Source organism: Sycon ciliatum, chromosome 5, assembly GCF_964019385.1.
Source record: "Sycon ciliatum chromosome 5, ocSycCili1.1, whole genome shotgun sequence".
NCBI lineage: Eukaryota > Metazoa > Porifera > Calcarea > Leucosolenida > Sycettidae > Sycon > Sycon ciliatum.
This window is the reverse complement of record NC_088647.1, coordinates 18,974,963-19,047,051: the sequence shown is the minus strand read 5'-3', so window position 1 is coordinate 19,047,051 and position 72,089 is coordinate 18,974,963. Positions and strand designations below refer to the sequence as shown.

General features: G+C 46.0%; 1 protein-coding gene and 1 long non-coding RNA gene across 3 annotated transcripts; both read right to left on the bottom strand.

Annotated features, from left to right (window-relative positions):
- Positions 1-23,484: 23,484 nt before the first annotated feature.
- On the bottom strand, positions 23,485-41,767 carry LOC135816650 (uncharacterized). 2 transcript variants are annotated; one of them, XR_010553431.1, is made up of 3 exons: positions 41,662-41,767; positions 39,060-39,131; positions 23,485-24,317 (listed from the first exon to the last, which is right to left on the bottom strand). It is a non-coding gene; the product is annotated as an uncharacterized LOC135816650 (long non-coding RNA). The 2 variants fall into 2 exon arrangements; XR_010553430.1 differs by lacking the exon at positions 23,485-24,317 and adding an exon at positions 30,173-30,241.
- A 943-nt stretch (positions 41,768-42,710) lies between these two features.
- LOC135816867 (uncharacterized) lies at positions 42,711-66,762 on the bottom strand. Its single transcript, XM_065329970.1, has 4 exons — positions 66,693-66,762; positions 60,182-60,529; positions 47,565-47,918; positions 42,711-42,931 (listed from the first exon to the last, which is right to left on the bottom strand). The coding sequence occupies exons 1-4, from the start codon at positions 66,760-66,762 to the stop codon at positions 42,711-42,713; spliced, it is 993 nt and encodes a 330-aa protein (XP_065186042.1).
- Between the last annotated feature and the right edge of the window lie 5,327 nt (positions 66,763-72,089).

Here is a 72,089-nt window from a genome sequence, read left to right as displayed (position 1 = left end):
TTCCCTGACCATGTAGGTCGAAGACCAGTGAAATGATGATAAAATCACATTCTTTATGACGTAAGAAATCTCTCATGCAGTTCACGCGACAAGTGCGTGCAGCAAGTGCTGCTCGCGTGCCAGTCAACACAAAGGGACCGAGCTAGTCGCTTTTGTCGAGCATCGACATGAAAACAAGGGACTTTTACTGTTGGACTATGTTCGGGATTGCAGGAGGTAAGTGTGAAAGACGAATAACTCTCCATGCTGTACGGGGCATATTTCAACGGCTTGCTGCCATTGCAACACTCCTAGGACAGTTTGTGGGGGTTCTCAGCAGTTCAAGCAGGAAATGAAGCTCATCTTACCTCTGCCATCATGGCCCGTTCCGAGTAGCGTTCCAGGCACATTCGCGATCGATGGCCGCGTAACGTGATGCAGGAAGCGTCATCCTACGTCACAGAGCACGCGATCTCACTGTGCATCTTGCAATAAAATTCAAAAACTGCGCTCAGGCCGAAAATGAAGATGGGGGACATGTTCTCAGTGCTAGAAGAGGTGTTCTACTATCTGCCGGTGTATAGTTCTGGCCAATTGAGGACGTAGCTGGCTGTTTTGCCAGCGCTTGTAAATTGGCTATTTTCAAGACGATCATTTTTGGCGTCAGGGGTGATGGACCTCGTCTTCTGGGATGCTGGCGTGGCTAAGCGGTACTGCTCCAGGAACTCTTCTAAGGTGAGGCAATGTTGGCTTGATGGAGTTTTGTTCATAGCTTGTTCGTATACGCTGTGGCGTGACTCGTTTCTAGGCCCATAAATAATGTGATATTTCGGCCATTTTTGAGGGTATGCAAATTTCAAGGTTCCCTTCAGAAACTTTTTCAAGGGCTTCGCATAATCGATCCACACCCCAAAGGGAACCTACCTGCAAATTTTGAGCGAAATCGGAGAGATCCACTTGCACACATACTTTGGTATTCTCAGACATGCTCTCTTAAGTCAATTGTTCGAGCGTTTAAATAATGGTCTTGCAACTCGCAGCCTTGTATCACGCACTCTTAAGTTGCCCATGCTCAGAACTGCCTTTGCCCGTCATGGCGCTTCCTTCCAATGTGCTAAGCTGTGGAATGATTTGCACCCTCTAGCTCGCTCTGTGGATAACTCCCCCCGTTTTAAGAAACTGTTACCCCAATGCCTTGCTTTTTCACGCTAGTAATTATGACTTTCAGCTATGCAAAATGCGAACATGATCACCTATCCAATACCGGTAGTCTATTATATTAATTATTCATATCTTTTTGCATCTTTCCCTCGAGAGGGTCTATTGTTATTAGGCAATTGTCTGTTATAGTCACCACTATAAATAAAAATCCAATCCAATCCAAAATCTGCCCGACCTGCTTTATGACTCCTGCTGCTTTTCAGCCGCAATGCGAGAGGATCAACTGAAACGACTGCAAACCGCGCAAAACAGAGCCATCCGCTGTATCGATGGCAACCCGCCCCGGACAGTAATGCAGCCGCTGCTCACTGCTCACTCCGTGTCCGCGAGCTCTACAGGCAGAAAATTATGATCACCATCTGGTGGTGCATCCACGCCCGCACCAGCCCTGTGCTCGCCCAGCTCTTGACCCGAGCACAAGACACCCCCACTCGCAATCAGCAGTCAAGTGGCCTACTAAGCCAGGCAAACCGTAGCCAGCGGAGATTTTCTGTTGCTGGTGCTCTGCTGTGGAACGCTCTCCCTGGTGAGGTCCGCACACTTACCCGGCTACCTGAGTTTAAGCATGCATATGTACCATACGCCTGTAGGGAGTAGTTCGAGTTGCTGCTCATCGTTCTGCTCTCCCTCCCCGTGCAGTTCAGTAATCCTCACGTAGTATCACAGATACATCGTATTCTCTCTCTTCCCCCGTTTACTCGCAGTTATTAGTTTCCTATTCTCTTACTATGTGCCTCCATAGCTTTTACTATGTTCTTACATAGCCACTTCTAGGCTAAGCTAAGCTTAGCTAGACTAAGTCATTTTATTGGGTCGTCATCCCGTTTGAATGTGCGAAGTGAAATAAAAACCACCAACAACAACAACAAGAACAGCTAAAGTCGACATCTCCAGAAAGTGAGACCAATCCGGCAGGCACACTTTGAAGCTCACAGAGGACAGGGCAAAGGAACTAATCAAAATAAACACCAAGTCCTGAGGGAAACACTCGTGCAAAGGACTTTCAGGAAGCTGTCCGAACAGCCTGGTGCACGGCGTAAGGACTTAGTCACTTAGAAGCAGTACGCACAGGACATGAGGACCTGCTACATCAAGTGAAAGCTATCACTGCGCTGTATGTACAAGCACCAGCGGCTCGCGTAGGTGCTGATCAGCAAGCACGACAGGCGCAAGAGGCGATTTGAAAAAAGGACACTGATATGGCGTTGCCTTTTTGTCTCAAACAAAGTCGAGACGAACGGGGATAACACTTACAGCCAACATTACATGCGGGCAGTCTCACTCAGCTTCTGATGGGCAAGGTGACAGGCATGCACTACCTTTGAGCGTGATTCGAGACGAGGAGAAGTGAAACGAGCTATGAAACCTGCAGCAGCTGTCCGGATCGAACGTTTTGGAGCTCTTCCTCCAGCGACGATCGTGGCGAGGAGGACGTGTAACTCGTTTGAATTTTCGACTGAGTTGTTTACTGACATGTAAATAATCATGTACATAGTGCTTTGTGATCGTCGCTTCCTTCAAATATTCGTATTTCCTTCCTGAGACAAATGTGAAGATAAGCGCCAATTGTAACTGGACGGACCAAGTACAAAAAAACAGTAGACTCGCCCTCTATACGCCGACCGTTGTAAATAGCATGAACTGTAAAATGCTAACCATGTCTACTGTGCAGCGTGGTGCGGTACAGTCTGGTCGCTGTTGTTGCTGGTTTCGCAGCAGAAGTGGTATACTTGAATATTCTACGTATTCAGTAATCGAGTGGCTATTAAAAATATACGTCACTACCCAATTCATTGCTCGCTATAATCTACAAGTCCCATACCAGTATGATGAAGTCAAGAGTCGATTTATCCAGCGAAGTAGAGGACTTGGGATACGAAATCTAAGAGAATTCATGAGGGCTTACTCAGTTCGGCCACTCACGAATGTGAGTGAAAATGAGCAATGATAGATAGGTTTTGGTATTGTTATTCTTCAAAGGAACCTCAGTGGTTTTTGACTGTAAAAAAGATGACAATAAGCTCATGCTCGGGGCAATCATCGCCTGGAACATCCTGATTAGGGAGGTTTAGTCCCACATACTCCGTGTGTATTTTACCTGTGTGTACCACGTGATACTCAGTGACCCATGTACAGCCGTTTTCTGATTCACGGCATACCGTGTATGGAGGCTCACCCACGTTCGGCCAGAACGCGGGTGAAAATCAGAATGGATTGCATTGTGAAAGCGGTGAGGTTGGTCAACTGAAGACGTTTCCGAAGCACGAAAGCAAAATATTCGATGAGCTTCTAAGCTTCGTCTTTGAACAAGTTTGGGCCTTTCGCTTCATGCTTTTGTTTGTTCCTTGTGACTAAAACAACCAACATTGCGAACGTGGGTCCATTGCATGAACATTACTTGTATCCCACGTTCCCGTATCCATTACGTGGGACAAAACCTCCCTGTTATCTTCACGGTTGTGGAAGGATAGGTCCAACGCTATGAATCTTAGAGTGAGGATAACTAATAATAATAATTATGTTGATTTTCGGTTTGAAGGCTGCACTCAAGAAAGCCAGTCATGATTAATGAAAACGACAAACTGCATTATCGTGTTTGCCTAACTGTACAGCTCAGGTTTCAACATCCAAGCCCCAGGGACGTCACAGATCTCTCCGTGCTGGGTTACAGGTGGTGTATGTTGGCAATCTGAAACCTGAACTTTGTGTGCTGAAGAAGTATTGGCATATGTCGTCATTTGTTTGGAACTGCAGTACTGTAGTTCCGCTGTTGTTTGATGTTATAATCCGTATTGATGGCTTCACGTTGTAATTCCCGCAACGCCCAGCTACTTAGAGGCCATTCTTGGCCACTCTGATCTCGTTCAAGGTAGATAGAACGAGCTGTTTGCTATAGCTAGTATCATCATTGTACTGACTTACGTAGAGTAATGGTAGGAAAGGTCACAATTTCCAGTGGATTTCATCTTTCGTGTGGTAATTGTATTTCCACCAAATATAATGGGGCACTACTAGCCGTGCAATTACTAGCACAGTTCGTTAGCAACAATCCGAACTAGCGCACGCACTGAACTGCATTGCTTTGTACTGCATTCAAGACTGACATCATGCACTTTGTTTTGCTGCGTACTAATCCCTCAAACAAGATTGCTTGCCTGTTTGCCTCTAGGAAACGTTTTCGGAAACTTTATTGTCCATCATTTATATTTTTGTTCATTACTACGTCCAATATCCGCTTCGCTGATTCTGCATAATAGGTTAGTGTCTCCGCGCCCCTTGTTTTCTTATGTTCTACCAGACAACATATCGGGCTTCAGCAGTTTTTTTCCCAACACCCCTCCCTAACCAACTTATTCACACCATCATTACATCGCACCCACTGATCGGGTCCACTCTCACAACTGGTGTTATCTAGGCATTTGCTGCAGCTCTGCTTTCAGCTACGATTCGTACATCACACCTATTTAGTATTTCAGCTCTACGCTGAGCTTACAGCAGATCTACTTTGAGCTAACAGCAGCTCAAATCTGAGCTACCAGCCGCTCTACTTTGAGCTTCCAAACCAGTTGTTTTGAAACCGGTACCTCGTTGTCCAAAGGGGCCTCTTTGTCGACTTGTTTGTGTGACAAATGGCGTTAATATTATATTCCTGAATAGGTAAGCTATCAACGCTTCACTTACCTTTTGCAAGCTTGAACAACGTAATCATAATCAATGAAGCTCCAAAAGGTGACAGTTTCTGGCTCTCCATCCTTGAAAAGGAAAAAAAGAAAAGATCAGTACGTTATCTGAGCACTCTTTCTGTTATGCGTCTAATCTATCTACCCTGTTTAATATCTTGCTGTCTTTATCGCAGTTAGGGAACTCAATTTGATACTTCAACTTGGTTGCTTTTCATATTCATAAGACTTATTGGCGATCGGATCGGCCACTAAGTCTGAGCTGTAATGAGGGGAGGTAACGAGGTCGAAGCAACTTGTTCTTTGGACTGGTTTAGTTCTTTATCCTAATAATACCGTATACTATAGGTTACCTTTCTGCCAAAAGACACCTATCCTCCCACCCTACATATCCAAACATGACCTCGTTCTGATTGCAATCCACGGGATTAAAACAAATTATTGATTGCCAACACCTAAGAAAACAGGTTCAAGCGATTATACTGGTAGGACGTATTCATCCGTATAATTATACTAACTGCTGTTGTGTGTTTCTTTGTCATGGGTCGTTCCATCCAAAGGTATTAATTTTACACTTCGCTTTGTGGTTATATAAAACAGTACTGATCCAGATTTACTCGTTGCCGTTTTCTGATGACCGCTTAGTGCGTGAAACTGGCCATTTGAAGTTAGCACAATCTCCGTAGAATTACGGTTCTGTTCCACAATAGTCAAGTGCAGGATGGCAGAGGTGTTGAACATTCCATCGGTCACTACAACTGGAATGGCAACGGTGTCGTTCAGGTAGCAAGGTTGAAGCTGGCAGAGGGGCTGACCAACCACATTGACTCGACCTGTTGTTTCATTCAGCAGTATGACTCCATTGCATTCCGAGCGAATTACATTCGTGGAGTTGTCAGCTGTCGCGACCATGAATTCCGTGCGGTTTTCATTTTCCATAGAGTCGTTGTTGGGGCAAACAAAGAAGTACCTGAGAGACTGTTCCTGATTCACGCTATCCTCGTCTGATGCGGAAAGAGGACGGGGTATGGTGTAGTCGCTAGCTGATTCAGGTATACACCTCATCACGACGGCGTCAATCGTAGGAGCATTGTCGTTGACTGGCTCAATGTCGACCAGCGTAACCAGTGGTTCAGAACACTCAACTGCATCATTACCATCGACTCTAGAGCACACAATTGCGGACACATTGCGCGTTCCCAGCAGCGGCTCACTGTCACCATTACAGTACATGACATCCTGAATAGCAAGGCTAGCTTTCTCCAACGATAGTCCGTTCATGTTCAGTCGGTACTCCGCAAATCCTGTACCCTCCACTGTTTGCTCAAATTTCGAAGACAATGAAGAGGACACGCTCAGACTTTCATCGTCGTTTCTAATGCCGTCAAGGCGTAGCATTGCATCCACCAGGTTGCTTGACGCAACATTTGTGACATTCGAGTGAAATATTCCCGCATGACAATTCCGACCCTCAGGTACCACCACCAAACCAGGTCCGGGTGGATTGAAGGCAGGAGCTGGGTTCACACTGTTAGAGTTACACTGCACGTACTCGGAGGATAAGTGCCATGTATGTGTGCTTCACTGCCCCAACTTTCAAGACAGCAAAGGCATAGCACCAGGGCCCAGGTTCAGCTCGTTGCGCAATGCAGGATGGCGCGACGTGAAATTGTCATGAAATATCCAAAACGACGACAAGTCTAGTACGTCTGGGCTGGAGCGATAGCGCAACGGATTTCATCGCAGGCTCCTTCTGCACTTTGACAAGAATCAAGTGGAATTCCTCTTCATCACAATCCTGGAAAATCTCGGGGTCTTTGAACTGACCTGCAATCTCCGCTCACTTGGTGAGCAGGCTCTCCAGGACGACTTGGAAAGACATTTCATAGCGCACAATTTCTACGCCCCATCGTCTGGAATGCTAGTTGGTGCTGGTTGGACTTTTGGATGCTCTGGTTGGAGGAAGAAGCTCGCTTGGCTGCTGAGTTGCTTGGTTGCTGTTTGGTCTGGAGCTGACTGGGGCTGCTGTTATATCTTCAGGTTGGCTGAGTTGGCAGTGTCCTGCCATTGGATTAAGTCCTGGTCCAGGTCTGGTCTAATCCTTAGCGCTAGGGCTGGGTTGTGCGTTGCGTCTAGCTGGATTACCTACATCGCTACATCGCTGCATCACGCGCTTGATCACGCGCTGGAGTGGAGTGCTCGCGCCTCTGTTCACACTGGTGGTTTGTCTTCACGACGCTATTTTCGCGACTTGCTGCGGCCGTGTCTGCGGTAATCTGGTGCAAGATGAGCCTGGGTGACGTTGCAGACTTAGCCATTCTCACTTTCGAGGAACTGCGAGGTTTAGCTCGGCGGCATAGCATTGATGGCCTGGACAGTATGGCTCGCGCGGAGGTGGTCGGGAAACTTCGCGAGGCTAGTGTGGGTGTGTTACACCCATCAGCTGCTGGAGTCGTTGAGCGCTTAGGTGAGATGATGCGGATTGTCGTTAGCATCAGTGACGAGTTGGCAGCGCTGAGAGACGGCCAGGGGCGGGAGCTTACGGCTGCAGAGGAGAAGGGTATCCCTTTACTAGAGGTTGAAGCGATTGGGAAGCGGGAACTGGCATATCTCTCTGACAGAGTAGGCGACTTGGAGAGGGCCAGCGGCGGGAAACAGCACAAGCATGCCCGGCCGCAGATGACTGCTCCACTGGCGAGCTATTCGAAGATTGAAAGAGCACAAAGAGACCTACATGCTACATCCCTAGATGAAGGATCAGTGCTTGAAGACGTTGCAAGGAATGAACCCAAGGAGTTGTATTCACGGGCCATATCTAGAGATACTGCCCCAATTGACCTTCAAATGGACATATCGGTTGATCAGGCGCCCTTCGAGGATGTCATGTCCAGGAAGGAGCGTCAACGCTTCAAGAGGCGGCTAGCATCAGAACCTTCCGGGACGGAGAAGGCTACAAGTCCTGCGGAACGGCAGACTGACAGTCGCAAAGCGCAGACAAATCCTATCTGCCGCCACGAGTCTTCACGTTACATCCGGGAACGTACGTCCTATAGCAACCCGACACCTTCGTTAGACACGGTCCCCAGAGGCCCGCGGAAAGTTCTCTACCTGGGGCAAATCCCGTATGGTTGCCAGGGACAGTCCATCGCTGAATGGTGCAGAGATCGGGACGTGGAGATAGTGCATGTTTTATTATACTCTTCTGAATACTTCAGAACGGCCTCCGCGAGAATAACAGTTGACGCTCAGGACGTGAACAAAGTTAGTGAAACGTCTTTCTGGCCTGAAACAGTTGCATACACTCTCCGTGACTGGCGCTTCAGGTCCGACGAAGCAGAGGCGCAATGAACACCTCGATACTGAATGCGCAGGCTCCATTTTTCTTTCCGGGTAGATTGCGCCATCCGAAAGCACCTTTCAGAGACAGGGGAGGACTGAGTGGTGACGCTAAGCTTAAACTTCTACTGATAAACATCAGGAGCCTTCGAAACAAGATTACTGACCTAGCACAACTCACCCGCCAGCATTGTCCTGATGTTGTCTGTGTGAACGAGACATGGCTGGATAGTAAAATTACTGATGGAGAAATCAAATTGGCAGGTTACAATGTTGTGCGTGCTGATCGAGAGGATCAAGTTGGTGGAGGTGTCTGCTTATATTCCCGAACATCCTTGCCTCTCAAGCCGAGATGCGATATAGCTGCTGCTGGGGTTGAGAGTTGTTGGGGCGAGATTCCCTGCACTGGTGGGAGTTGCTTGATATGCACAAACTATCGTCCTCCCTCTGAACCTATTGGCTACTGGGATCGCCTTGATGGTCTTCTACACTCAGCTATCACTCCGGGCAGGAACGTTATACTGTGCGGTGACTTAAATGGGAATGTGGATCCATCAACGGCTCCAGATCATCAGCTTCATTTCCTGTCTGATCTAACGGCAAGCTACAGTCTCCACCAGGGCCTTCATCATCGGACACGGTTTGCATCTAATTCCACAGCCACCACATTGGATCTGTTCTTCAATACATTTGACCAGCAAAATGTGGCAACGATCCATTCCGTGGATTTCAGCGACCATGCAGCGGTCATAAGTGAATTCTACCTTGACCAGACAAGGAGTCCCGATACATCAATGTTGTGCCGGAACTACCGAAGGATCAATCATGAACGCTTCAAAGCTGACTTGATTCAGCAGAATTTTGCAGCATCGAAGGCAGCCCAACAGATATGTGGGCGGAGTGGAATAATCGCTTCCTGCAGGTGCTTGGCACTCATGCCCCTCTTAGATCTTGAAAGCAGCACAAGCGACAATCGGTACCGTGGATGGACAGCCAGCTCTTGCACCTTTTGAGTAAGCGCAACCGGCTTCACAGAAAGTGGCTGTCAGACAGATCTGAGCAAAGGTACGCCACGTTCAAAGCGGCGAGAAAGGAGGCCACTACCTGTAACCGGAAGCTGAAAGAAGCGTACTACAGTACAAAATTTCAGCTTGCGACTTGTGATGTAAAACAAACCTGGCGAATCATCAACCAGTTGACGGGGAAACAAAGAAAATCGGCACCGCTTCAGTGCTCAGCTTAGGCAATTCGAAGTGCTTTCGCCAAGATCGTGGAAGATCCCAGCCGCCCAGTTCATCTTCATCTACCCCAAGGGCCACGAACGGCAACTAGTTTTGTGGAATTTGTTCCTGTATCTATTGAAAAAGTCCGGAAGCTTCTAGAGCAACAGAATCCGACGAAGGCAACTGGCAGTGACGGCATCCCTGCAGCCCTTCTTCGAGCTCATGCAGATGTTCTTGCGCCGTCATTGGCCTTACTGTTCAACAAATCCATGAGGGAGGGACATTTCCCAGCTCCTATGAAGGTGGCCAGCATTTCACCTCTGTTTAAATGTGGTGATCCCAGCATAGCAAAGAATCACACAACCGTGTCTCTAATGTCGATAGTTTCTAAGCTTTTGGGACGAGTCATGATCTAATTCCACCAACTCAGTTCGCTTATCGTTCACATCATTCCACATGTGATGCCCTTGTATTAGCCGTTGAGGGCATATGCCAAGCCCAGACAAAAAGTAATTCACGGGGAGTCCTTTCGTAGATATGTCAAAAGCATTTGATAAGGTGAAGCACCAAGCCCTTATTCAGGACCTATTCGAGGTCGTAATTGGTGGAACAGTGCTGCAATGGCTTGCAGACTACCTCTCAGATCGGACACAGTGTGTCAAAGTCGATCAGGTACAGAGCTCACCATACACCAGCTTCTCCGGAGTGCCAGAGGGGTCAGTTTTAGGGCCCCTGTTGTTTGTTCTCTACGTCCGTGACATTGCGAAAGAGCTGTCCCCTTACAACGTTGCGACCCTGCAGTTTGCGGACGATATCTCAATTAGATCCAGCAGAATGAGCACGGATGAGGTGTCCCAAAATCTCTCAAGTGCTGTCCAGCACCTCGCCGATTGGCTTAGGCACCGCGGTCTCATCTTAAATGAAACGAAGACACAGATCATTTCGATATTGCCCGTACGATCTCAAACATTTGACTTGCAAGTGCAATGTAATGGACTGCCTCTGCCAACTGTTCGCTTTGCGAAATAGTAAGGTCTCCACTTTGATGCGGACATGAGCTGGAACACCATGGTCGACCACGTCGCATGGGGCGTCGCGTCGAAAGTTGGCGTGCGCAGATGAGACCCTACGTTCCTGCCTTTTCAATGTCGCATAGCCTATTTTCGTTCTTTCATTTTATCACACTTTATGTATGCCGCTTCTGCTAACTTACCATTTCTCACGGTGTATCAAAGTAGACGGCTTAATGGGCTCTTCAAGCGTGCTGTACGCACAGTCTGTAACTCCGGGGACACCCACAATCAATATTCTTACACGCATGAACATCCAAACATCGACCATATACGCCAACATGCACCTTCTGTTTTTTATCTGGCGTTGTCTCCATGACACCTCTAACATCAGCATGTTGTTCGCTAACTTTTTCAGCCACAGTAATTCCACTCAAACTCGTGGTGGGCACAGAAATTTACTGATTGTCCCAGCCAGACCAACTGCATATCTTGCCAAACGTGTTACCTATGCTGGGACCATCTTATGGAACCAGCTCCCCGCTGCGGTCAGGCAAGAAAGAAAACGCAATCGCTTTAAGTCAATGGCTCTTGTCTTTTTGCTTACCAGATAAATAAGCCTTTTTACAAATGCTTTATGCACTGCTCTTTACGTTATTTTCTCCCTGTTTTGAGTTGTTTTTCTTCTCTCTTTTTCTTTCCCTACTAGTTGCTGTTACACTCACTGATCCGCTAGGCTTATGCACAGATATACAGCATTCCCTCACTAGTGGGACCATTGGTATTAGGCTAGGGTCTGTTTTGGACTTCCCACTCTAAATAAAGAATACAAACAACAAACAAACTCGCCGCAAAACGCTTTACTCGCCCTCTTATTGTTGTTTGGATCCAAAGGTATAATTCAGTCATTATAAAGATATGTGTTTTACTACTGTACCACGTGGCGATTGGTTTGGTCGTACAGTTGTGTATGCTTGAAATCTGTGTACATTTACTTAAACATAGCAGCCTAACCTATGTAAACCGACACAGAAAACTGTTTCCGTTGTCCAGTCAAGTCCACACACACTATAGCTTGTAGAGGGTAATTGTGTGGTATGCTGTTTATGTTGTCTTCGTCAACTTATATGATCACAGTTTTTCATTATGTCCTGCTAATTTCTGTGCTTGTAGCTTGCGAAGCTTATCTATCCAATCTTGCCTTGCTGCGAGTGGACTCATACTCGTATCCCCTTGAAAGAAGTAGTCATCTACATATTTCGTGAAAACGATTTGTAGGGAATCAGAGAATGATGGCTATGGCGTTTCTCTACTTTGTCGGCAATTTCTAGCATTTTTGTAACTCGAATTTAAAATCTCATTTCAGCTTTCAAATAACGCAACCATAGACACATAACACCAGTGTAGTACTGTACTTACAGCATCTGGCACAGTGTAGTCCGAACGCTAGCTTGCTTTCTCTGAGTGCTGTTCCACTGCAGGCGTAACTGAACCCATTAATGAACGTTTTCTAGTTGTACCTTTTAAGACTCCCAAGTTATTTCTCTCCAGTGCTGTAGGCGCACGTTTTGGGGTTTTCCATCAGGATTAAACTATGAGAAGCGCAACGCGCACTTGTGTGAACACTGTGTGTTCATTTGCGAACGTTCATCCAAATAATGATCTTTCTTAGTACAACTTTGCCCAGTACTCGCAAACGCATACGTCTGTTGCAGTACTCATGACTTCCTGGCTAGGGTCTGAATGTATTCATCAGCTCAGCACGTTTTCAACGCCAGGCAAAGATAGCCTCCGGACAGGTGGTGGCCATATGTCAGACAGGTGGTGGCCATAATGTCGAACAGCCACACACACATACATGAACCCAAGCACACATAAACACATGCGCATAAATACAAAACGCGCGCAGGCACATACACAAACACGCACCCACACACATACACACACACACGCACGCACACTCGCAAACACCTAAGTATACACACGCACACTGGAGGCAAATGAAGCGCTGGTAGTCGGTTGATATTTTAGCCCCTGGCGTACTTCGTGCAGTGTACTACAAGTCACACAAAGCGATAATTTCCACGTCAACTTCGGACTCTTTGCTGTCTGATGATCGCTCAAATGCATGAAATTGGACTTTCACACAAAACAATCTTTGTCTCCGGTGTTTGTGAGGAGAGATCAGTTATCTAAAACGGTCCTCACCTGACCAGTTCTCTTCTAAAACCGAATTACCTTTTTTACATCTTGTGGAATTTATGAAACGGAAAAATTTCCCCATTGTTATCTCGTATTGTCTGGGAAGGTGTATACATGTATATCTCATAGAAATGAATGAATTCCGGGAACAACGGCCACTACGTTACGTATAGCACACAAGACCTTACCTGATAACAACAGCAGAATGGCGAGATTCCGCCCTCTACTGAGCCAATTCTGGAAGTCCTTCGGCTTATGCGAGTGTCTTTCTCCAGCTTCCAACGTGTTTCTTCCCATCCAATTAATCTTGTCGATACAAGTGACTTCTAAATCTTGCGCGAGTCTTTCGAGCTGAACACACTACGCAAGCTATGTCCCCTGCTCAAGGTCAACACACAGATAAAGTATGCATTCCAAGTGCCCGAATGTCTGAAATGCATGACTGCGAGTTTAGTTTGTGTGCATTTATGATTTACCGTTGATTCCGGTGTCACCTCTTGACGTTTTACATAGTCCACTCATAGTGACTGACCAGTGCAATCACATCTTGCTGGGTGTCACGTGCTCTGACAAAGGCCTACCAATCGCCTGGCAAATTTGTGTCCATTTCTCTTAGGCGCCCGTCACAGTGAGGAACAATCCTCAGATTATAAACCTGGAATAATTTGTTCTTCTTTTCATCACGGCCACACTGCATACGCACAATGAAAAAAATCTCACTCACGCGAGCAATTTTTGTCACCATTCGCTTCTGGCAGTCTCTCAGACCCGCTCCTGGGCCAGAGCTGCATCAGCACAGCCTTTAGAGACTAGTAGAGTGGCGCTCCATTTCATAACGCAATAAAAAAAGGAAACTCAAGGAAATCCAGTGGAAGCCGCGGATGATTATAATCTTCGGCGGAAAAGAGAGGCCTCGAGCTGATTTTCATCGATTGGATTAAATCACTTAAAATTTTCCCTCTGTGTGATCGGCCTGGGTCATTCACTGTTTACCTGTGTCAGACCGTTTGAAGTTTTCTGATTCCCGGGATGATCACGTTCTGTAGTTTCTTGTACAGTATATTGTCTAGCCAGTCTTGCACAGAGGCATGTTTGGCACGCGACCTTAGATTACGGTGTCAAATAATCCAGGTTTTAGTGTTGACTTGGGTCACCTGGGTCAAACCTGGGCTTACCTGGGTCAAATGTAAGCGCTATTTTAATAGAAACCCGCATGCATCAATGACCTCGGCTTCCAAAGTAATAAAAAAATTTGGACACTCGGATGTTGAGCCATAAGTAAATGTAGAAAAGAAAAGGACATAATGGATACGAGTTAAGAGTAACTCTCCATCACTGTAACTGGATACTATACAGTCAGGAAGTGCAATAACTAGGCACAAAACTAACTAGAGTACTGAAACATTCGACCTCCTGACACCTACTATCAATCGACATTCTTTGTTCCGTTGGGACTGTAGCTTTTGCTCGTTTAAGGTTGGGCTTGCCTTCCCCTCTTTGGCCGGTCCATAACCTTGAACCTTTCAAGTTGGAAGGCTGTCGGTTAGCGCTACGGAGATGTGTTGAAGCTAGGTGTCAGGACGTTGAATGTCTCAGTACTCTTGTTAGTTTTGTGCTAAGTTATTGCACTTTCTGATTGTATATAGTATTCAGTTACAGTGATGCAGAGTTACTCTTAACTCGTATCCATAATAATGTCCTTTTCCTTTCTAAATAAAAAATAATAATCAATAAAAATTCGACGGGGTTCGCGTGCCGGGCCGGTCCAGAACAATGAGTCGTACAACTCCCTGGTCAAGAACCACCTTTCCGCTTCAATGGGACGCCACCACCCCATGATCAGGCGTCCGATGCGTCCAAAGTAATAAGCTCAGCTTTAATTTGCGGCATCATGAAATGAATGTGTTCAACCTACATGTGCATTGCAAGAATTTTGAAGAGGGGGTAGCGACGTTATCTGTCTTAATACCTGTGGCCTTGTAAAAACACCAATAAGGCCGATCGAAGCAGCTCCAAGCCTCGTAACAGAGTGCTCTATGCACAAATGTGCAAAGCAATATACACATTCAATAGAGACGAAAGGCTGTGTCGGTGTAACTTGAAGTTTCACGCATATAAGGGATTAGCAGATAACAGGAATTTAGAATTAACCCGAAATGCAAACTTCTGCTGTGTGATGATCGCTGAAATCCGTGAACCTTGAAGTTTTGTATTTGTATATATGGATTCTTTACAAGCCTTAGCCTAAATCGAGGGAGTCTGCGTTACAGGTACACAGATTTTCGTTTCCAGGCTCTGTGTTACTGTATATCAGCATTTTTATTTTTGAAAACTGGTCATGCAATCACTCCTCCTCTCCTATTTGCTGACATGTTCCAAGCCCCGGTAGCCTTTACACACACCAAATCATCCAAGCAGCAAAGTCGAAAGGGTATTTGATTATTAATTTTGTTCTGCTAATGCTGTTCTTGCCCAACATTGACGACTATTTCGATAGCGTTCCTTGTAGCATCTATTTAACAAGGCTTGACTCACGCGCTAGATATAAACAAATCAGATTCCGTGAAGAAGATGTACCTAATACAACTAGAAAAACTCAATTGATCTTTTCCAGTTTCGTGTAATGGGATTCGGTTTGACGAACGCTCCGGCAAACTTCCAGGCCCTGAAAATGATATATTCCGATCGGACTCACGCAATTTGATAGTTGTGTGTCTGGACGACATCCTGATCTTAAGCAGAACCTGGCAAGAACATCTTCTAGTATTGCTCCGACGTCAGAAAACCACTGGCGAAGCGGCCGAATCACGTCCTTTCATCTGGTGCCCGGTGTTAGACGATCGATCCACGGCCAACCGAATATATGCGCGATAAATTAGGCAAAACGTATGCACGACGACCTGATCTGCTTGTGGCCAATCCTACATAAGAAATGTAGTGAGTGATTGTCTACCTTAACCGCACAAGGTTTTGCAATAGGGTTTTCACTGGAAGGCAATTAAAGGGTGGCCGAAACAATTCGGAATCCTACCAAAATATTGACCAGCTGTAACCAATAATTCCGAGGACGCTCAATTAGCCGGTTGATAGTCTACATGGGCGCTATTACTAGAATGGACCGTCCCAATATGTATACTTGGGTGCCTCTCCTTACAATCGTCGTTGTATTACCATGCGCGAGGAGCGGCTGCGGCTTATCAAAAAGCATCCCCACTGTATCGCAGCTGGCCACCCAGGCCGCGACAGGACATATTTCAGGTAACGTGTTTTACTTGCCCGAAATGGGTGTTGATGTTATGAGTTTGGTGAAATCATGTGGCATTTGCCAGCGTACTATAGGTGGACCGCCTAGGTCTGCTTTGCTTCAATCCCTCCCGCCATACCAGATGGACCTTCGAAGGACATATCAATGTATTTCATTGTTGAGACTCCTGAGGTTTAATATAAGCTACAGGCGTGAGGTGTTAATTCTATCTACACGTTCGGAGATCGGCAAACTAAATGCGTTCATTTAGTCCCCACGACTTCTAAGATGGACGTTAAGTTCTCCGTTGGTCTCTACATTTGGAATTTATTTTATAGATTGGATGGGATGAGCTACTTAATAGTTTGTGATCGTGACGTCAGATTTACTTCTGCTTTTTTCGTGCAATTGTAGCAGTTGTGCTCAACCTTATCCTTCAGTACTTCTAACCATCCGCTGCCGAGTGGACAAACAGAAAGTATAAATAGAATTTTTGAAGATATTTTCAGAGCATTTGGTAACCACAAGCAGCACAATTTGGAGACACTGTTACCACTATGTGAATATGCTACAGATAGCTCTCCTCAGTTTTCAACTGTTAGCACTTCATTATATCTCATTTATGGATATAACTCTTAGTCTCCACTGGATGTCCTACTGCAAGAAGGAGCAGGAGAGAGTATTGGAAACTGGATTCAGGCGCTGTAAGACGCTCTGGAAATCGCTAAGGACGCTATAGCCGCCACCCAAGCTAGACATGCGTACTAATCTGATCAAGGAAGAGTGTTGGTATACAAGGACTTTCTACTTACTGAAGAAGCTCGGAACCATCCTTCTGCTAAGTTACGCCCTAGGTGGTTCGGCCCATATTTAGTTTCCAAGAAAGTAGGACCTATTGCATATCAGCTGGACATCCCTCAGAATCTGCGCTATCAGCCAATCTTCAACCTTACTGCCGTTCGGCACTATGACCATAATACTAGTCTGGACGGTGCCCACCACCTCCACAGCTATTTGTTGACTTAGACGGTCAGCCACTATAATTATATGGTGGAACGAATTGTAGATCAACTCTGTCGCAATCCTTAACCCTTTGAAGCCCAACTGCGTTTTTTGATTTCCCAGGCACTCGCACAGCGCTGCATGCAACCACGGATAATCGATTTGAAAATTTCATAATTCACTCACCAGCAATGGAATTGTATGATCTTGAGCTCCCTGAAAAGCTGGTGATCTCCTCCATCCAAAGATAATCACTAGACACTAAGCAGAAGCAACAGAAGCGCCTCCAAGTCCCTTGAGTGGAGCTCTATTGCGCCAGAATTAGATACATCACCCACAGCAACAATTTTCTTCGGTTCATGACTTTTACTCAACTCAAAACAACGATTCAAAGTTCTTCGTGCTGCTGAAGCTCAAGCGCTCATCTTAGTACCCATCGCGCATAGGCTGTACTGGTATGATTCATGAGGAAACCCCATGCGCACGCGAGCCCTATTCGAAAATTTCAAAGTTCTTAAGTTCAAAAGGATGCAACCGCGCTCCGGTCTTCTCATCACGCTGCCACTAGTGACACACCGCTGTAAAGGTCTTTGTTGTACCTTGCCAACAAGCTATTGTTTTGTGAAAATCAACGAAATGACAACGGAGATACGAAGGTTTGTACAGTGATCTATGCTCAATGCGTACACAGTGCGCGTTTGGACGAGTATACTCGTCCTTGGGCTTCAAAGGGCCCCCATTATGGACGGATTACTAGCACAGTATGCACCAGAATTACAAAATGTCAGTACAATTTTCAAATTTTCCATGTCATACCTTTGGTGTCCTTCACTTGATTTTCACAATGCAGGGCTCATTGGAAAGCTCTTGGCGAGAGCAACGCCAGGGTACCAAGATCTATCATCCAGCCGCCACAAACAAGGCGCGGTAACACAGCGAAGTCGTCTCCAAGCCTGATTTGCAAGCAAATTCGTCCCATCAGCGCCATTCCACTCTCCTTCGTCGCAGAATGCTCAAATCTGTTTGAGACGATTCAAACTTCAGCCGGCCACGTCATTATCATGTGCTTAGTCGCTCAAAGAGCACACAAAAAGGGATATTCCCCCATAATGGCGAAATGATCGATTAAAAATTTGAATTTGACGAGGTAAGAATCTCGGGCGTCGGACATTGTAACTCTTAAGCGATTGTTGCATTGGACAGCTTGGAGTTTCCTCTATCACGTAGACCCTTCGACTTGAGAATTTGCTCAAGAAACGATGGAGGTACGAAGATTTTACCGCGTGCAGACTTTCGATCATATATGATCGAAACTCGTGCAGTCCGTCAATAAAGGGTTAACAACAGTACTTGGTCAAATGGTAGGGTTACACAGAACGACGTAGCGACTTGGAAGCCAGAGTAGAATATACTGGACGAGTCTGGAAGGCCTATTGCTCAGCTGAGGATCAACAGATCTAGGCTGCATCTAGGAAACAATCAAAGGTAAAATTGTTCACATCTTGAACCTTCGATCACCATTGTGTTCCTCAACATTGTGTTCCGTTTTAGGAGCACAGTTCATCGTTTGCACGCCTTGACCTTTCTTTCATCATTCACCGTTCTGTTTCATTCTAGAAGATACATTCGAATATTTATTATAATAAGTTCTTCTACCTGCACGTAGAGCTATAGTTGCCTGCCTGCTGAGGGATAGTGTAATAGTTTTCCTCTACACGCCCTGATACATCACTACAATAATTGTTCATGCCACACCTAACGCATTACTATTATACTAACACTTAACAACTTATTCGTCAACTCATGCTCTTCTTATCTATGTGCTCAGCTTTCACCTCATCCCGCCGCTCTGGATCATTGGAAAATACGTTGTGTTGCTCCTATAGTGTTCACGGCTTAGTTTAGTCGGGTTGTCTTATGCTGAGATTCAATAAATGAGCCGCAATCAGCGTCATCTCCTGCTGCGTTGCGGCTCAAGGTGGTCAATGACTCGTCAGAGTCGGAAGATGAGGAGTTATCACCTAAGATAAATTCTGAGTCTGTGGCTAGTGACGGCAGCGACGTCGTGTCGTCAGCTGCGGAGGAAGAAATGGAAGACATTGCGGAACACCACCACGCAGGATGCAGCTGCAAATAAGTCAATCATGTCTCCGCAATCTTCAGCTATTCTTTGTCATTCTAGCTGCTTACTGCACTATTTCAAAGGTATTCAAGCTGCGTACCCACCTTAGAATGCTGAATATTTATTGTACACATACATCGTACACATACATTGCACCAATTTGGAGTACACCTTGTATATTGGTGTATACACCCGTTTTGAATCGGAATATTGAACTTTTTCTTGGCTGAGGTCCTTCAGTAGATGTGTTTCAACAAATTTCTAACCAAAAAGGAATTTTGAAAACTTTGACCGTAAGGGCTATTTTCGCTTGTTATGGCTCAAACAGTATCAACTAAATCAAATGTTGAACAGTCAGACGTCTTTTTTCCCACTAGGACCACATCGACACCATCATCTAACAGTGTGTCAGGGCAACTGAACCCAGATGCACCTACCTTCACTCTCCCATCACCATACGATACCTCAGCCTTCATACCAAACAAACATCCCCATCATATGCGGCTAGCCACAACCAATGCTTGCAGCTGGTATCCAAAGGCCGATGAAATTAATAACATATTTGGTACTTCAGACATGGACATATTAGGCATCACCGAAACCTGGCTAACTCAGAAAATTCCTAACTCTGTATTATTGCCAACTGCCGCTTTTGACATAGTGCGAAGAGACCGCCCATCTCATGTCGCTCTGCGTGGCGGTGGTGTTGCTTTCTTACTCCGACCAGGACTCGCCTACGTCAGAAGAGCAGACCTCGAGCCTGCCAACACCAACCTTGAAATCCTATGCATTCAACTTATAAATGGCCACAAAGATGTCTATATTTTCTGCTGTTATCGGCCACCAAGGCAGGATCATTCAACATTCCTCTCTGGCTTGCGTGAGTCCATCTCTTCCATTACGGACACTACGGCTTCCATTATCATCCTCGGTGACTTTAATGCTCGGCACAACGAATGGTATAGGCAGGACCCGAACACTGCTGCTGGAAGATGCCTTGTCGAACTGCTGGATGATACTGGTTTTACACAACTTGTACGCGACCGCCCAACACGTTTCTCCGCCGCAGGTCAGAGCTCTTCTCTCCTTGACCTTGTTCTTTGTAACCAACCATTCCTCATCCACAACCTCACCACACTTCCCCCTGTTTCTGATCACTGTCCTGTGGTATTTGATCTCGCAATACAGACTCGTTCCCAGCAACCAGTGCACTCTGATTTGCTCGTGAACAACTATGCAGCCACAGACTGGCCCGCACTTAATAACCACCTTTGGAGCCTCCCTCTTCTCGCTGCTGTACAAGAAGCCAGTAGTACAGATGAAGCATGGGTCTCCTGGCGAACACTAGTTGACACAGCCATATTATCTTTTGTTCCGAAGGTTCGAAAACGAACAAATCGTTATGGAAAGCCTTGGTTCACCTCTGTGCACCATCGCCTCCGTCAACGTCGAGATCGACTATTTGCTGCAGCAAAACGTGTCAATACCCCTGAGTGCTGGGCTGCTTATCGCATTTCAAGGAACTGCCTCGTCGCTGCCATCCGTAAAGCTAAACGTCACTTCTACGACCAGATGTCAGAAGGCCTTCATGCAGATCGAGGATCTTATGACTGGTGGAAGAGAGTCAAGAAAATGTGCCACATCAATTGTCCTCACACCGCTATACCTGATATACAAGGAGTCGATACCTTAGCAGTTACCGACCCTGAGAAAGCGAACATCTTCTGTCAACAGTTCGCCAAGAATAGTCAAGCTACACCGTCGTCGGATGCAGATCATCGTGATCTCGCCATGCCTTCTTCTTCGGAAACATTTGCCATCCGCCCTCTGTCTATCGTGGAAGTATTCAAGGCACTGTCGACCCTAAGTGTGCGAAAGTCTACAGCTGGCAGTCTTCCTAACAGGATCCTACGAGAGACAGCAGAAGTGCTCGCCCAATCCCTCACTGCTCTCTTTAACCGCTGCACCACTTACCGATCCCAACCCCTTGAGTGGAAAGTTGCAATCGTTACCCCAATTTACAAGGGTAAGGGAAGTCGCAATGACCCTGCTAACTACCGGCCGATATCTCTGCTGAATGGTGTGGCAAAATGCTACGAAGCGTTAATCAGCCGCCAGGTGTACGCGTTTGTAGCGAAACACAAACTACTGTCGCCGAAACAGTTCGGGTTTCGCCACCACCGAAGCACGGTTGACCAACTTTTGCATATCACATCAACTGTCAGCTCTGCATTTGATAACCGGGCCCAGTGTGATGCCGTCTTTCTCGATTTCTCGAAGGCATTTGATCGTACCAGCCATCGCCTCCTAGCCTCATGTCTGTCCGGTTGGTGTGCACCTGACTCATTCGCGTGGCTGATGGACTTCCTGGAAGGCCGATCGATGTCTGTGCGGGTCGGAACCTCCTTATCAACCCATATGTCGCTCACCGCTGGTGTGCCACAAGGCTCCCACCTAGGCCCTCTATTATTCAACCTTTCTATCAACTCCCTTCCCAGCATTCCCCAGTCCAGCGATCTGACTCTGTTTGCGGATGATTCCAACATGGTCTGCGTTTCTCCGCCTACTGTCGTACCCGCCGCGCACACTGCCTCCCTGCAACTAGACCTTGATAGATGTGTGAACTGGTCCCATAAAGCTGAAGCAGTTTCCAATGCTAACAAATGTGTCCATGTTCCCTTTTGCAGACCTAAATCAAACCCACCTGATCCCAGGACCGTCACCATGGCCGGTACGTTACTGACTCAGCCCTCTTCCCACCGCCATCTGGGCATCATCCTCACTCCTTCACTCAATCTGTCCCCCCATATTCAACACATTACCAGCAAATTTCGAGGTCGGGTTTTTCTTTTAAACCACATGTCCAACTTCCTTCCTTTTCCTGCTGTGAATCTTTTGTATAAATGTTATGTTCGTCCCCTCCTTGAATATGCTGTTCCCGTTTGGATGTTTTTTCGTTTCAGCCACCATGTCCACAACCCTTGATAAACTGCAGGCTACTGCTGCTAGAGCATACTTAAATAGTAAACTCAAGCGTCGGCCTGACTGGACGACTTCCAAAGAAGACCTCAATGTTCTGTCCTCTTGGGAATCGTTAGCATGGCGACGGCAGATTCTTGGCCTTGTCTATTTCCACCATGTATTCTCCCAATACCCCTCCTTGTTGTCTCACTTCCAGCTACCCTCTTCCCAAAGCAGTCGTCACCCTTCATCCATAATTCTTCCTAAAGCTGGCACCTTCTTTCGTAAATAAACCCTTTTTTCTTTGAGTGTTGCCTGGAATAAACTTCCTGAAGATATTCGTTCACTCTCTACAACAGCGGAATTTAGTATCGCTGTTCGTCGGTATCATTCGCAATCTATGTTTTCTTTGAAAGGTATTCCTGACTTTTGTGTCTAGGCTAACCACATCTATGATAGTTTCAATAGTTTGTGTATATGTCAGTTATAGTAGTCCGCAATGCTGCTTTTCTAATTCTCATTATGATTAGCATGCAATGTACTACCCGAAGTACTGAATTTACTTCTTCTGCACTCTATATTCTAATGTATCTTCTACCTCTTCTCCCTTACGAACATACTTTCTCATTTTCCATACTTATATAGGAGACTCCCTTCGATAGGCATCTATTTGCCTCTGGAGGATCCGTGAAATAAAAATCAACCAATCAACGTGCTCTGATAATATTGAGCATCTCCACTGTTGGGTGGTTGTTGCTTTGCATTGTCGAATTGTGGTTTGACCGTTCTGTCTGGTCTTGCCATCCCGTTATCGCACCAGGCCAGGATTCCATGAAGCCTTCGAATGTCACTCGCGCTCAGCACGATAGCGCTTACCTTCCCTTATTTGGAATTAACACTAATGTTCATCACCCTTCCCAGTTGGAAGGCCGTTGGTTAGCACTATCGAATAGTGCTCAAGCTGACTTCCATGCCATGGAATGTCTCAGTACTCCTTAGGAGTTTTGCGCTACATTATGCACGTCTGGTTGTTCAAATCCGGTCCAGTTGATGGGCCGGGTCGCGTAACTTTTGCCCATCTTTTTCAAAGTTACAACTAATCTTTTCATTGGATCCCCATCTGGGTTAAAGCAAAACTGTTACAGTTTTTTTAACCTTTAAAAGGTTTTGCACGGACGTTTCTTTCGATAGTCATTTTGGAAAATACATCACAATAGGAGACATGTTGATAAATGCAGAGAATGTGATACTTTTTGTATGAAGCTCTGCATCTGGTGCATTGAGCACTCTTCCGAGGACCACACCCAGCTTTCCGTGTGAGAATGTGAAACATCTAGGAGAAACTTTTAGTTACACAATGCGAAATATGCAATGTAAACTAGCAAGATAATGTGGTGTAGGAATGGCAAAAAAGAAGAAAAAAACATGGACTAGAAATAGGACTAAACGATTAGGGTTTTACATGTAGTTAGTTTTAATTCAAGCGATACGTGGCTGGGGAAGCCAATGACCACTGGCAAGGAAAAGAGTACGATTTCGAAAAGAAAAGGAAAACAACTGAGAAATGGAAGCAGATATGGATAATATTGAGGACAAAGGCAAGCCGTTTATCATGTATAGCGAAAGAAAAGATTTACCCGATGGAGTTTATTATAATTATTAATGACGTGATTAATACAGGAAACTTTGAGTGTGGGGGTGGGCGTGTTTTCGTTTTATGAGCCTTACTACTTGAGCAGCAAGGCAAAAAGTCCAAATTGAAAGTCATGTTAGCTTTCCTCTCCGTAATCAAAAGCGCATTCCCAGAGGAAATTCACCAAAGTAACAATTCTGTGAAGATAGAAGACGAGAAAGGACGAGATAGAGTGCAGAGTGCACCGACCTGAGGAATTACAAAAAACTTGATTAGGAGGCTTTTTCAAACAATGCACAAGGTTAGGCATGGAAGATTGTTCTGTAAGAGATTGGCACTGATACAGAGAATAAGGCACATTATACACGTACACCTGTGACTATACAGAGATGCTCACCAAACTACAAGGGCGAAATGAATGCGCACAGTCAGTTACTACGGGCAAACAAATTCATACTGTGGCTGCGGGGAGGATTCAACGACACCATAAGCATCACTTTTGGTGAGTGAACTCTCCACAATGTTAGCATCTTCATAGGCTGCATTTTGTGTCGGACTTGGAACTTCGGTCTTGACCGGCTTGTTTTGTATCTTCCGATAGACTATTATGGCAACCAAAGTTGCTGCTATGAACCCGAAAACCATCCCACCTACAACACCGCCGATAACTGTGCCAAGTGTGTATAGCGATTGGATTTCAATATCTGCTAGAGGAGAGAAAACATAGCACATTACAGGTTTCAACATCAATCATGCAAAAGTTTGTTTTCCAACTACGATCTCAGGACTTGAACCGACTGTTTATAGTTGTGAGGGACAAGACAGTGTTTTTTCGAATTTTTTTATTATTAAAAGCACACAAACTTGGAAAAAGAGGTGGGAAGTGGATCATGGACGCCGACATGCTAAAAATGTCCTGTGAGAAGTGTGGACTGAGACACCTAATCTTTATGAAAAGAAAGCCCATGAAGTTAACATCCTGAAGCAACAGCGCAACAAACTCTCCCACATGACCCGCCAACATGGCTGTGCAAATGCAGCCAGCAATCTAGATGAAAAAATTCACGGTTCGCTTGAGACTCGGTTTCTCTATAAAGAGGCCGAGTTTTCCACATCCGTAGGAACGCCAACGCCCTTCAAGGATCAAGGCACAGATGCAGCTCCTAAAGCGATGGGAGGTGAGTCCATCAGCTCACCAGCATGTGGTCAAAGACCGAAAATCCCATTCACTGTATCCATGTTTTCCTCGTGACAGGCCACGAGTTCCCCATTAACTGTGGGTCGCAGCACGGCTGGAAAACATCCTTCCGCTTCCAAGCAGGACTTGAACCTGGTACACTATGTTTCTCAATCATGGTCTTAGACCATCCCACTATGCCTGCCTGCTAGAGGAAAAGGGTCGTGAACTTGAAAATCAAAACGACGGAGCCCAGATGTTCCGTGCTGTGCATCTACCGAAGCGTAAAAAGAAGTCGCCAAAAGTGGTGAATATTGCCCAAGGGAAACTCGTCCTTCACCCGATGGAGTCAACTTCAATAATCGGAAATTACTTCTCAGCAGCGTTCACTGATTCGAGCTGCGCACCTCTACGCCAAGAGAAGAAACCTCTTGGGATACCGATTACTAGTGGCGAGGCAGAAGTCAGGTCAGCAGCACGACGCCTAAATAACGGCAGATCGATTGGACGGAACGACCTACTTGCTGAACTCCCATTTCAGAAGCGTGAGAAGCCTAAAGGTCCACCATCGAACCTCAGCCTCATTGTGCTTCTCACTGCACCTAGGAAGGTGCTGTTTATCATTGCCCAAAATCTCATCAGCCATGCTGTCAACATGCTCCTGTCTCCGAACCAGAGTGGCTTCCGCAGTGGTAAAAGTACAGCTGATGTAGTATGGTCCGACAGATGGATCGCGGCACGGTGCAAACGAGTGAAGGAATCACTTGGCATGCTCAGCATAGACATGTCGAAAGCGTTCGACACAATATTCAGGTACCGTTTGTTCAATATATCAGCTAGCTTTCTTGAGAATGATGAGGTCACCATTATCTCCTACCTACTCAAGAACACGTCTCTTGAGGTCCTGTTACCTGTAGGGAAGAGCGAGCAGTTCCAGACCACACAAGGGACACCACAGGGCGACTCACTATCACCTGCCCTTCTCGTTATCTACCTCGACGCAGTGCTTCAGGAGGTGAGACAGATTAGCTGCGCAAGTCCCGACCTAGATGTCAGGTTCGGCTTACCAACTGATACAGAGCACGCCGACGATGTCGACTTCCTATCGTCTGACTGCAAACGTATTCAAGAGCTCCTACCCGACATTGCAAAGTGCCTCGAAGCCTGTGACCACAACATCAAGGAGTCTAAAACAGAACTCACAAACATCATACGGCCCAAAGACAGAGTTTGCAAAGATTGGCGCCTCGCTAGGAAGCTGGACTCCCTCATTGGTGACCACGAGGATGCTGCGTGGAGAATGTAACTCACTGCAGTGCTGCTGCTGCCCTGCACCGGCTCTGGGCATTGTCACAATGTGGATACGTAGTTCGATTGTAAACGAATCGTTTAGAGTACGGCTGTACAAGGTATTCGTCTTGTTAGTCCTGTTCTATAACAACGGGACTATGGGTCTCAAGGGCATCGCTATGCATAGAGTTGATGCGTTCCACAGACAACAACTGCGCAAAGGTATTGGCATACAGTGCCCATCTAAGATCAAGAATAACACACTGTACAAGAGTACCAGCGCTTTGGCCGAGTGGTTGTGGGCTTGCCTGCGAATCACAAGGTCCTGAGTTCGAGACCGGCGCTGGGAGCATGGAGCTAGTACTGTGCTAGCAAATGCGGTGATGCAAGCGTGAACCACTTTATATGCAGTGAACTGCGCCGACACTCAAGGTCAACTGGGTACTCACTACTGGGAGTGAGGGTAACATGGATGCAGCTAACGAGGTTAACCCCCTTGTCGGGCATTGGTTGTGAGACTTACGACCTCCGTAACGCGGACGTGCAAATTTTACTTTACTACAAGAGGACAAACTCAACAGCACTGTCTTGGTATCTCCGTCCAAGGAGCCCCCTCGCGTCTGTTTGGGCACGTGCTGCGGCTGGACCGGAGTGCGCCCGCGAACCTCTCATTGTGCTCCTACTTCAAGCCATCCACTGAGCCTACTTGGAGGGGCAGGCCATGCACAACTCTGCCAGTCGTGCTCTGAAGAGCACCGCCCAGAACCTGGGGCTAGGAGCTACCTCCGTGGCTGTATCCTGGAGAGATATGTTAGTGCTCATGGATGAACCATGGCAATGATCAGCAGATTCAACTCGATTGCGCTGCTAGTTTGCTTGGAGCCACACTGACTCACGCTGCTATTTGGTGTTCATGAGGTGTTTGTCGCGCTGGAAACGGAACGTGTCTGTGAGATTGTATCCCTGGTGATGTTTGCACCCGTAGAGCACTATATAAGTGGTGCTCTTCAGGCACAATAGCTTCCTCAGCCTGCTCAAGCTGAACTGTTGAGGGGTGATATCCCCGAAACACTGTGTATTGAGCAGGGAGTGGTGCTTTCTTGCAGATTTGCTGAGTCCAAGGTTCGATGGACTTATCGTGTGCTGTGGATGGCGGTCACGAGTCAGTCAAGTGTCAAGTGAAGTCAGTGGAATAGCGCGAGCTCCAGTGTGGGAGCAAACCCATTCCTATTATTAGAACTAAAACTAATACAAGAAATACTCATTTTCTAAAGCTAGCACTATTTAAGGTGTGATTACATGACCAACGAGCAGTGTGAAAAGTGTGGATTAGAGAAATCCAGGTGAGAAAGGTACATGCATGTGAGTGGGTATGTGGGTGTTGGTATGATATTCGAAGAGTGTAAGTGATGTGACAAGCATCTTTCCTTTCTGTTCCAATTCTTAGTGTGATGACAATTTCTGATTATTATCATAATTATGAAAATGACGTTCAACTCCTTACATATTGTTCCATTGTTCTCGTGGTAGGCGTGCGCTCACGGTATTTTCATTGGTGGAGAAATGTTAAGAGAGCATGTCTGAGAATACCAAAGTATGTGTGCAAGTGGATCTCTCCGATTTCGCTCAAAATTTGCAGGAAGGTTCCCTTTGGGGTGTGGATCGCTCGTGCAAAGCCCTTGAAAAAGTTTCTGAAGGGAACCGTGAAATTTGCATACCCCTCAAAAATGGCCGAAATATCACATTATTTATGGGTCTAGAAACGAGTCACGCCACAGCGTATACGAACAAGCTATGAACAAAACTCCATCAAGCCAACATTGCCTCACCTTAGAAGAGTTCCTGGAGCAGTACCGCTTAGCCACGCCAGCATCCCAGAAGACGAGGTCCATCACCCCCTGACGCCACAAATGATCGTCTTGAAAATAGCCAATTTACAAGCGCTGGCAAAACAGCCAGCTACGTCCTCAATTGGCCAGAACTATACACCGGCAGATAGTAGAACACCTCTTCTAGCGCTGAGGACATGTCCCCCATCTTCCTTTTGGGGTTTTCTTGAAATAAACTTTTTTGAATTTTTCCACTCGACCATGCTGAAATACGGCCAAAGTCATACCTGCGCAGGAAAGCTCGCCCCTCCGCGACGTCTCCTCAGCAATTTCTACTCCAACACTACTCCCAAGGCCGCAGAACAAAGTGTAGTGTTGACTCTGACAAGGAAAAGCAGCGGTGATCACTTGTCACTCCAAACGACAAGCTTCTCCTTGCGCCACCAATAAATTTTTGTGCGACTGTTGATGCAAAAGTGACTGAAGGCCTGATCAGCTGAGCGCAGTTTTTGAATTTTATTGCAAGATGCACGGTGAAATCACGTGCCTTGTGACGCAAGAATGCCAAGTCGCGTGGATCACGGCTCACGAGATTTCAGAGTCACCTTTGTCAAGTGCGCTTGTTACTCGCCTTGAACGCCCGTTGGTCTGGAAGTGATCACACTTCTGTTGTTACTGCGCTCAAGAACACGCTGACCGTGTTGTAGGCCTACGAACCGGGACTTTCCCTGACCATGTAGGTCGAAGACCAGTGAAATGATGATGAAATCACATTCTTTATGACGTAAGAAATCTCTCATGCAGTTCACGCAACAAGTGCGTGCAGCCAGTGCTACTCGCGTTCCAGTCAACACAAAGGGACCGAGCTAGCCGCTTTTGTCGAGCATCGACATGAAAACAAGGGACTTTACTGTTGGACTATATTCGGGATTGCAGGAGGTAAGTGTGAAAGACGAATAACTCTCCATGCTGTACGAGGGGCATAATTATTTCAACGGCTTGCTGCCATTGCAACACTCATAGGACAGTTTGTGGGGGTTCTCAGCAGTTCAAGCAGGAAATGAAGCTCATCTTACCTCTGCCATCATGGTCTGTTCCGAGTAGCGTTCCAGGCACATTCGCGATCGATGGCCGCGTATCGTGATGCAGGAAGCGTCATCCTACGTCACAGAGCACGCGATCTCATCGTGCATCTTGCAATAAGATTCAAAAACTGCGCTCAGGCCTTCAGTCACTTTTGCATCAACAGTCGCACAAAAATTTATTGGTGGCGCAAGGAGAAGCTTGTCGTTTGGAGTGACAAGTGATCACCGCTGCTTTTCCTTGTCAGAGTCAACACTACACTTTGTTCTGCGGCCTTGGGAGTAGTGTTGGAGTAGAAATTGCTGAGGAGACGTCGCGGAGGGGCGAGCTTTCCTGCGCAGGTATGACTTTGGCCGTATTTCAGCATGGTCGAGTGGAAAAATTCAAAAAAGTTTATTTCAAGAAAACCCCAAAAGGAAGATGGGGGACATGTCCTCAGCGCTAGAAGAGGTGTTCTACTATCTGCCGGTGTATAGCTCTGGCCAATTGAGGACGTAGCTGGCTGTTTTGCCAGCGCTTGTAAATTGGCTATTTTCAAGACGATCATTTGTGGCGTCAGGGGGTGATGGACCTCGTTTTCTGGGATGCTGGCGTGGCTAAGCGGTACTGCTCCAGGAACTCTTCTAAGGTGAGGCAATGTTGGCTTGATGGAGTTTTGTTCATAGCTTGTTCGTATACGCTGTGGCGTGACTCGTTTCTAGACCCATAAATAATGTGATATTTCGGCCATTTTTGAGGGGTATGCAAATTTCAAGGTTCCCTTCAGAAACTTTTTCAAGGGCTTTGCACGAGCGATCCACACCCCAAAGGGAACCTACCTGCAAATTTTGAGCGAAATCGGAGAGATCCACTTGCACACATACTTTGGTATTCTCAGACATGCTCTCTTAAGATATTTTAAAAACACAGCCACATTGCAAGGTAAATACCTAATCACAACTTCTCTTTTTATTTTGGAAGCTGCCGTGGAGTCTTCCCATCATTTCAAAAAGTACCTTATTCCTTAAATCCATATGTTCAATCTGCGTTTGAATTAGGTGCTGAAGAATAGTCGAATGCCTTCTCCACTGGTTGCGACAAAGAAACTTTCTCGCCGGTAACACAACATAAAACACTAATTTTTAGGAAATTAGCGAGCACATTTGGACCGCTTGAGTACTTATCAGACTGTACTTACCGTCAGTAATAGTGGTATATCCAGGGGTACATCTAGTTGTTGATCCAGGTATTGATCCCGTCGTGGAGTTAACTGAAATGACAAAACATGAATACGTGCAGGAAGTTGCTAGTAACACGCAACGGACATTGTTAATTTATCTATATCGTACCCATATACGGACGCCTACTTATGAGATAGTACGTCTTTAAAATCATACAGGGGAGAGCATTTTCTGTGTGAAAGGGAAAGAACAATTCCCCATTTCACACTAAAATAGTTCTAGAATAGTTCTAGTATGCATAATGATGGTGCAAGTGTGAAACTGTGGTTTGAAAAGAGAATTTTGTTCCACCTTACTTGTATGGAATAACTAGACATTTTCTTGGTTCAAAACAGATCCAGACGGACTAACTGGACCGCAAACGGTGGCAAGGTAGGTTGGCCGCTTTTAAGGACACGGATGTGGCGGTCTGTCAGGTTACTCCGGAGCCAGGCTAGGAGGGGGCCACTTACGCCGCATCGCTCAGCCTTGTGGAGGACGCCGTTGTACGAGACCTTGTCGAAGGCCCCAACATTATCTACTGCAAGGAATCTGACGAGTCCTCCACCGGCAGCTGCAAGTTTCCACTCATGCTGAAGAGCAATCTGCAGATCGGAGGTTCTTCTGCTGGAAGTTGGAGAGGCTGCGGTTCACGATGCACTCAATGCACTTAGACATTATGGACAGTAGTGATATGGGGCGGTAGTTTCTGGGGTTCGAATTGGGGCCTTTCTTGTGTATTGGCACGACATTGGCACCCTTCCACATGGCAGGTTGGTGTCCACTGCAGAAGCACAGGGTGAACAGCTTGGATAGGGGCAGGGCCAGAGAGTCGGCACATTTTCTCAGGCCTGTGGCTTTACTTGGATTGAGAGCTCGGAGTGTCTGGCGTACGGTGGCTTGGGGGAAGTTGGACTGTTGCAAGCGTATTTGCGGTGCGCCGGCGGACATGCGGGATCGGCCTTGACGGTTCTACAAAGTCATCTTCTAGGCTGCACTTCTGGGCAATTTACTTCCCATGATGTTAGCCTTGTCGTGGCTTTTGGTTTCATTCCATGCCATCGGGGTCAACCAGGACTGGGAGGGAGCTGTCCGGGCCATACCCTCCAACTCGTTTAGTCACGCTCCACCACTACCTGTCCTCTACACTGCCCGTCCGGACCCGTTGCTTGAAATAGTTGAGATGTCTGGCTTTTGGCATCGGCAGAAGGAATACGAAAATCTCCATTTCCCCAATCTTGCCACACATAACACAATGCAGGAACGCACTGCTGATACCGGGATAATCAGCTGACACGATGGTCGACTACTGGAACGACCTCCAGTATTTGCTGGATATCTATGGTAATCTAACTGTGAATTTCATATAGGAAAAATGTCTAAAGGCGGCAAGGGACACCAGTCTGCCAGAAGTTGTTCTTCAGTAACTCTTCAAACCATAGATCATCCAGTCTCGTAGCGGGAGTACCGTACTCGCACGATCAGTGTCCCTCTGGCACAATTTTTGCAGTGCCCATTCAAGATGGGCACCTATTCAAGAACGGGCACTATGCAAGAGAGGGCACTCTTGTTTCATCACTGGTCCATTTGCGTTACCAGCGTTAAACAAAGCATACACAGACCCTTAAGAGAGCATTTCTAAGAAAACCAGAACATATGTGCAAGTCGATCTCTCAGATTTTGCTCAAATCTTGCAAGCAGGCTTGCTTTGGGGTGTAGATCGACATTCCAAAGCCCGCGCAAAATCTTTTGAAGGGAACCATGAAATTGGCATACCCATCAATATTGGCCCTATATTGGCACGATTTATGGGTCAAGAAACGAGCCACGGCACAGCGTACAAAAACAAGCTACGAACAAAACTCCATCAAGCCAACATCACCTCACCTTAGAAGAGTTATTGGGGCAGCACCACTTAGCCACGCCAGCATCCCAGAAGAGGAGGGCCATCATCCCTTGACGCCACACATGATTTTTTTAAACAACTATTTTGTAATACTTGATGTATAGATATAAGTGTAATGGGTAGCCGAGTGGTAGGCGCGGTGAAATTAACAAGAATTACTTTTATTCTACTTCTTTCAGGTACACACCTGAGATATAATTATTAGTGAAAGAAGAAACGGCAGAATAACTGACTTTCTCTCCGGTGCTCACCTAGAGGCTGAATCCTTATTCTTCGAGTTAGCTTTCATTGCTATCCAATCTAATCTAATCTAATCTTATCTTTCTCAAAACAGAAATGCGCAGCCGCTTTTATGCAGCAGACGCCGTACGCTTACATACGGTGATACACTAAATATACATCAGGCAAAGCTCCGTATTAGTTCCGTACTGCTTCCGTATTGGTCGGGCAGGGATACTACACCCTCCCTTCCTACAGATAATCACGCCCTCGTGATTTTCAAAAAAATTGTGAAGAGTTACGAACACAGCGTCAACCGGAAGATGGCAAATTATATCGGAAATGATAACGTTTAGAGTAGACAGAAGAAATGAACTGATAACAAATCATAAAGTAGAAGCACACCAGGTTCACACGATCTCACGGGGTCAAAAGGGGAAAGAACTGTCCTCCAAATAGGACCTGAAAATCCACAGCACTCTTGCTGCACAACGCTGGCACAACCCGCCAGGAACATCGCAGTTCAAAAACCGAACTGAATACACTATAACTATAAGGGGCGTTGTCACACACATTGTCCCACGTTAGCTGGGTAAACCGTGGCTCACCATGATCAGACGCCTACCAAACTAAACTGGATTCACACACTCGCATAAAGGAAGACTGAAAAGAACAGGGAGACTGAAGGAAGACAGGAAAGAAAATGCCATACCTGGAATCAGCGTTAGTAACCACGGCGGCGGCTGGAGCTATGGTGGAGGGCAAGCCAGGTTTTATCTTCATCTTGGTTGAGCCGGTCACTCAGAGCGGCTAGCTCGGCGTCAGACAAATGACCTGATTGACCTCCCTCCTCGTCTTGAATCGTGGTCTTCACATTGTCGATAGCATCGCTTTGCGCGACGTAAAGAGTGATGGTCTAGCCAGGAAGAGTGTTGACGAAATTCTGCATTTCACCACGGAGACGAAGTACCAAGTGAATAGTGGACTCCTGCTGAAAGTTGTAGTCACTCAGGGTTCGGCCGTCTGCCAACTACGCGCCGGCAAAAATCAAATGCTGCTGGTCTTGGGGAATACCCTCCTTGTCTTGGTCAGCAGCCTGCATGTCGTCGTCCTCATCAGCTTCGCCATCACCACCGATAGTATACATGTAGGTAGCGGGTTGCTTGAAATCGCCATCGGAGTCTCCAATGGATGCCGTGCGGAAAGAATGGTGATCCACGCTAGCACCCTGACTGTGCTGCAGGCTAATAAGCATGGCCAGGCCCAGGAAAGCATGAAACACGATTCTCATCTTGATTCGTCGCACGGAGCTGCAGCGGGTTGAGCCATGGGGGTCTGGGGTCGAATCACGTTGTTTTATTTTACAAAAACACACCGCTGCCACCAATGTAATGGGTAGCCGAGTGGTAGGCGCGGTGAAATTAACAAGAATTACTTTTATTCTACTTCTTTCAGGTACACACCTGAGATATAATTATTAGTGAAAGAAGAAACGGCAGAATAACTGACTTTCTCTCCGGTGCTCACCTAGAGGCTGAATCCTTATTCTTCGAGTTAGCTTTCATTGCTATCCAATCTAATCTAATCTAATCTTATCTTTCTCAAAACAGAAATGCGCAGCCGCTTTTATGCAGCAGACGCCGTACGCTTACATACGGTGATACACTAAATATACATCAGGCAAAGCTCCGTATTAGTTCCGTACTGCTTCCGTATTGGTCGGGCAGGGATACTACATAAGGAAGAATAATAATACGAATAATTAAAAAGCTTCCGTGGAGATAAAAATGTAATCAACGCAATAAATAGAGTAAGCTGCGCACTCAGTACAAACACCACAAGCAAAACTTGTTTTCATGTAAATAAAGAAGCTTGTTCCTAAACGTTTTCGTCGCCATCTCATCAGGGGATTACTGGCAAATCAACAAAAGCTCTTAACTCAATATATATACGCACAATGCAAGGAATATTTTAGACCCTAACTAGCGCGATAAAATGAGAGCTGAAAGAAACATTAAACCATTCAACGATATCAGGTGACAACAGATGCGATAAATTCACCACTAGAAAGTTACCATGCAAACACAAACGAGAACTACTGATCTAAATTCACAAACAATTTTAACGTAAACAAATTCTTTTTCTGCCTACACAAAATCGGCTTGGTGGTAAAAATGTAGATAGACTCCAATACACGCAAATACCTTTGACTACGTGAACGAGACCAAACAGAAAAGCAATCATCAGCATAACTAGAACCACAATCACTATTCTGAACAAGATGGTTGGCAACAGAAGATGCATGCACCCTAACAACCCTACTAGAACCAGTACATACTTTGGAATGACGTAAAAATGAAACCCACCTGACATTCCTTGCCGCTACTGCCAATCCAGACGAGGCCGATGTAGATGTCAGTACCAAAGGCACGTCCGTTACTGGCACTGCCTGCTGCGATGATGCTCCCTTTGACGTTCCAATGGCTGTTGATGTTGATGAAGAGGAGGAGGGAGATAAGGAAGACGCTGACGACGACGATGACGACAACGACGGAGACGATAGAGACTCTGCTAACCTCGCCCTTGAGCGAGTCACTGGTCCCGCAGACACACCATCCCGTGGCTTCTTCGGTGGCCGGCCACGATTTTTGCCACCTAAGGTGGACACACCGGATGACGGTACCAAGGAAGTCAAAGAAGACGAAACCGCAGATACCAACGCTGATGACGGGATAGAAGGAAGAGACGGTAAAGACGAAGGCAATGACGAACAAGCCGATGCCGACGAAGAAGACAGCGACACCCCAGTTGGTTCCGTCCCCAGCGAGGGAGCACCTCCAGTCGCAGTACCAATCTTTGGGGGACGACCTCGTCTAGGCCTTGACGACCGTGCCTCACCAGCATGTGCCTTACCGTGCCTCACCAGCATGTGCCTCTTCACGTTATGCCTGTAGAGAGAGAGAGCGCGTTTCATGTAACTATGCAACAAGGCGTTACTTTAGTAACGTCTTGCACTAGCCAGGGTCCGCGCAGCTTTTATTTGGTATTAATTTGTTGTGTCGTCGGGGATGCCTGCCAAGTACTATCCCGTACATGTCTCGTATTGTACCATGAACAGGCGCCAAACAGCGGGGGCTCATACACGTACCCTGTTTATAAAATCGATTCGGACACATCCCTGTGCTGAAACAAACTGAGCAGTATTCATAAACTTAGTCTCTTAGGAGAAGCGAACTGATCCACCGGCGATTGTTTCGTCTACTTGTTTGCACCACCCGTGTCACCGACTATCTCGTATAAGGTGTCCCTGAGTCACGCGGTCACTAAGGTGGCTGTCGCCCCTTACTGGCTGCCGTCAAGCTATACAATGACTTGCCCAACGAGTTTTACTCTGCCGCAAACGAGAGAGCTTGAAAGCTCAGGGCCCTAAGCGATGCTTTTTGCCTGGCTCATCATGCATATTATTCAAACTGATCGGTTACATCATTTTATTGAAAAAAGTATCCATCAAGAAAGGTTTGCTCCCCACACCGGAGCTCGCGCTATTCCGCCGACTTTACTTGACACTTGACTGACTCACGACTGCCATCCAGAGCACACGAGAAGTCCATCGAACCTTCGACTCGGCAAATCTGCAAGAAAGCACCACTCCCTGCTCAATACACAGTGTTTCGGGGAATTAACCCCTCATCAGTTGAGCCTGAGTAGGCTGAGGAAGATTGTGCCTGAAGAGCAAGTAAAGTCGGCGGAATAGCGCGAGCTCCGGGGTGGGGAGCAAACCTTTCTTACAAATCATCGCCGAAGTCGCAACCACTACTTCGTACTGTTGTGCCCAGCGCGGGCTTGTGACTAGTTGGTTTGGAGGTGACAGCGTTGCGAATGACCGAGGGTCCTCGACGTCTGTCTCACCGTCCAGGAGCGACACTGACTCACGCTACTATCTGGTGTTCACGAGGTGTTTATCGCGCTGGAAGCGGAGCGTCTCTGTAAGTTTGTATCCCTGGTGATGTTTGTGCCTGGAGAGCACTATATAAGTGGTGCTCTTCAGGCACAATCTTCCTCAGCCTACTCAAGCTCAACTGAATTCCCCGAAACACTGTGTATTGAGCAGGGAGTGGTGCTTTCTTGCAGATTTGCCGAGTCGAAGGTTCGATGGACTTCTCGTGTGCTCTGGATGGCAGTCGTGAGTCAGTCAAGTGTCAAGTAAAGTCGGCGGAATAGCGCGAGCTCCGGTGTGGGGAGCAAACCTGTCTTACAAATCATCGCCGAAGTCGCAACCACTACTTCGTAAAGTATCCATCAGTTCGAATAACAAACATGATGAGCCAGGTAAAAAGCATAGCATAGGGCACTGATCTTTCAAGCTTTCTCATGTTTTCACAGACTCTTAGATACTGGGGCACTAACCGAGTTATGATTCAAGAGAGCGCTCTTATCTCGCGAACACGATACTACAGCCAGGAAGAAGAACGATATGGTTTTCCGGGGAGATGAAGGCTGATTTTATGTGGGTCTAGTTCAAACCTGTCTTGCTCGAATTAGCCAGATTGATGCAGCTATTGAACACATTGGGTGCAAAGTACCACCTAATACCAGTTTTCATTTGTTTGAGGTGAAGATGCAAACGGGAAAATTATGGAGACAAAATTAACTTTCACCACCAGGACTCGAAGAAGAAAAATGCTTGAGGCCAGCGATGCTCTACCAACTCAGCTATGGTGTAGCTGTTATCCCAGGAGAGATGACTAAACATTTTCTTCGCACTACTTGATACAAATGTGGACTGTAAAATGTTCTAGGCTTAACTTGCACCATTTTTACGCATAGACCAGTAACCCGAAGCAGTCCATTGGCCAATAGTGAGGTTTGTATTCTTTGAATAGAAAGTATACGTACCCTAGTACAGTGCTGGCACCTGAAATCCGACCTCCTTGCTGAGGCGCCGCACCGGCAAGGGTGTCGGATTTCAGGTGCCAGCACTGTAGTATTCTTTTAGTTATAGTGGGAAAACCAAAACAGGCAGATGCCTAATAACAATGGACCCACTGTGTAGGGTGGAGTAGGGGGTGGGCATGGCTAATGGTAAATAGTGGCGGCAAAATAGAGCAGTTCCGGCACACCTACAGAAACATGGGCGTACAGCTTAAAGCATGCAAGAATGTGTTGCAAAGCGCTTGACTTGAAGGCGGCCAGTTTGGTGACGCCTCGGATAGGTGCATGGAGGGCGAAGACCCTTTCCAGATGGAGCTCCTGGTGAACAGATAGATATGGGGCATAAGCAAAGGATGCATACAGAAACTCAGGCAGCACAAAGCATTTGAAGTAGCAGATACGACATGAGAGGGGTAAAGATGCAGCATGGCGGACTATAACAGCTATTTTAGCAGAAAGCCTGATAGCAACACGTTGAACCATTGTCTGCTAGCACATTGACGTGTCAAAATGTAAGCCTAGATGCTTGGTTGATGCTACCACGGGCGCAGCAGGTCGAAGCTATCAGCCAGAACAGAACAATTTTACAATCACCTAGAGATATTTTAGCTCCTCCAGTATTCTCTGTGAGCTGTCCAAATCCACAATGGTTCTGCCACCATAATTTTTGGCATACCAATAGTATCCATGTGCATAATTCTAAGACCATCTCGGATTCTTCTGCAATTTTTGCCGCGGCAAAAGTACATAGCAATGCTTGACTCGGTCACTGGGGCTGTCAAACTTCCCATCACAAATGACCTTCAATTTCTCATCTGTTACAAGTATATGTACTGCCATGATTGGACCATGCTACATCCACAGATAGGCGAAGAGTGAGGCGTTAAATTCCATAGCGCACCTCCTTGCTGCCATGCAGAAGTATGTTGAGAGAAATGAACATATTTTGTACAGAAAAACTGTCACAACAGCCACTGAAGAGGATAGCAGCAAGCTTGGGTGAATTTCCTGCAGGTACACGTTGTTTGTAGGTCCACTGGTTGGTCTCCATACCGTCAAGTTCAGAAATCACCTGTACTACACATCTTGTGGAAGGGATCCTGATCTAATAATTTTCTGGTCATAATATTCACAAAACGCGGCGAGACAAATAGTCAATACTCCCCGATTCCGTCAAGCTGCTTTGAAGTCTGGGTGCTCATGTGATGCTAACAGGCTCTCCGTTGTTACTTCCAGCAGCTTCTCTCTCCCTGCGGCAGCGGCTATCAGCCTCTCTCTCCATCGTCGACAATTATCACAGATTCAACATTCTACATTTATCAGCAGAGGGTGATTACGTCTTGAGACGAATTTAGCGGATCAACAAAGCTTTGCTGCAGATAAATTCTGCTCTGGAGGACCCTCAGGATACCTGGAAGGGTATAGAAGACGGGATCGCTCACGATGTTGGGAGAACATAGAAAACAACCTCATCTTCGATTGAAAATTGGCCAAAAATTATTTGAAATGTATATGCGCAGTTGGATTTCCAACGGCAAGCTAATCCCTCGTTACGTCTTCAGCGCTCGCTCAACGAAATTCTAAAGTCGTCTTCCCGCTCGATTCCATCGCTTCTGGAGACTCTTTCTTGTTCTCTTTCACCTACCTTCATCTTGCCATCGAAACCTCGGCGTCGAAAATGAAGCAGGAGTGCCCCTTTAATGCGTGCGGGATATGCCAGAGGGACATGCACAACGAGTATCACAGTGTTGCACAAAATAATGAACTGAAAATGACACTGAGTTGCCTGAATAGCATGGAGATAGACTTACCAATGACGTCATGGGTGGTGGGTGTCGTTGCTGCGTCGGTTGTTATTGTTGTTGATGGTAGTGTTGGAGCCGCTGCAACAACACGAAGATGAAGACCGAGTCAGCGTTATTGTCTCATGCATGCTTTGTTTAAGGTGGAACGCGCCCCTTAGGAAAATCAGCCTACTGCGCAGTTTATTACTCATCACGATCGCTCGACAGAGTTTTCTCATTCCGTACAGAGTCCGCGGCCATCGGGGCCGCGGTATCCGGTTTGAGAATGCTTTGTCACTTTTTCGCTTAAATTTGCCTTGGTGATTGTTCTTTTCAGATTAGGTTTTGCAGTTATCCTTCTCCCTTTTGGACATTTGTGCCGTGCACAAGCGCTGGAAATATGTGCTCAAGGAGGAATGGCTTCAGGTATCCACCTGCACTTCGTCAAGACCTTGAGTACCAAGGACAAGCTAGCCATGGTTGGAAAAATGTCGCTCGATGCAAATACTGCTGTTCTGAAAAGTATTCGAGTTGTCATGTAGCCTCTTCATCCACGAAGGTATGAGTCCTAAAGTGACTACATAGTCGTTCGGACCTGAGAGAATGTAGCCCGCCAGTGTCCAGTGATTGTCTCGTAGTTTATAAACCTGTTGAGCTCGTAGCAGCCAAGCAACGAATATATGCAAGTTTGTAATCCAAGTAACGAGAGAGCTTCGAAGCTCAGGGCCCTACGCTATGCTTTTTGCCTAGCTCGTCATTCATGTTATTAGAACTGATGGAACTTTCTCTTTGGCCCCAACTTCGTTGCGGTCTTATAGTGTTTTCCATCGACCATGACGGCTAAAAAGCCCAACAATACCACAACGAACTGACCAGCTACTATAGCCTTCATCATTGTATTGCAAAAATAATCCCTCTATTCGAATAACATGATTGATGAGCTAGGCTAGAGACCATAGCGTAGGGCCCTGAGCGAAAGAAACAAGCAGCTGCTCCGATAGCACGGTGCAATGAAATATTTCTGAATTCAGGTTCTTGTTCAACCTGCGCAAAGTCCAGATTCGGTTACTGATTGACCATGTTTTCTTTCAGAAGTCTGCAGTCCGACGCGAGTCTCGTGGCTGAGGAAAAATACAGTGAATATACACTGGTCGAGGCTCTATGTGATGAATGGAGGTGAATATTAAGGTAAGTATATTTTATTATTATTATCACTCAATATGCGTCCTTTTGGACTCCTTAGCTCAGCACAAAGGAAATGAGGTCGTACCTGATAGCAATGAAATTATAACTTTTCCACAGCCAGAGTTAAACCAGGCCCGAACGCCAGAGTGCTCAAGCTGGCAAGTCAGTGAGCTCTGCGTAACGAAAACAGCAAAGGCACTATCCCACACAAAGCCACAAGAAGAGGAGCGAAATAGTCAATCTGCGGAGAGGAATTGTTTTATCCTTTGTGGACTCATCAGCGTAGAACAGAGAAAAATCTTGCCAGGCTGGTCAAACTGACAAGCCAGTATAATATTATTAACTAAGTAATGCAGCAAAGTACTTTCGTGACACTACGGCCATGATTGATCAGGTAATACTGATCGACGCGTTGTCTTTGCAAGGCAGGCAGATTTAGACGGGTAACTCACGATGACCAATGATGATTTCTTTGCCCTTTTTTTCTTGTTTCATTGATTCATAAAGAGCACAGTGCCATGAAGGCCATGTCAGGCATTGACCAGCTGCTAGGTAGCAGCGAATGTACCAGCGTTTGCATGCCAGAGCTGTTCCTGACGGAGCGACCAGTGCCTAAGAGCGACGAACCACAGCAGTGGTGGTAAAGCAAATCCAGCAGGTTTGACTTGTTGGTTCCCCTTGCATACCGCCTGCTCAGTGCACCTGGCACATTGGTGCCTTCGGAGAGGGTTTTCTCATTGTGAAGACGCTGCAGTCATCTATTGTGCAGAAGAATGTCGTTAGGCTGTTGTCCTCGTGCAAGAAAACCCTGCTGCCATCACCGGTATCCAGAGTGAGCTTGCAGCGTGTTGCGTGCACGCGGAGCCCAAGTAAGGTGCAACCTGGTGCTGGAGGAGGAGCTGCAACCGATCCTCAATCTGGCTGAGACCATTGCTTCTTGTGAGAGTGAGGTTACAGATAAGGAGGACGCAGAGTAACCGTTGTTCTAATGTATTGTTTTTACTGCAGGTACGTAATAAACTTTTACATGTATACTATTCCAGCCGCATTCCATCAATTTCAGGATAATTGTAGATAGGGGAGGTTATTTCGGCATGTTAGTGGTCTGTTCTGTCGATTACTTTTCATCTAAGTTAACAATGAGATGCACCGTTTAGTGACTTTTGTGATAGTTTTGAGGCGTTCACCATCTCCCTAGTTTGTGAAAAGATACTACGCTTTCCAACGGCCGTAAAAGAGTTGGAAAGCATGTGTCTTTGCGCGTAGCGATGACAATCATGATGGCTCGGATCAAGTTAGAGCAAAGCAGACACAGCTCAAAGTGGTCGTCACTTCGCTGTGGCCTACTTCCCTTATCCAAGTCTGTAACCAATACGCCAGAAGTTGCAACAACCTCTTCTTCACTATTACCAATAATGTACGTCTTGTCCTGAGAAGCACTTACCTCGACATTGGCCCATGGTCCAATAGAAGTTCACTTCACAAATACAGTTGACAGCCATTCCCATAACACGATTACAATCAACAACGTGCGTGTCATTGCATTCCTCCTGACAGCCTTGATCAGCAAAACAAAACCACATGAAAAGACATCACCAGTACGTAGCAGGCAAGGCAGAACAAAAGCATGTAATGTCAAAGACATGATCAGTGGATGATCGGCGGATGCATGCGAGTAAAGATCATGCCATCTACGGTGAAAAGAAGTCAGGGAACACCGTTTTTTAACAGTTTTTTTAGCAGGACAACCACTCGGTGTTGCCAGTGTTGCTTCATAACTACAATACACGAAGTACTGCAATTTTATACTTGTTGCTTCGCAAACATTTCTTCGTCATACTGTGTCTCTCACAGACTTGTGCCCGTGAGGACAAAATATTTCCAGCTCTGAAGAAGTGCTGCGTACCAACCGCATACCTGACCGAGCAAGGCACTTGGGAATGAAAGTCCAAGTTGACGCCACTGTCACTACGCTTCTCATAAAGGCAGTGTGTATTGGTGCCGGCAGGGGTAACCGCAAAGCGAACGTCAAGAAATCGATCAGGTCCATGTTCACCCTCTCAAGTACGCTTTCTGGCCATCAGTTCAAGCTCTTTGCTCGCGACTCGCCTTTTAAGGGAATTTCCCTTTGCTACAGTGCATGCGTATTGGGCACCAACCAAAGCGCTTGGATCACAGCTGTGCAGCGCAGTTTGAATCATGAAGTTATTTAGCGATTTTGAGACATGCAAGGGCTTCTTCTAGAGCACATAGAAGTGTCGCTGGCCTGCCAATGGAGCTGAGAACTGTCAGAGAGCCTTCCCTTGGCTAAGGCCTTTCCAAGAAGAGGTCATGGAAATCCATCATTAAAATAATGAAAACATGGTGAAAGATTTTGCTCGGCGACGTGCATGCCGGGTTTGAAATGAAAGCAAGTGCGTTGAAAGCTTAGCTGGCAGGGGGAAACTAGGCCAGCAGTGAAAGAGTTAACGTGGAAATAATATTTCCAATAGTCTACCATTCCTGGCGCAGACGGTGCACAGCCTTACTTTCACATAGTGGTAGACTTGGTTGCCATACTCCAATGTTCTGACATGTAGTATTGGTGATTGCCGTGCCATTGTCAGACAAATATCCCACTTTACACTCAATAGGTACATTGGTATCTGGTCGTGTGCTGGTAGTGGCAATGGGTTTGTAATTGAGTTCAAAAGCATTGATAGCTGGACATTGTGCTGGAGGGTAAATACAATTTCACCGTGGACATTTATTGTTAACTTCCACTAGTACAGATTATGGATCTATTCGGGTTTCCATACAGAAAATATAGCAAAAGTAAAACACCGAGGTTTTTTAAGAGGTCTATTGATCCTTAGAAGCGGAAGGAATTTTCCAAACGTGCTGTGACCAACAATTAATTGGCAACTCGTGGCCTGGCATGAGTAAAACATGGTTGTGGCAAATGGGAGTCCCACGGAAGCGGAAAGGTGGTTCTTGACCAGGGAGTTGTACGACTCCTTGTTCTTGACCTGCCCGGTACGCGAACTCGTCAAATTATATTTTTTATTTTTTATTGATCCTGTATAGACCGCCTATGAGGTATATAATCTATTTATCCTCTATTCCACACAATAGTTACCAATCATATTCGACATATCCTTGTAATGTTAGATGATATATTGGAAGATCAAGACTCGCGATTGCCAACCAAAGTACATTACTGTATTACTGAAGCGTTCGGCTCAGCACGATCCATGTTCGCTTAGCTTCCCCTCGAATCGATCTTCGAAACTTTAGAGTCACATAGGTTCTGTAGCATGTTGCTATGCGTGCTTGACTTGTGGTTAGATCGGCCGTATTGTCCAATAGTCTTGCCAGTATCGTCTTCGATATAGATGTACATCCGCCAACGTCCTTCATATCCGAGACTTACAGCTCATGCTTATTTTTGTTGCGCTCCCCTTCCCCTCCTATGTTACTTCTATAATTTAGAACAGCTAGCTGGACGGCTGTTGGAGTGCGTATCTAAGATTTACTAGAGCTACTTCGAAGTTAGTTGGACACCATCAGTACCTTTCTTAAGGTGGCTCCTACCCCTCGGGTTTTTTTTTCTTTTTTTTTTCTACAAAATCCACATATCTCCAGACACTGGGGTGAATGATGGAGTGTGGTGGTGGGGCCCATTAAGCTCCGCCGACCATAGGTCTCGGCTTCACAGCTCCATGGACGCACCAGGTCCATTTTTTTTGTTTGAAACGTGGCTACAAACAATTGTACTTTGTTCCGTTGGATATCTAGTGTACGGAGACAAATTTTATGAAGTTCTACCGGCCGGTTTCACTCGGGGGAGGGGCCAAACATAGCATACTCACAATTGCCAATTTAGGCCAAAAAATACCGGAAGACCACTTTTTTGGCCGTAGCACTGGTAGGTACCCCCTTTTTCTTGATGTCCAACATCAGGACAGTAGTATACTGTCTTGCTAAATATCAGCATAAGCTGTAGAAGTGGGTAGAATTCTGCTAGAAGGTGACCTTTTTTTCTTCTTTTCGGAATCATCCCATTTCAGCGCACACGTCCCACGTATTGGCCCCGCCCACAAGTATTTGACTTGCCCTGTATTCGATGGTTATGCTATCATTACCAAATATTGGTACTGTGTAGCAAGTTTGAGCAGGTTCTACTGAAGGTAACTCGTGAAAGAAAACTTTGAAGTTTCAAGTGATGCCATATTTCAAGAATCAGCACATTGCACTGGGACATTGTCCAACGCCTTAGAACCCCTGACTCCACCATATGACAGATACGTGTCTTACAATAATTGATTGCAACATCTTCTGAACATAGTAGTAGAGCTTTGGATCAAGTTTTAGCAGTTTCCACCGAAGCTAACTACCAAAATAGAACTTTGAAGTCGCCCAAATACTATTTGCCATAGCTGAGCATGCGCATTGAGTGTATGGTCTAAAGGTTTTCACAAGGTTTTCACAACTAGCTCCAATGCGGCAGATACGTGTCTTACATTACTTGATTGCAACATCTTCAGAACATAGTAGTAGAGCTTTGGATCAAGTTTAGACAGTTTCTACCGAAGCAAACTACGAAAATAGAACTTTGAAGTCGCCCACATACCAAATGCCATACATGTAGCTGAGCATGCGTATTGAGTGTACATGTATGCTCTAGTGTTTTTCACAACTTTCTCCAACATTATGCCGATAGCGATGTGGAATTTGTTGACTGCTTTGTCCAAAACATAGTGCTGAAGCAATGCACATTGGGCATTTTCTACTGGTAATGTAATTATTATAATTATACAGTGTTTGCTGCCACCATAGCAAGAAATACTTCTATACTAAATGCGTATTCCACGGGGTACGGTCTAATGGCTTTTAACTTCAGATCTAGCCACTGTTCTTCGTGCATTACTTAATTGCTTAGTCTCCGTGGTAATGAAGCTAAGAGCCACACTGGAGAAGTTTCTACTGAAGCTAACTATTAAAAATATAAAATTTCCAAGATGCTACTATTACATAAAGTAGCTGTGTGCAATGCCACTCTGTTGAACACAGTAAGCAAAATCGAGTCACTAAAACCATATTTGCCAGATACAAGCTGTTGAGACTGATAGCAGCTGTATGATCTGATATGGATGGCGGTTCCACACAGACCAGCACATGTACACGCGCACAGGCAGAAGAACACACAAGTAATACACCTAACGTTACTTCGAAGTACACTGTTTGCATCATGTAAATACAAGCGTATATACAAGCATCACTCCTGTTCTCCACAACCGGCAGTCCTGGGCCACTCCAGCTAGTCAGAGTGCAAGAATTTCTGCAGCAGGCTTGATTTGGAAAGCTACTCCCAACTGCCATGGCTGCAACATGAGTATTACCAGCGCTTTTACAGCGCTACTTGTATTATATTATTGTCAATCCATTGTGGTGCATGGCACTCGTTTTCAACAACCGAGTTTATGTCATTAGTTGCACATCCAACGCCAGGAGAAAAAGGAGGGGGTGGGGGCAAATTAACACGGTTCAACACTAGTCATACTGAACGGCGTTATGCCCTGCAAGGCGCGCACACAAAACGCCTGCGCGAGCGGGCATGCATGTACACACCCGGGTGACACACATTGATGCGACTTTACATAGCCTGCACTGTCGTTCTATGTCATAGGAGTGAGTGCACACACATATATATGTACATGTAGATTGCCTAATTTTACACACGTAATAAAATTGTATATGTATACACACATGTGCGTGCACATATAGATAAACTGAACGGCATACGCATGAGTGTGTGCCAGTAGGGCCACATGCCAATTATCGGATTAGTCTGTGAAAGTTGCACTGCACGACAAACTTTCGGACAGTCTAAAGATATGACACAATGTATGTGGAATACCCTCCAGTGTGTAAGACCATTTTCATATCTATTTCGCAGCGTTTTTGATTTTCGGAGCGTCCCTGTTGCTATTGTCCTCAATTGGTTGATGACACAGTCACAAATTATCAAATTCACCTCCAATGCCATCCAATCTGCGTTCCGCGATACTTGTACAGTGGACGGTGTTGAGGAAAGCCATGCAGCGATAAAACAGTCGAGACTCCGAAGAAGAGGATACAATTCAACAGCGTATTGAAGTACCGTGGAATTGTTCTAAACCATTTTCAAGACACAATTACAAAATTTTAGGTGCGTCTTGAAACGTGTTTGAAGTGCTTCGATATATTTACCTTCGATCTCCCTGAATCGATCCATCCACAGCTACGTGACGAATTTGCCAGTCAGTGCGGGAGATGATCGAGCAAGTTACAATATTTGAAGGTCGCGAGATGTCAGTGGCACTGGCAGGAAATCTACACAAGCGTGTTCTGAAATAATAATTTTCTAATACTCAGGCCGCGATGATTCAAGAGCGGACTTTGATTTATCCCTTCTTATGGTACGAGCACCAGTCAACATTGCATTCTTGGAAAATCTTCTGCGAGTGCTGCCTTCCCCTTTCATAGAAAGAACGAGTGAAGAGGGACACTAGCAGCAGGTTCTAGCTAGGTCGCCAGAATTGCAGAAAAGCGAGAAGACGTTCAACAACGATTGATCGCACAAAAATCATCGCTACCGAAAAATTTACTGAAAATCTACACTTTTCAAAGGATGCGCGCGCAGAGGGTGTGAACCACCTTAAGTGTCGTGCAATGATATCGCATGAGCTGATTGTCAAGTAACAGGCGGTGTTAGAGAGTAACTTATATTTCATTGGTTCTTGTTTTCCTAACAGATATGCGATTTCATTTCCAAGACAAGGACATAATCTATTAATGTTTTAGATCATTTGACGGAAACAAAATAACAATGCGAAGAAAAGGTTGTTGCAACTTCAACGAAACTAGCGAAATTGTGTCCCGCCCTCAAAGTGGGAGCTGACGTTGTCTTGCTGACTTGAAATCCCATTTGATTGATTCCCGACTGCCATCCACTGCCCACGAAATTTCCATCCAACCTATATCTCGGTCCAAGAACGAACAACTACCTGCTCAATACACTGTGTTTCGCTCAATTCACACCTCATCAGATCAGATTGAGTACGCTGGTGAAATTTGTACCCCAAGACCCTTTCCTTATTTAGTTCTCTCCGAGCCCAAAACATCAGTATTGATAAAAACTAAAATGAAACTCCTTTTCAAGAGCGACAAATACACGTTCGTTGCTCACTACGCTGATGTTATAATGCCGGTCCTACATGTATGCAGGGAATACGGCACATACCAGGTAGACATACTTTTCATTCATCCTAGAAACCATTGAAAATGTGTTATTGGTGCGTAATTGTGTTGGGGTTTAAGGCTTACCAACCACTAGAACTGTTCCTATCTTCGAGTTGGTCTTGACAGAAGCATTACACTGTGCTTGTACTGCTGAAGTCTGAGCAGTAGTACATGTGAATGGTGGTTGGTTGATATCCACAGTACAGGTGATATTGATGTACTGGCCAGGTGTGTAGGTACTACCTTCTAGTGATGCTGTTCGTGTCTTTGTACACACACCAGCAGTACAATTGGTTGTATCACTGCCTGGCAATACGACATTGTTGACCATTAGTGTCACTGTAGGTTCTGGGTATCCTCGACTGGTACAGTTGATGTTGTGTACAGTGTCGTTGTACACTGACACTGGAGTTTGAAGTACCGGCTTCGTGGGTGGAACTGAGAATAGCACAATGTGGAGCAACAAATAAAACACATTGCATAAATTAAGTGAAAGTGGTGAGGCTTCCTCCAGTTTCATAAACAGTTAAGAGTAGAGCACACGATTTCTTCCTTTAACACTTCAATAGTTCAACCCATTTCACAATAATTATTCCAACGTTTCGGCAAATTGCCTTCATCATATTCACAATGATGTGCAAGCTCCCAAACCAGCATCGATAAAAGCCAACTCCCCAGTCAGTAAGAGGGAGTGAAAAGCAGCGCGAAACGAGTCCAGCTAATAGGGAGGTTCAGCATAACGAATTTCGTTGCATTTTTTCGTCACTGTGAGCAAGCAGCGAAAAAGTTGACAAATATTAGTGAGCTCGAAACTCGAATTAAAAAAATTTCGTTGCCCTTTTTCTTCACTCCGGATACCTTTTCCACGTACAGTCTTGCTTTGATCTGAGTCGATTTTAGTTTTATCTCCGTGGCACGTCGTTCAGTGTGGTAGCTTCAGCTTACGATGGAAGGTCTTGGACGGCGTATGGTAATGGAAGATTATGATGTGGATCCGCAGCAGACTCCCGTCGTGCAAGCGTCAGTTCCGGTCACTCCCATCTCAAGTACATCAAGTGACACATCAGGTGATGGACGTAGTGTCTCCTCCGGACGCACTCTATCCAGCACGACGTAATGCCAGCGTCTCCAATACACTATGGAGATGGATCTCATCGTGCTTCGGCAGCTGCGCGCTCACCGGGTCGAATGCCATGGAGAACGTTTCGCTGGAGCTTGCTGCGCAGGATCCATCCCGATTTGGCTCCGTTAACAAGAAGGGCGTGAGAGACAGGGCGATGTATGGTCTGTTCAGAACCCCCATAAACAGTCCTAAGAGTGTTGCAATAGGCAATAGTCCGTTGACATACCCCCTTGTCCAGCAAGGAGAGTTACAGAGAGCGAAGTCCTCCCGTTCGATAGAATGCTCAATGCCGAAGCAGAGCAGTAACACACGACTCACAGAGTACCACGCGTCTGGTTTGAAACTTTGTTTTAAGTAATAGTTTCATGCCAGAGGGCAATCTTCAGACACCTGATAGTAGTGGCATAGGAAGGAATCCGTGACGGTTTGAGGTCTGGTGGGTGTGAAACGTCCTGTAGGGAAAATGTGCCAAACTCCCATAGTCAGTGAGAGAGAAAAGAGAAGAAAAGAAAATATGATAATGACGGCAGGAAGGCAAGCAAAGCTGTGTGAAAGAATGATAATGCGGCTTACCTGCAATCACAATCATGCAGGTTCAAGATGTTGTAAACTTTGGTCAGCGCTTAGAATAAGTTGGAGGAGGAGAGATACTTGCCGTTCAATGTACCAACACGCAGTTGCAAGGTGCAAATTTCCACGCACTGTGATGGCTATAGGTGCTTAGAATAGGTGAGGAAAAGGAAAAGTAAAATGGAATGACCATGATGACGCGAAGGCAAGCTATATGCAATATACTACACGCATAGTTAGAAGGCCTGCAAATGGGTGAAAGTGGCTGCCGCGCGCCATGTGCTTGAAAGTCACGAGATTCGGTACCTGCCGAGCAAACCTTGGCAGCGTGCCTACACTTTGACAGGAGCTCGGTTCACTTGTTGAGGGAGGTGCTTCGATCGGAATTGCTGGTATTTTTCCGCGACACACACGTTTCAACGCTTGGTGTACGCTTGGACACCTACCTTGATGGACCAGCTAATATTGCAGGTCTTATTCTGGCGTTTAAGGCTCCATACATATTCGCCAGCTCGGTATTTGTTTCATACCGCTCGAGGCACAGCGCCGCCATATGATGGCCATATCTGGACTTGAAATCCGGTACCGATTTTCCGGTGTATGTATTCAGGGCAAGGGCAGACGTTACTTCGGCCTCATACGCCATATTGGTCGACTTGCATTCACCTTACAGTGGACAAGATGCGGTTGCAGGGGACTCTCTCGTGCTTCGGTTGCATTATTTTCTTGTTGTGGCCTTTAATCCGCGCTTCCACACTAGGCATGCAGTTACAATAGTAGTGGAAAACCCTTCTTTGACCAGACGAGACCAGACGACGCTTGCAGACACCAGCACGAACACTGCACCAGTCACACTCCACAAAAGCTAGAAGTTGCTTCTGACAAGCCTTGTTGTGTCGGCAGGGTTCGTAAGACCTTCGTTCTGCACTATTTCATTGGTGTTGATTTGTAGCACATGATAGTTCGTTGAGTGTACTCCCATTGCGCCAATATCTTCCATAAAACAATATCCGATTTAGTTCCATATTTACCTCTCCTCTGATGAGTTCCCAACATCATAATGGAACGAAACAAGACTTTTTTTAATTACTAAAAAGCACTGGCCAGCAACATAAAAGGGGAGGTAGACAAAATTGGGCAAGCGAACATTGACAACACAGAGGAGCCTGGCATGCTTGCGGATGAGGTAGGTCAACCTCCCCCGACCTAGTGGACTTGTCTAGCTTTTGTGGAGTGTGACTGATGCAGTGTTCGTGCTGGTGTCTGCAAGTGTTGTCTCGTCTGGTCAAAAGAAATATATACCACATGCAGCTTTAGCTGACCTTTCAATGTTTCTTTCTGTTGAAGAGCTTTCGCAATTTGGCGTTCTTCGGGAAATGCCTGCTTACTAGTGCAAGAAACTGGCCTCCGATGCTTGTCCTCACATTGGCATTATACGGATGATTGAACCAGATGATGTCTCGCCCGAGTTTCCTCTTGTGGCTTGACGGGGCGATCACATCGTCGTACACAAGCACTCTGAGTTGGCCAATGGCAGGTAGCGTGTCGGCGTACTCAGGCACGGCTTCCTCAAAGACTTCCTTTGAGCTGGAAATCATCGCCAGACGTTTGTTAATGCCAACGGGTATTCTCTTACAACACCTGCGGCAGGTGGCTAGATTTTGCGCTTACGTACAGCGTAGTGTCGTTGGACTTACAGTATGGCTTGAACATACCGGATTCCAGGCACATGGTGATAATCAGGTAGTTGACCATGCGCAGGTTACTTTCTATTGTTATCTTCAATCCGCACGACTTGAATACATCGATTATAGGCTTTCTTGCTCTGTCGGCCATTGGTCCACTTGCATCCTTCAGCACTGCACGTCTATCGTCATGGTAGAGCCCCACTGACGTCCAGTCCAGGTGCATAGGTAGCTTGTGAATGATGTAGGCTCCAAATACTTCACAGGCCTCCGCACCTTCATATGCACCCATGGTGACATCGAAGATCTCACCTCGGTCTTTCTTAGACCATACTTGACCCTGGGCAATTAGCAGTGACTAGCGGGCATGCATAATCACATTCATGTCGTCGTCGCCGACCTGCACATGCTATTTAGCGAATTCCAGGGTAGGCCTATGACAGTCGTTTTGGGATGACTGTACTGGTACGCAAACAGCACTGGGAGTACGTGCTTGGCGCGTGAACTGCATTGCAGATTTCTTACGTCATAAAGAACGTCATGGCACTGGTACGGTATTGTCTTCGACCTACACGTTCAGGGAAAGTCCCGATTTGCAGACCTACAACATGGTCAGCGTGTTCTTGAGCTTCGTAACAACACGAGTGTAGTCTGCAAACGAGCAATGCAACATCTTACACGAACAAGACTCCATCAAGCCAATATTGAGTCCCCTTAGAAAAGTTCCAGGGGCGGCACAGCTTAGCCACGCCAGCATCCCAGAAGACGAGGGTCATCACCCCCTGATACCAAAAAATGAGCATCTTGAAAATAACTAAATTGCAAGCGCTGATAAAACAGCGAGCTACATCCTCAATTACCAAGAATTATACCCCGGAAGATAGTAGAACATCTCTTCTAGCGCTAAGGACATGTCTCCCATCATCAATTGTTGGTTTTTTTTTGAAATAAACAATTTTGAAATTTTCAATTTCACCATTCTGAAATGCATCCAAACTCAAACCTGAAGGAAAGCTCGTCCATCTGCTACATCTAGTGAGCAATTTTCCAACACTACTCCCAATGCTGCAGAACTCTATATCAGGCACAAGTCCATCCAGATCATCACAACTCAGCTGAGTGATGACCTTGCCGCTCTGGATTGCTACCTACAATGTAGATCGGAAGGGCTGGTGTTAAACCCGTCCAAGACTCGATTTGTTCTGCTCCAGCGACTGGGCACGGATTTGCCTCCTGGCACTGCAGTCAACTGGCGGGCCACTTCCATAGTCCCATCTGCTTCCGTTCGGTACTTAGGCATACTGGTTGACGAACATCTGTCCTTCTCAAACCAAGTGGATGCTATATGTGTAAATATCAATAGGAAGGTCAGAGGATTTGTCCATGCAAAGCAGAATGTCAGCATTTTTGGCAAACGACTTTTCTATTTATCGATCATTCAGTCCACATTCGAGTTTGGCACTGCATATATTCATTGCTTAACACAAACCCTATAATTATGACAAGCTTCTTACTGCCAGCCGCGTAGCGTTAAAGATAATATTTTCGTTGGATAGAATGACCCCCACCACTCTTGTCTACAGTCATACTAACTTGTACGCCCTTCAGAAACTCCTCAACTTCAAAACCTATGTAATTGCTTACCGCTGCCTAAATGGACTTGCTAGACCTCTCCTGCAAGAACGCTTTAGGCCGCGGTCACACCGAGCACGATTCAGCTGTTCAGCCAAAGAGCGCTTTTTTCGGCTGAGGTTTCTACGGAAACGCCTGAAAATCGGGGCACAAGCCACTTTCAACTTTCAGCCCTTGCTTCCATGCCCAGTCTATACGAACGAGAGCTTCATCGCACGCAATGTTTCACCAGCGAGGTTTGTTTTGCTTCAAGTGGCGCCTTTTCTTATCGAATGAAAGTTGGCATGGCATCCGTAATGCGGGCAAAACTTTGAGGCCAGAGAATCCTACCATTCTGATTCGGTATATCGATTGCACCCCAGTCAGTGAGGCGGATGTAGCGTCCTCTTTCAGCTAGATTTTCGAAACAGAATTATCTCGGTGCGTAGATGTTCTGCATGGACAAGTACCGACAGTATGGTCAGAATGACAAACGTGAAGGTTGACGGAACCACAAAGGGAATGAGCGAGATCAATGAGAATGGGGTCACCGGCAATGTTTCTCTTTGTGGACTTTTCCACTAGGTAGTTGAGATTTATGAACGTGACAAGCTCTTGAAGTGCCTTCTTGTGGATGTGATATTCCGGCTGCTTAGACAGGTTTTACGGTGGATGTTAATCTGCAACAAGCCTGGCATCAGTCTAGCTTAACCCTCATTCCGGTTGTGGGGTCCAAACGGACTCCAGGGGTACGATTTTTGAAATATTTTTACTTTGCTGCATCACACCTCCCAGAACCGTCATGTATTGCTCAAAAACACAATAGCCGACATAAATAAATAGTCTGGTTTAGAGGTTAATGATGGATTTCACTTTTATTACGGTAAATGCCGGCGGAGTCCGAATTAAAAATAATAATAATAATAAATGGCAATAAATAAGATAAATTGTGCACTCATAACAACAGCACAAATGAAGAAAGTCAAGTTCCATAACGTTTTCTTGTGACTGTCATCAGTGGAACGCCGTCACATAAAAATGGAATAACTAAAACACACACTTATCTACATGTGGCCAATATGGTTTCAGGTGGAAATATGGTGTATGTGAGAAAGGTAGTGGCAGATGAATGTGATACTGTGTGAATGAATGTAATGGTGCGTGTGTATTACTTGAGGAGTGTGAGTGATACAACGTTTTCTTTCTGTTTACATAGCACAGGGTCACGAGTACGAATATACACAGCTTCCAACACCTGCAATTGCTTGAAGAAACGTGCGCAACGAATAACACTAAACCAGGATTCATTTTTGCTGTTGTTATGAGTGCAAAATTTATCATATTTATTGCCATTTTACGACTATTGTCTCCTTGTCGATTGTTTAAATAATAAGTAATGTTCGTCTATAGTGATAATCCTTCATTCCAGGTTGACTTTATTCCTACGTTCCCAGTATATTGGGGTCCTTTTGGACCCCAGGAACGTTTTGGATGGTATTCTTGCAAACTTGCAAAATATTCCCGACAAACTTCAGAGCTGTCAACAAATGCAGTTTTTTCAAAGCATTGGTCTATGGGAATGTAACACAGCCAAAAATGACATACAATGGAGAGTTTGCAAGAATACCACCCAAAACGTTCCTGGGATCCAAAAGGTCCCCAAAATGCTGGGAACGTAGGAAAAAAGTCAACATGAAATGAGGGTTAAAAAGGACCTAGCTTTTAGACTGAATCTTAATCCAACTTCGCAGTAACCAGTGATCAAGACAACCTCATGATTACCAATGGGATATGATACAATTGCACAGTGGGAGTTACAATTGCACGCATTCAGCATTGACGATGTCATACACACTTCTGTCCAGGCGGCTAGATTCAAAGTAGCCCCGAAAATTGACAAACGATTTCACTAATAACGAGATAGAGAATCTAGCACATTTGGCTGAAGCCACATTTATGATCTTCGAGTTTAGAAAATGTTGTCCATCCAGCCGACTGCATTCGTCAGCAGTGTGCGAACTTGTGTATGTGGGCTGGTGTTTGACTTCACCAGAAACACAGCCATTTCGGGCTTCTCGTTTAATCATATGGCGAAACTCCTTTGCATTGTATTGTATTTTATTATTATACTTGCGCATTCCCTTCAGACCCTAAGGTCTTCGTACAGGGTGCCCAAGATGAAATGAAATTGTTAAGTTCCTGGCGAAATGAATTGGGGATATGATTTGTGCAAAAGGTCTCGGGAAGCGCATTAAAGCGGTCAGCACCAAGGAAATAAATAGATCTGTATCCAAATTGAGCTTGCACAATAGGTATTGAAAGGGAATAATTGACTTGGACGCGGGTTACTCAATCCCGTTGGTCCGTATTTTGCTTGCTCCGCTTGACGTTCAAATGTAATGGCTTGTACTGATTCCCTAATGCTACTGTAGCACGAACGAAACAATGTTATTTTCTATTTAGGTCATTGTTAAGAGGCGATGTACGCGACAGCTGTGCATACCGCCGGGAAGAGAAGCACGCGATCTGGGAGCTTGAAGTGATACAGGAAAAAACGAAACTTGATTCACATGGCAGGCTCAACTTACAGGACCTGTAAGGCAAAACAGTCCACGGGATGGTCCCCCCCTTCAACTCCTCACAGCATCGGACCGTACTGGATGAGTTCGCGGGATACGTTCGCGCCAAAATATGAGTACATGTGACTGAATCTCCATGGGAGCAGCATCAAGCACGGGATGATTCTTGCCCTGGTATAAATTGCCTCTTAGCACTGATAACGAACAAATTATTAGGAGGCGGTTTTATGCGATTCTGTTCTTCAGTGTTTCGCCTTCGCCGTGCATCTTACAATAAAATTCAAAAACTGCGCTCAGGCATTCAGTCACGTTTGCATCAACGGTCGCACCAAAAGCTTTGGAGCCGGAAGGAGAAACTTGTCATTTAGAATGACAATTGATCCCCCTGCTTTTCCTTGTCAGAGTCAACAATACACCTTGCTCTGCAACATCGGAAATAGTGTTGGACTAGAAAGTGCTGAGGAGACGTCGGGGAAGGGCGAGATTGCCTGAGCGGGTATGACTTTGGCCGTATTTCAGCATGGGCGAGTGGAAAAATCAAAATGTTTATTTCAAGAAAATCCCAAAAGATAAGATGGTGGACATGTCCTCAGCGCTAGAAGAGGTGTTCTACTATCTGCCGGTGTATAGTTCTTGCCAATTGAGGACTTAGCTGGCTGTTTGGCGATTTGAGGGTGACTGCGTTGCAAGTGTCCAATGGCCGTCATAGTCTGTGCTCACAAGTCCACGTGGGACATAACTCATTTGGCTGTCTGAAGCTGAGTAGGTGCTGGTCACGCTGTTAATGCAGCAGCACTGTACGTTGGTTTGGGCTGGGAGAGCACTACATAATGCCGTACTCTCGAAAGAGAATTTTTGTTAGACTACTCAAGCTCACCTGATATGAGGTGAATTCCACGAAACACTGTGTATTGAGCAGGGAATGGTACTTTCTTGCAGGTTTGCCGAATGGAAGGTTCCACGGGCTTCTGAGTGCACCAGACGCAGTCATGGATTGGTCAAGTGTCATGTCAGTCAGCAGGCAATCCCGGGAGCTATCTCCATGCAGCCACCAGCAGATGAGCGTGTCAGACGTAACCTGCAACCTTTCACCCGGAACTGGAATTCAGAGAACGTTGGCGCCGTGAGAGAAGCGCTAGCGTATACTCAACTCCTGCCATCCGACATTGACTTGCCGTCATATTCGCTGACCGAACTGTGGTCGCTCTTGCGTGACACTCTACTTCGCACCGCACACCAGTTCTGCACTCAACCCCGGTTGAATAGATGATCTGCAGTGTTTCAAAAACGCCCATGCATGACGCCTGATCTGCTAAATAATATCCGTACAAAGCACGGGTTATACAGGAAATACGTCGGGACACGGACGGCTGAAGACTTGGACCAGTTCACCACTCAGCGAAACAAGACAACAACTCTTCTCCGAAGTGCCAAGTCCAAATTCGTTCATAAATCAGCCAATGCCGAAAACCACTGTGACCAAACCCATACCAACCGCCCAAACCTCTTCAAACTTATGAAGACCCTTCGAATTTCACCAAGAAAGGAAATGCCAGCTTTGAACCATGATGGCAGGAAGCTCACGTCGAACTTGGAGCAGGCAGAAGCATTCAACAGCTTCTTCATTTCAGAAAGCAACAAGTCCGTCTCAGTTGACAACGTGCCAGTCCCCGACATCCTTCTACCAACATCCCGCGAGAGAGAGAGCTTGCCCAAATCACCACCACACCCGCCGAGGTAGAACAGCTCCTAGGCACCCTTAATCCTTGCAAAGCCCCTTTGGTTTGACGACATCCCAACAAGACTCCTCAAGACCACGGCGCGTGAGCTGTCGCCGTCACTCTCCCGACTTTTCAATGAGTCATTTCGGAGAGGTGAACAACTACAGGACTTGAGTGATGCCACTGTGAGCCCACTATACAAGAAAGCCGAACGGTCATTGGTAACGAACTACAGGCCCATATCACTTCTCAGCGTTATCAGTAAAGTGCAGGAGAGGATCGTCCACAAGCGACTCTACAAGCACGTCACACCCTTCCTCCCAGTAGATCAATCCGGTTTTCGAGCCAATGATAGCACCGAACTCCAGCTCGCCAGACTCGTGCACGAGGTTTCCGAGAGCCGGGATAAAGGTATTTCCGTCACAGCTTGCTTTTTTGATCTCTCGAAGGCTTTCGACAGAGTCTGGCCAGCTGGTCTCCTCAAGAAACTGCAACACCTCGGCCTGAAGGATACCGCCCTGCAATGGATGGTCAACTACCTCACCCATCGCCGTCATCGTGTTCGTGATGGCGACGCCTTCAGTGATTGGCAAGCCATACCAGCAGGGGTGCCCCAAGGATCCGTTCTAGGCCCCCTGCTGTTCTTGATCTACACCATTGACCTGCCCTCTACCTGCAACAACTTGAACACAAAGTGCAGCCAATTTGCAGATGACACGGCGCTCATCGCAACACACCAGAACCGTTTGACATCGGAGTTGTCCCTGCAGTCAGCCGTTTTAGCTGCCGCAACCTGCCTGCGCAGATGGCACCCCCTCGTCAATGCCTCAAAGACCGTTACCTTGTCGTTCACACCTAACCACCAACTGAACATCACTCTTAACGGCACACCCCTAAAGCAAGTCAACGAACACCGTCACCTTGGAATCATACCACAAAACAACCTCCAATGGAACTCACATATCACGCACATAATAAACAAATCCAAGAAACTCCTTCACCAACTTCGTAAAACACGAGGCCAACTGCTCGTAATCTAAACCGTATACATTCGCCCGGTTATAGAGTACGGCAGTCTCGTGTTGTCCAACACCACCCGCACACAGGAGAACCAATTAGAACGCGTTCAGCGACGAGCAGCCCGTATCTGCTTGCGGATCCCCCTTTTTGCACCAGTCCATCACAGCTGTCTTCTGCATCATCTCCAACTCCCCCCATTAGTCTCCCGGCAGCTCTTACGACAGGTTACTCTTGCCCGCAACATCAAGTACATCCGCGCTCCCCGTCACCTGCAACAGCCTCACCTTGCACGACCAATCACAGAGTAGCCATATGAACTACGACACATGAGAACATACACATTGGGAACATCACACACATACCGACACACCAACTCACCCATCAACCTGTCCCTTCTTAATTTCAACCAACTACCCCCGACCTGCGTGAAACAAATAGCAAGCATGCGTTTAAATCAGTGGCGTCTAGCCTCATTCTATCATCCATATGCTCCTGTAGTAGCTCACACTGTATCCCATCGTATCCCCATCCCCATCCCCCTGCAATGTGTTGGTTTCCTTACTTGCTAGACTGATTTTATATGATTCTGGACTGATTTGAATCATAATAATCTTCCTTATTGGCCAGGGACCATCGTGGAAACGAGAGAGCTTGGAAGCTCATGGCCCTACGCTATGCTTTGTTGCCTAGCTCATCGTGCATGTTGTTAGAACTGATGGAAATGCTTTTTCCTTTGATTAGCTACATCATTGTATTGCAAAAACGTTTCAATGAGATACTGAAGTAACGTCTTCTGCATAGCCATGGGACCTGCGCTGACTCTGCCGATCACGGGCGTTCTGGAGTCGACGGGACGTCTGTCCTGACCGGCGCTGACTCTGCCGATCACGGGCGTTCTTCTTCTCCTTATTATTATACTGACGGCAACTAACATTCATTCTGATTGCATCTACTCGTCTCCCTACTTCGTATTTCTTTCCAGAAAATCTTCCCATACAGCAGGGAGTCGTTTACATAATATGACTCCCTGCTATAGATCTAAATGACTATATATACGTTATAATTATTATGCTATCGGTCTACATGCGATTCCCGGGCTGGTCGACAGGCGGCCCCGCCAGCCTGCTAGTGGGATCTCGGCCTCGCACACAAATCCACAAAAAATGTTACTTCACTGAATGCATTCCCCCGATACACTTCGCATATATACTCCTTCTCTTGATGGTACGGGACAGGTACAGGATAGCGCCAAACATGTCGATGGCACAAATAAACAAAAATATTGTGGCCAGCAGCTGTCTTTGCTGGTACGGTACAGTACGGGACAGATACGGGATAACGCCAGGCGTGACACAAACAAACAAACAAACACCAAAATAATAAAAGCTGTGTGGACCCTGGCTAGCGCCAGACGTTACTGAAGTAACGTCTTCTGCATAGCTACGGGAATAAAGAATAATGTAGCAGGAGACGAGAGCTCCGAAGTATGAAGCAGTCTCTTTCTGCACTACTTATTGCCCATTTCGCAATAATCTTAGTTCGCAACCTTTTCCGTCGTGCGGGAATGCAACTACGATAGGTGGTTAGAGCTGACGGCGTTGCGAATGGCACACGCACTGCAGCGTCAGTTCTCGCAACTCCATGTGCGACATTGGCTGGTACTGATGCCTGGTGCTGGCGAGGTCTTTGTCGGGCTGGAGACAGTGAGCCAGCTTAAAAATTGATATCCCTTGTGATTTGTTGGCTCGTTGAGCACTGCATAATGTAGTGCTCTCGGAGCAGAAATTGCATGAGCCTAGTCAAGCTGAACTAATGGAAGGGGGGGGGTAATTTCCCGAAACACTGTGTATTGAGCAGGTTTGGCTAATGAAAGGTTAGACGGGCTTCTCATGTGCATGTGACTCAGTCGTGAGTCAGTCAAGTGTCAAGTCAACCGGCAGGAAACGCGAGTTCCGAAGTATGGTGCTGATCTTCCAATTAAATTGCTCCATCGGTGGACGGATGTTGCTCCGTGCAAAGCTCACATGAACAATCCTGAAAAGAAGTAAATAAAAGGTTCTCTAGCAGAGGATAATGTCTGATTCTTGGTGATTTTTCATCTATAGCAAGCTTATGCTGCATAGAACGAGGGTAGTAATTGGTACAAAGACACTGCCAGGTGCGTCGGGCACGGTACCGTCACTATGGCATTGACCGTACCACTTTTTGCCCCAGGTATCCCGTGAATCAATAAAATAAGCTGACCTGGGATCTAAATTTCCAAAAATGTTGGCTCAGCCACCACTCCCCCATAAGTAAATTGTACTTCAGATGGCTGACCGTACCACACTAAAATACCTTCCAACGCCCCTGACTACCTATGTAGGGTTGCATTTCGTGTACACGTACTCACCTACGACATGCAGTTGATAGGTCTGTGGTGCTGTCATATGACCCGTTATATCCGATGTACATCTGTACAGTCCAGTGTAGTTTGGGTTGAGAACGGGGTGTTGGGAAGTGTCCCATCCAGCAGGTGTAACACCAAGGGTGCCACTCTGAGCAAATGGTTGGTTATGCTCACCAACAACCACACCAGTGTTAGTGTTAGTCAGTTGAATAAGTGAACCAGTTGCACCAGTAGCCAAGCATGATGGTAAATACAGTAGTCCAATCTGTGATGTACTTTGTCCAGTCAGGTAATAAACTTTGTACACAGTACTGGTACGTAGCCTAGCAGCCCTCAACTCCAAACCTTGACCTGCACAGAAAAGCACACACAATAATGCAGGTCATTCCATTCTCTACACACAGAAAGAAGCTAGCGTGTTCAGTGAAGCAAATCTGGAGTAGTCCGTTGTTTCGTGAAAGTTGTGTGTACATGGTGTTGGGGCATGCCTGTTGCTCTGGTGTGAAAAGCAGTCTTTTTTTCTTTTCTTTTTTTTACAGAATGCACCTCCTACTGATAGACCATAACAAAGAGAGGAGAAGAAGAAGACAAAAGAAAATAATGATCGAGACAACAAAAAAAAAGACAGACAATGTACTCATAGGGGCTCTCAGGGAGCCTGTGCCGGTGAGGCGGGACTAGCAACGCCGACCTAAGGTCTCGGCGTTAGCGCTATCCAGCGCACCATGGACGGGATTACGAAACACATATAAATAGATAAGTGAGGGGGAGGGAGCTGATTATGGATATTATGGGGTGTTACAGTTAGTCTGTAGCCCAATACCAGCGGCTCTGGCGTAGGTGCTGATGCACCTTGCTCTTGAACGACAGGAGTGACGTCAGGCGTGGCGGAGACTGCAGCACAGTTGGGGGCAAGTTATTCCACTCGTCAATGATGCTGTAGGGGAAGCAGCGTCGCACGTAATCGGGAGAGGACGCCGGGAGGACGTTCTGTAGCTGAGACTCGTGGCGCGCCGAGTAGTCGGACCAAGTTCCATGACATGTTCGTGAAGAAAGCTGTAGGGGACCAGCGACGTTAGTTGCGGTGGCACTGCCAGACACATCAGTTTATACGTGTAACTGAGGGCGGCGACCAATCTCCGTGCAGCCAAACTCTAGAGGAGGACATCAGGGCCAAGTCTCTGCACGTGATCAAGAAGGCGTAGATGGCTTGAAGCTGCTCCCATCCATAGCAATGGCGCATACTCTAGGACAGGCCTCACAAAACCTCTGTAGACGGTTCGTTTACCAGCACCATCGAGTACGCGAGCAGCTTTGCGCAGTTAGCCAAGGCGAGAATTCGCCTTTAGTGCTATGTTGTGGAGGTGGGTCTTGAAGGAGAGGCCCGAGTCAAATGTGAAGCCGAGGAGTTTTATCTCCGATAGCTCAGACACAGTGTGATCTCCAAACGTGAGGTCCATGATAGGCTACCTGTGCCGTTGATGGATTATCGTCATGAGCTGTGACTTTGTGGGCTCAAACCTGATCCGCCACTTCTTGCCCCAGTCATGGAGCGCATCCAGGGTGGCTTGTAAGCTTTTCTCACTCTTAAGGAGCAGGTTCGGTGATCCAATACAGGTGTAGACCGTTGTATCATCGACGAAGGTGGCCAGTGAACATCCAGGACCTAGGCACTGCTCCGCATCGTTTACATAGATGAGGAATAGAGTTGGCCCCAGTATGCTCCACTGGGGTACTCCCGACTATATAGGGTAGGGGGACGAACTCTGGCCATTCACAACAGCCTGTAACTTCCTGCGGGACAAATAATCTGTCAGCCAGGTCAGGGCTCTGCCACGGATGCCGAATGTCTGCAGCTTGTAAGTGACTCCGATGTGTGAAACCTTGTCAAAGGCGCCTGCGATATCTACCGCAAGAACCATCGAGCATCCTCCACTTCCAGTATTAAGAGACTTCGTCTTGAGTTTGTCATATGCAGTTGTCCGAATAAGCGCCGCGGAGACAATAACTTAAAAAGGCAAATAGCATAATCAGCGAAGCGGATATTGGACGTAGTCATGAACAAAAATAAAAGATGGATAAAACAAATTTCCCAACACGTTCTCTTGTCTTTCGCACTTCGCCATCCTTTCTCCTTTTTTTCTTTCACATACTGCATTTCGTACTCTTCCACGTATATATCGTTGTTCATTGCTAGATTTCAGTATTGAGACGTATTTTCCCTGATGAATGTCTCTAGAAAACGTGTTTTTTTTATCCATTTTATATTTTTGTTCATGACTACGTCCAATATCCGCTTCGCTGATTATGCTATTTGCCTTTTTTAAGTTATTGTCTCCGCGGCGCTTATTTTTGTTCATGACTACGTTCAATGTCCGCCTCGCTGATTCTGCTTATATCCAGTTGTGTTTTCGTCGTCGTGTCAATACGTCTTTGTTAATGTAGGTATCTCGCCGTCCATAGCATAAGTGTGGAGATGGCAAAGGGCTGGGAGCAGGTGGAGAAAGTCCACATACAATATTGGTGGCAGCGGTGGTGGGGCTGTTGTCTACTGCAACTTCTGGATTCGTCCTGATTGGCCTTCGCTCCCAGTTTCCGTTGTCATGTGTGTGTGTGTGTGTGTGTATGTGTGTGTGTGCGTAGGCGTGGGCGTACGCGGGTGTGTATGTGTCTAAGCGTGTGATGTGTGTGTGTGCGTGCGTGCGTACGTATGTGTCTAAGCGTGTGATGTGTGTGTGTGCGTGCGTGCGTGCGTACGTAAGGCGTATGACTCTGTCAACTGCCAATGCCTATGGATTTTCCCGGAGTCCAGAAGGCAGGTGTCCCTGAGCGACTCATCAACATCATACGCTCTTTCCACACCAATATGACAGCAATGTTGAAGATTGCGGGAGTTGAATCGCCACCAATCCAGAACGGTGCAGAACGGTCTCCGGCAGGGTTGCTGCATTTCAAAGGTCCTCTTTAATCTGTGCACGTGGGCCGTTTTCCAGCAGTGTCATCTTGCTGTTGCCGACATTCCTCGCATTGGTATTACTGTGGCAACCAGTGGCGCCAGTAGCCACGCATGATGGTAAATACTGTATTCCATCCTGTGATGTACTTTGTCCAGTCAGGTAGTGAGCTGTGTACGCAATACTGGTACCTAGACTAATAGACTCCAAATACAGAGCTTGACGTGGACAAAAAAGCGCACACAATAATGCGGGTCACTCCATTTAGTCCGTGAGCCAAAACTCGAAATCACAGGTTGCACTCTCGGAGGGATAAATCTCCGCTTACAGTGTTTGTCAACGACATCACAAAGGCGGCGTTTTTGCTTGTTGGACGTTCCAGAACCGATTCAGAGACCTTCCGGAGGGCTCCTTTTCTCGACCAAATTCCACCGTGAGAACAAAATACTTTTACACGAGTGGTGAAATGTGCATCGCACGAGCCAGCGCGAAAGCCCGAGTTCGAGAGTGAGGAACAATCGTTTCTATTTTAGAAGATGACGACGTTGAGGACAATATTGCACTTTGAATTCGGTGATCACTTTATTCCATTCGTGTACATTTATGTTGTTTGACAACAATGGAAGAAGAGGTTTCTAGTGGGAGCGAGGTGCCGAATGAGGCAGGTGACGACAACGAAGTGGCAAATGAAAGCCCAGCGGAGTAAGATTGCTTAAATTTGTGACTGTGTCATTAAGCCCACTTTAGTAGAAACGAGAAGCCTGGAGCGAGTAATATCGAGACCACAAGTTGGCGTCGCATCATCAGCGCTGCTCGAGAGAAGGACAACCATGTCTGGGCTTTTCTCGGCTAGCACAAGGGCTCAGAGATTCGCAAATGGTGTGGCGGGTATAATGGAGAGTGCTACACCAATTGCACGCATGTTAACGCAAGTGCAACACTGGAGAAGACCAGTGACTCTGATTTTGCATTTTCTATACATGCTGACAGTGATGTGCATGTAGTAGTGAACCCAGAGCCACATCTTAAGGCCAGTAAGGGGCAACCTAAAAGGTTGATACGAACAACGAATGCCATCATATTAAAGCAGAAGGTGTAAACACAACACACAGAACTGGTCTACTCAGAGTTTCCGGAAGGGAAGGTTTTGCTGCGGGCAGTAGTGGAGAGGGCAAGACGACAAGTAGCCAGGGCGAAACCAGCGCTGCTGGAGGTTCAAGCCAGAGCATATGACTGCTTTGCGAGCAACTTACTATACCATTGTCTGTGTATGGGTGTGTGCGCACTTGTGCGCAAGTCGGTGTGCGTGTGTGTGTGCGTGTGCGCGTGCGTGTTGGTGTGTGTGTGTGCAAACGCACGTTTGTGTGTGTGCAGGCTTTCCTTTGTTAATGACACCACTCCAGTTTACTACTGCGGGCCAGATGGCTGGTGTCGGGGCACAGTCACTGCGGCCAGTGCAGTCCGTGTTCAAGGTCGATGGTGGGTTTAGATTCCACACTTGTCGACAGGGTGTGCGCTGGGGGATGTAGCAGCGTGGAGAACTGCCAGTTGAGCGTGTGGATTTTGCGCTGCGTTTCGAACACCCTGGAGACAAGTCTGGCCACAAATGTCATGTTCTTTCCCTTTGAGAGCTGTGTGGCCAGGCACTGGCAGGTGTATGCGAGGAAAGGTGTGTGTGCGCATATCTGCACATGTATATCTGAAAGTGTGTGTGTATACGCGGACGCGTGCCTGTTAGTGTACCAGTGTAATTATGCCCATGTGTGTTTATGTGTTTGTGTGCGCGTCCAACCTGTCGGAAGGCTACCCTCTTGCCAAAGCATTTAGAAGTTGGACTAGTTTGGGCTCCACAATCCAGTGTGTCGTTACTATAATAGCTTTCATGGCTGAGGTTGTTGGTACGTCTATTGGCCCTGGGTTCCCAGTACCCAGTTGCCGAGACTGGTTGGTAAACTAACTCCAATTCACTTCAAGATACCAGTGCATGTAGTGTCTGCTTCTATCGAAGCAGCATGCTGTCTATACTGGCTACCCCAGCAGGTGTAGGGTCTTGGCCGTCTTATTCCGATGTACTGCGTGTGGCGTAGACCAGGTGTGCACTGGGGGTCGATTCACATGGCTTCGCCAGTCGTGTGGATTAGACAGTTATCTGGCGCTTGTCTTGATCTGCATCAGAATCAGATCCGCTATCGTTGCTATAAAGAGAAACTACTTGGGTGCACATCCAGTGTATTTGCAGATTTGCGTGCTTCTCTTGCGACGGGCGTGTACATGGTACATGGTTCATGGTGTGTGTGTGTGTGTGTGTGTGTGTGTGTGTGTGTGTGTGTGTGTGTGTGTGTGTGTGTGTGTGTGTGTGTGTGTGTGTGTGTGTGTGTGTGTGTGTGTGTGTGTGTGTGTGTGTGTGTGTGAAACCCGACATCACTGGCGTGGTGTTGTTTGAACAAACATCCTTCACCTACATTTTGAAGGGGAGTGGTTTGACACTGCGCAGCATGGTGCGGTACAGTCTGGTCACTAGTGTTGCTGGTTTCGCAGCAGAGGTGGTTTGGCGGTCCACAAGTGCATCCTTGTAATGTAGGGTGTCGTCACTCACCCATCTGCTACTGAACTCTGCTTTGGTGACCAGGCAGGCACTAGGGACATCTACTTATCCTTTGGTTCTATCACCGCCCATCTTGTGAAGAGAGCAATTTTTGATTGACGGCAGCAGGACCACAACAGGCATCAGTCATTTTGCACTCACTTATGTGTGTGCTTCTCCTGATCCTGGGTCATCCTGGAGTCTGTTCTTCTCCTATTGTGGTTGCTTGCCTATTAGACTGCAGAGTTGGATTCGGCAGTTAGTTCATATGTGTGTGCGTGTGTGTGTGTGTGTGTGTGTATGTTTGTGCGTTTGTGTGTGTGTGTGTGTGTGTGTGTGAGGGTGAGGGTGTGTGTGAACTGCATTGCTTTGCACTGCATTCAAGACTAACATCATGCACTTTGTTTTGCTGCATATTAAACCCAAAAAATGCTTGCCTTCTTGTCTCTAGAAAACGTGTTCGAAATCTTTATTATCCATCTTTTATTTTTGTTCATTACTACGTCCAATGTCCGCTTCGCTGATTCTGCTTATTGCCTTATCAAAGTTATTGTCTCCTCGCCGCTTATTTGCCTGTTTGTGTTCTACCAGACAACAGATCGGGCTTCAGCAGTTTTTCGTTTCCCAACATCCTTCCATATCCAACTTATTCACACCATCATTACATCGCACCCACTAATTCGGTCCACTCTCACAACTGGTGTTATCAAGGCATTTGCTTCAGCTCTGCTTTCAGCTACGGCTCGTATATCATACCTATTTAGTGTTTCAGCTGTACGCTGAGCTGACAGCAGATCTACTTCGAGCTAACAGTAGCTCAACTCTGAGCTACCAGCCAATCTAATTAGAGCTTCCAAACCAGTTTTTTTTAACCAGCACCTCGTAATCCAAAGGGGCCACTTTGTCGACTTTTTTGTGTGAGGAATGGCGTTAATATTATATAACTGAATTGGTAAGCTATCATCGCTACACTTACCTGATGCAAGCTTGAACAACGTAATCATAATCAATGCCGCTCCATATGGTGGCAGTTTCTGGCTCTCCATCCTTGAAAAGGAAAAAGAAAAAATCAGTACGTTATCTGAGCACTCTTTCTGTTATGCGTCTAAGCTATCTACCCTGTTTAATACCGTGCTGTTTTTATCGCAGTTAGGGAACTAAATTTGATACTTCAACTTGGTTGCTTTGCTCATTCATTAGACGTATTGGCGATCGGATCGGCCACTAACTCTGAGCTCTACTGAGGGGAGAGAACGTGGTCGAAGCAACCTGCTCCTTGGACTGGTTTAGTTCTTTATCCTAACAATACCGTACTATAAGTTACCTTTCTGCCAAAAAGACTCCGACCCTCTCACCCTACAAATCCAGACATGACCTCGTTCTTATTGCAATCCACGGGCTGAACAAAAATACTTGATCGCCAACACCTAAGAAAACAGGTTCAAGAGATTATACTGGTAGGACGTTTTCACCTGTATAATTATACTAACTGCTGTTGTGTGTTTCTTTGTCATGGGTCGTTCCATCAAAAGGTATTTACACTTCGCTTTGCGGATATATAAATCAGTACTGATCCAGATTTACTCATAACCGTTTTCTCACGACCGCTTAGTGCGTGAAACTCGCAGTAAAACGCTTTATTCGTCCCTCTTATTATTGTTTGGATCCAAAGGTATAATTTATATCATTATAAAGATATTATGTGTTTTACTACTGTACCACATGGCGATTGGTTTTTCGTCCAGTTTTGTATTCTTGAAATCTGTGAACCTTGACTTGAACAGAGCAGGCTAACATGTGTAAACCGACACAGAAAACTGTTGTTGTTGTCTAGTCAAGCCCACAAACACTATAGTTTATGGAGGGTACATGTGTGGTGAGCTGTTTATGTTGTCTTCGTCAACTTATCTGATCACAGTTTTTAATTAGGCCCTGCTAAATTCTGTGCTTGAAGCTTGCATAGCTTTTCTTGCCTTGCTGCAAGTGGGCGCATACTCGTAGACCCGGGTGCTCGAATGAGAGACAAGGTACCAAAACAGAAACAGCCTGAAATTGTACCTAAACTTGTTTCGATTTCGTTTCGTTTACACAAATACCATCAACATACGGCCCGCTAACGGTATGCCAAATTTCAGAGCTGCCCGGTAAACGGTTTTTGAAATACTCGCGACCCACTTTTTGCTCGGTCCTTGATTCGAGGACGTAGGTCTCCTGTACGGTGCTGCCAAAGACCTGCTGAATCTGCGACTCCACTGACCATCTTGCTCTCAAAAACGAAGTAGTAAGTTACTACTCCCTGCTCTCAACTGCCATACCAAGCGTAGACGATGGTAGACCCGTGTGCTTGAATCGGAGACGATCTGACGAGTTAGCTGTTTCTGATTCGAGCACCCAATTTTCAAATAAAAAATCCCAAGGAAATACGACCATTTTACTGCGTACTGTAGCTTGTGTTGTAGCGCACCCAGGTTCTGAATTCCTGCTGGGTGGGTCAAGCCAGACTCCCTTCCCTGCTCCATCGCCTCTCCAAAAGTATATTATAGCAATAAAAACTGCTTTATGGCAGTTTTCTAAAAAAAGTTATTGTGTTCTAGTCCATGGGCCCCGTCTAAAAAGTAAGAAATTAACGAAATGTGATAGCCGAAAATTAAAATTTCACACAAAACCTCACAATAATCACACACAGGATGAAAAGCGAGAAGACCTTTTCCTCTCTGGGTCCTCTTTCCTATTCATGCATGTTGGCGAAGTAAAAGTCACCCGTAAAGTGTCAGACTAAACAAGTGTTGAAAGGAGTATTTTTTTAAACTAAGATCCTCAAGTGCTGTGATTATTGTGAGGTTTTGCGTGAAATTTTAATTTTCGGCTATCACATTTCGTTAATTTCTTACTTTTTAGACGGGGCCCATGGCCTAGAACACAATAACTTTTTTTAGAAAACTGCCATAAAGCAGTTTTTATTGCTATAATTTCTTTTGTTTTTTTAGCTAAGGATATTATCAAGAGTACATAACCCCCCCCCCCCCCAGAGTGTGCAACTCCACTATGGGTGCTGTCCCGACAGAATTTCAAGTTGACGTCATTTTGATGATGCAATGCGCACAGTACACGGATTATCAGACGAATCCGGAACCTGTGGTTGACCGAAGCCGATCGATCCTGTACAAATTATTGGAAAGAAAAACGTGTGATGCGTTGACACCCGTACACATGTTGTAAATCACTGGGGCAAGGAGCATTGCGTCATAAATAATGACGTCAACTTGAAATTCTGACGGGACAGCAGGGTATGTGGGAGTTGCACACTCTGGGGGGGTTATGTACTCTTGATATTATGATAATAATTATGTCACCAATGGAATGCCCTAAATAATGGCCTAGCGCCCCTACATGTACATGTGCATCATATCAAATTCAATACCGTATTATACGCATTGATGTGCAAGCCTTTTCTTGCAGAAAATGGCACTAGTCTTGCATATTCATGTTCTTCTGCAGGGGAATCATTTTGGGTAGTGGCGGTACGCGGTGATACTTTGTCTTGTCTTTCAGAAAATTCAGATTTCCACACCCTAAATCACATTTACTTGAGAATTGTAACCAGGTGCGTGCCGCAGATGTTTTTCTTGATTCTGTGTTTATGGTAGTCATGGGTTGTCATGATAAGGTCATCCTGCATCTTATTGTACTGAAATCGTAATCCTGCTGATGTCGATAAAACCTTTGGAAGTACATGTAGTTCAATGACTTCAAAGTGTTACAAGTCCACGATTGTCTAAAACAACACAGCAAAGTAGAAACAATAAACATGTATTAATATGTAAACAAATACATTGTTGAGTCCGACACCTCGTTCCAACAACTACACTTATCCTGAGGATATTTAAAGGGGCAAGGATATATAGTTGGAGGTACCGAGAGATAAACAAGGCACTCCATAATAAAAAAATGTTACATGTCTTTGGTGAGTATGAATGATATCCAGTCAAACCTCTTTAGGACGAACATCAAGGGACCAATGGCATTTGCTCTGTGAGTTTGTCTTAACCCTATTTTATAACGAGTGAATACAATTATTTGTCCAATAGAGGCACGAATAGATTTATTCTACAGCGAAAGATTCTAAGTCAGACCAAACCATTGACTCGTCTTGTGTGAAACAAATGAGTCACTGAACCTTTCTTCAGGAACATGACGGCAATTGAAACAACAACAGAGAAAATACGATACATGTACAGCACTCTCTTGCAGGTACTTCAAACAGATTGCCGATCGTAATTCTTGCTCTGCCGGCACGCGACGTTATTAGGGGCAGTGCAATCCCGGCGCTACTCACAAATCAAACCGCCCAGACTCGAGTAAACAAATCCAATCGTAAGAGATTTTCAAGAGACGAGACTGCACCCATTGGTTTGGTTCGTATGAAGCAAACAAGTCACTGAATGCATGAACCTCTCAATATTAAAATTAAATGGAGATTTTCCCTGATATGCAAATATATTTTGCATACTCGGCCAATTCTTTCCCCCCAGATTGGGAAATGCCAACGATGCTATGCCATTGCAAAATTCAGATTCTACCCTATGATCGGAGCACGGAATGCCGGAAGCAATCATGACCAGTGCCTTACTTGTAACGTACCAATGTACAATTAACATGAGCATTTCGACAACACATCTAAGCCTCAGCAGCAACATTCAACATAAGCCTTACCGTCAAGAAGGTGAACTCGCGTTCTTCGCACACTGTTGGCAAGGGCAAAGAGATACGAATGGATCTAAATCCGAATAAAATCAGCACACGTTTCCGTAAATGAAAGGGTGAGCATAAGCAAATGAATGGAAGGAAACTGGTCAACTCAGAGATCACCTGTCATTGAGTATTCCGTAAAAGGAATACAGCAGAAAAGCTAAATTTAGAAAACAGTTCCTGTCAGCTTTTCCATTATTTATTGTATTCCACCTAAAATCCACCTAAAATCAGCACACTTTTCGTAAATGAAAGAGTCAACACAAGCAAATGAATCAAAGGAACCGGTCAACTCACCTGAGTAATATTCCGTTAAAGGAGGTCTCAGCAGAGCCAAAGCGAAATAAGACAGGAGACGAAATATCCGAAACAGCTCATGCAAGAAGCAGTTCCAAAGAAGAAAGTTCCTCGCGCATGCACATCCGAAAACGGACTGCACTGCAACACAATGTCTGCCGTGCATGTGCACAGCACGCGGCTACCACGCGTTGGTAGATTAATACCGAGCACCTTACGTAGAATATTACGTAGCCTGAGTGAAATACCGAGCACCTTACGTAGAAACTTACGTAGCATAGCGATGTCGTTTTTTCTGCCATGTGAACACAATAATAGAAAAGCTGACCAGATCGCTTTTCTAAATTCTGACATTGTTAAGATTTACAGAGGAGAAATTTCACACCTGTCAAATCGTTTCTGATTCGAGCACCCGGGTCTATGCCCTTGAAAGAAGTAGCCATCAACATATTTTAGTGAAAGCGATTTCTAGCGAATCAGAATATGATGGTTATGGTTGTTTATTCTCTATTTTTGTCGGCAATTTCTAGTATTTTTGGAACTCGAATTTAAAATATCATTTCAGCTTTCAAATGACGCAACCATAGACACTTAAAACCAGTGCTGTACTGTACTTACAGAATCTGAAACAGTATAGTCCGAACGTTAGCTTACTTTCTCTGAGTGCTGCTCCAATGCAGACGTAAGTGAACTCATCAATAAACGTTTTCTAGTTGTACCTTTTAAGACTCACAAATTATTTCTCTTCAGCGCTGTAGGCGCACGTTTTGGGGGTTTCCATCAGGATTAAACTGTTAGTAACGCAACACGCACTTGTGTGAACACTGTGTGTACATTTGAAAACGTTCATCCAATACTTGATGATCTTCCTTAGTGTTTATAAACTTTCCCCAGTACTGGTAAACGCTTTAGTCTGTCGCAGTACTCATGACTCGCTAGTGTCTGAATGTATTCATCAGCGCAGCACGTTTTCACAACCAGCCAAAGATAGTCCCCGGACAGGTGGTGGCCATATGTCGAACAGCCACACACACATCCACGAACCTAAACACACATACACTCATACGCACACACACATACATGCATGCACACACATGCAGACACATTCACATACACCCCCTCCCCCCCCACCCCCCCCCCACCCCTCTCCCCACACACACACCTCAACCTTGCCTTTGGCCTTGACATACGGCTGTTCCTAAACGGCTAATCTGCCCTCATGAGGAGGAACGAAGGAGTAGCATCAAAGCTTCGCGCAAGAACATCCGGCTTCATGCCGTTGCAGATCCTGCTGGCTGCGATATCTCTCGCAGTACGCACAACAGAA

Coding starts and splice junctions, on each gene's coding strand:
- LOC135816867 (XM_065329970.1), bottom strand. CDS start 66,762: ATGGAGAGCCAGAAACTGCCACCATATGGAGCGGCATTGATTATGATT. Junction 60,530..66,692: donor GTTGTTCAAGCTTGCATCAG/GTAAGTGTAGCG, acceptor TTTTCTGTGCAG/GTCAAGGTTTGGAGTTGAGG. Junction 47,919..60,181: donor CTATCAACTGCATGTCGTAG/GTGAGTACGTGT, acceptor TGCTATTCTCAG/TTCCACCCACGAAGCCGGTA.